This window comes from Silene latifolia, chromosome 4 (genome assembly GCF_048544455.1).
Source record: "Silene latifolia isolate original U9 population chromosome 4, ASM4854445v1, whole genome shotgun sequence".
In the NCBI taxonomy this organism is placed as follows: domain Eukaryota; kingdom Viridiplantae; phylum Streptophyta; class Magnoliopsida; order Caryophyllales; family Caryophyllaceae; genus Silene; species Silene latifolia.
The window spans coordinates 732,946-805,034 of NC_133529.1; the positions used below are offsets into that span (position 1 = coordinate 732,946).

The 72,089-nt window shown below is 35.7% G+C and overlaps 3 protein-coding genes, 1 non-coding gene and 1 pseudogene across 7 annotated transcripts; 3 read left to right on the plus strand and 2 right to left on the minus strand.

The window, feature by feature from the left end:
- The first annotated feature begins 3,504 nt into the window (after positions 1-3,504).
- Positions 3,505-10,435, plus strand: LOC141653869 (DNA replication licensing factor MCM7-like; annotated as a pseudogene).
- Positions 10,436-10,971: 536 nt separating this feature from the next.
- Positions 10,972-22,726, minus strand: LOC141652458 (SAC3 family protein B). 3 transcript variants are annotated; one of them, XM_074459928.1, is made up of 20 exons: positions 22,513-22,726; positions 21,648-21,847; positions 21,467-21,541; positions 20,974-21,135; positions 20,783-20,857; positions 20,224-20,430; positions 19,871-19,990; positions 19,118-19,324; positions 18,759-18,878; positions 17,093-17,311; positions 16,767-16,990; positions 15,877-15,977; positions 15,568-15,783; positions 15,108-15,335; positions 14,937-15,028; positions 14,765-14,858; positions 14,181-14,273; positions 13,185-14,104; positions 12,987-13,101; positions 10,972-12,907 (listed from the first exon to the last, which is right to left on the minus strand). In XM_074459928.1, exons 2-20 carry the CDS (start codon positions 21,752-21,754, stop codon positions 11,135-11,137), a joined length of 5,148 nt encoding a protein of 1,715 aa, XP_074316029.1. In that variant the 5' UTR covers positions 21,755-21,847; positions 22,513-22,726; the 3' UTR covers positions 10,972-11,134. The 3 variants fall into 3 exon arrangements, with proteins under 3 accessions (XP_074316029.1, XP_074316031.1, XP_074316030.1); XM_074459930.1 differs by having other exon boundaries at positions 17,093-17,721; positions 17,840-18,878; positions 22,513-22,657; XM_074459929.1 differs by lacking the exon at positions 18,759-18,878 and having other exon boundaries at positions 22,513-22,630.
- A 5,371-nt stretch (positions 22,727-28,097) lies between these two features.
- Positions 28,098-43,687, plus strand: LOC141652459 (uncharacterized). Of its 2 annotated transcripts, XR_012547207.1 has the most exons (25): positions 28,098-28,638; positions 29,826-30,196; positions 30,317-30,465; positions 31,602-31,838; positions 32,518-32,627; positions 32,730-32,807; positions 32,895-33,001; positions 33,203-33,297; positions 33,375-33,466; positions 34,505-34,608; positions 34,688-34,765; positions 35,015-35,093; positions 36,404-36,572; positions 36,755-36,825; positions 37,935-38,015; positions 38,101-38,171; positions 38,361-38,457; positions 38,555-38,614; positions 39,099-39,153; positions 39,236-39,633; positions 40,083-41,399; positions 41,848-42,399; positions 42,542-42,597; positions 43,076-43,489; positions 43,537-43,687. XR_012547207.1 is itself a non-coding variant. In XM_074459931.1 (24 exons), exons 2-24 carry the CDS (start codon positions 29,841-29,843, stop codon positions 43,284-43,286), a joined length of 4,623 nt encoding a protein of 1,540 aa, XP_074316032.1. In that variant the 5' UTR covers positions 28,318-28,638; positions 29,826-29,840; the 3' UTR covers positions 43,287-43,606. The 2 variants fall into 2 exon arrangements, 1 of the variants encoding a protein (XP_074316032.1); XM_074459931.1 differs by having other exon boundaries at positions 28,318-28,638; positions 43,076-43,606.
- An 872-nt stretch (positions 43,688-44,559) lies between these two features.
- Positions 44,560-47,040, minus strand: LOC141652461 (uncharacterized). The gene has a single exon (XM_074459932.1). It carries the CDS (start codon positions 46,945-46,947, stop codon positions 44,950-44,952), a length of 1,998 nt encoding a protein of 665 aa, XP_074316033.1. The 5' UTR covers positions 46,948-47,040; the 3' UTR covers positions 44,560-44,949.
- Positions 47,041-56,684: 9,644 nt separating this feature from the next.
- On the plus strand, positions 56,685-56,791 carry LOC141653952 (small nucleolar RNA R71). The gene has a single exon (XR_012547540.1). It is a non-coding gene; the product is annotated as a small nucleolar RNA R71 (small nucleolar RNA).
- Positions 56,792-72,089: the final 15,298 nt, after the last annotated feature.

Sequence of the window (72,089 nt, forward strand, 5' to 3'; positions counted from 1 at the left end):
AAAACAGAATTTGTAAATATTAATCTTAATCTAAAAAGATAAGTACCATATTAATAAATACCAAAAATAAATCTTAACTTTAAAAGATAATATATGAATGTATGTATTAAGTTACCAGTATATCCATAGTAGTCAATATAAATATGAAATCTTCATACGTTCTTATAATCAAGTGTACTAGATTTGATTACTATAGTAAATAAAATGTCATGACAAAACAGCGGAATACTACTATCAGACTCGTGGTGACTCCATCCCCAGCTAATCTCGCGCGCATCCATATTATACTTGCTAGACAACTGCTCACCACCCCCGAATGGATCACCAAAGTAATTATTGTTATTGTCACTACCGCCGCATTAATATTGATAATTTCATTACTCCCGTCGTAATTATTGTTACTTTCACTATTGCCGCATTAATATTGATTATTTCACTACTTCCGTTGTTGTTTCTACCACTTTCAGTAATGTCGCTGATGATATTGTTACTTTTTTTTATTCAAATGAGTGATTACTACCATATAATTATTTTCAATGTTACTACAATTCTTTTCTTTACATACGAAATTACTTTTACTACTTAGGCATGCAATTTTAATAGGATTATATATTTATATAAATATATTACATACATGTATTAAATCAAATCGAAAAAATTATGCAATATAGTATAATTTATTTTAAGGAAAATGACCATCTTAATTAATTATTTTATTTTAAGGAAATTGACCATGTTTTAATCTCTTACAAATGTTTATGAAATTTACCAAACTTCTATATAGTTTAATTTTAACCCAAACTATATAATATTTGCATTGAGATCCCTTAATCGGGTCCATCACACGGTGCTATTGATTTAAAACTATATAGTATAATTAATTTTTATAACTTTCTTTAATTAGATTAAAGTCCCTTGGTTTCTGGATTTAATATATAGTATTGATTGATTGATAATATAGTTTTCTTAATATTTGTGCATAAACATATATGTAAAGTGGAGTTGAATGAAGGGAGTATATCTATGTGAAATTTTAATGATATTTGACCCAGTAAATAGACTATACAACCAGTTGTATTGGTTGTATAGAAAAGAAGTCGAGATTTAGAATTATTTACTTGAGATTAGACCTATAGATTATGAGCTTTAATTAAAAAAATCTGAGCTCAATTATAAAAATATTAAATTTTAAAAATTATAATGAAAATAAAAAATAATACTCCCTCATATTCAATACTCCCTCCTAGTCTAATTGTTGGTTCTCTTTTTTTTTGGGCACCAAAATTAAGGAAATAAATTTGGACCACACAAAACACCCAACCCCGCATAGAATTAAATTTGGACCACACAAAACTTACCAAAAAAAGGAAAGAGGAACCAACACCCGACTAACATCGAAAAGGAAAGAGGAACCAACAATTAAACTATGAGAGAATATATTTTTCCCCTTTCCTTTTTGCATAAGAAATAAGAGAGTGAATTTGGACCACACAAAACACACTACCCACATGCAATTTAATTTGGACCACACAAATCAACCCAAAAAAGGAAATATGGAAGAAAACCCGAATAATCCGAATAAGGAAATATGAAAGAATCCCCCCTACTATTAAGAGAATAAAAATTCTCAAAAGTTTTCCCTCCAAACTCCACATACTTATATAAGGAAAGAAATAAAATTTTCTCATTAAACTATAATCTTTTTCTTAAAGCATGATTTTTTTTTTATTAAATTCTAAATTATAATTATATAATGTTTTAATCAAAATAAAATAAAAGGAGTATAAAATTATAAATACATAATTGTTAATTTTTCTTCGAAAATGACTTAATACATACTTAAACTATATGAAACAATAAAATAATATTATTAGCTACGTGAAAAAAACTCATTAAGATAATTTAAGCAAAGTTATAAAATAAAATCATTAACTTTATGTTAAAAAAAATTCATGCCATACTACTTTTTTTTTCTCATATTAAAATAAATTAGGTGAAATATAAAAATGTGAAGGTATAAAATTTGGAATGAATCCTCCTATATACTAAGAGAATAAAATTCTCCAAAGTTTTCCTCCAAAAGGTATCAAGCTAAATAAGAAAACAAAAATACTTCTTTCTTTAAATTATTATCACTTATTCAAAATATATCCTTTTAATCAAATAATAATATTTTCTTTGTAAATCTAAATTATTAATATTTTAATTAAAGAAGATAAATTCATTATAATTTTATAAACTGTAAATTTCTAAATTTTTGTTATGTATTATTATATATGAGAGAATGACTTGACACATTTTGTATAAAACAAAATATTAAACTGATATAATTAGCTTCATCACAAAAAAAATAAAAAATCATTAACATAATTTGAGAAAATTTATTATTTGTAATCATTAGTTTTATGTTAAAGAAAAAAATCATTAAACATATTTTATAACTTTACTAAATTCCCTTGATTAGTTCATAGTTCATTTTTTTCTCATATCGAAATACGATGATGTATATGAAAAATATGAAAAATTAATAATGTATTAATTTAAAATATTTAAATAATAACTAAAAATAAACCTCTATAAATACCAATAGTATAATTGTTACTGATGGGGCATATTCTGCACCCGCTGACCGAGTCAACATATTGACCAAGGTCAAAGCCAAAAGACAACAAGTCAACAAGAAGGACGGCCTAGCCGACGAAGCATGCCGGCCTGTCACTTGGGTCTCGGCTCGGCAACTAGCCAGTCGAGAGACATATCGTGTACTCACATCCGGTCCCCTCGGCATGGAGTCAACCAGCTGCTACCGCCATGGGTCACCCGGCCGAGGGTAAAACGGTCTTTCCACCTGCTCTGCCACTTGGCCACTTGGTGACAAAAGGTGAAAGTCTATAAATACTCCACTTCTCTCATTGAGAAAAGGATCCGAAAACTATCCGAAAATCATCTAATAATCTCACAATCCAATAATCTGGTATAAACTCCCTTATCTCTCTACAATATACTTTGCCAAGTAACATACAACTTATCTCTCTAAGTTTACTGACTTGAGCGTCGGAGTGAGTACACTTGGCCCCAAGCCGAGTCCTCAGTTTGTTAATCTTTACAGGAAAGAGTGAAAGGAAGAGACGAGCAACGACATCATTCAACAAGCTTACGTGGTCACAATAACTGCTTCGAAATTACACCCGGAACAATTACATTCTCTAATATCCCTATCTAAAAAACCGTGCATTTGCGCGGGATCTATAGTAGTATAGTGAATAAGAGGGAGTATATATGGGCTCAAATAAATTTTAATTTTTAACAACAAAATATTAAAATATAAATAAGAAATTAAAAGAGCTCGAAAAAAATTGATTATGGTTGTACAATGTTCTTGTACAACCAGTTGTATAATAGTATTTGTGATTTGACGGGTGTTAAGTTTTTTTTTTTGTTTGAAAGAGACCCGGTGTTAAGTTTTGAACAAGTGTATTATTTGACTAATTTGCAAGTAATAATATTGGCGCGCTCCAGACTCTCATTTCCCGCCAAAACTGAATCCCTTTTGTCTGCAAAAATGGATTCCATGGCGAACGAAGCTCTCTACGAACACCACCAATGTATGTTTTCCTCCTAATTTATCTATCCTCTCTCCTCTCTCTTCTTCCTTCTTTCTTTTTTCTGATTTTCCATTTTTTTTTTATATATTTTTTTTTATTGAATTTTGCAGCAGTAGCGGAGGACTTCCTCCTTAACTTCGCCGACATCCATGGCGACGCCAAATACATGAACACTATCGTAATTATTCTCTTCGATTGTACTAATTATCATCATTTGTGTTGTAATTTGTCTAATTTCGGATTTCTAGGGTTTTATTGATACCTAAATTGCTTATTTTTTGTTGTTCCTTTTCCTGTTTCAGCAAGATGTAGCCAATCGCCTCTATCAAGCGATACAGATAGATCTAGAAGATTTGTTCAATGTGAGCTTCAACTTCTCTCTCTATTTGTGTATATCTACTCGATTCAATTAGGGAAATTGTTAATTTCATTAATCGCTACTTAAGCCAGGGTTAGGATACAATTGACGATACGAACGACAATACTAAGATAATACAAAAGATGATTTTTCATTTTCTTCCGTATTTTTTCATTTATTTGCGTCACAGTTTGGAGGTTTTAATTTTAGGAGAATTGTTTGTTTGTTTGTTATTAGTATAAGGATGCGGATGACGAGTTTGTGAGGAAAGTTACGGATAACACAAAGAGGTATATAGGCATCTTTGCGGAGGCGATTGATGAGCTGATGCCGCAGCCAACGGAGCCGTTTCCTGATGATGATCATGACATTTTGATGACTCAGAGGTCTGAAGAAGGCGCTGATAATGCTGATGGTTCTGATCCACTTCAGAGAATGCCGGCTGAAACTAAACGCTTCTAGTAATGCTTTCCTTACTAATTAATCATTATTGTTACTTGAATGCTTTGGAGAAAAGTTTTTGTAGTGTGCTTAGATGTTATGTTAGCTATTGAAAATGCGGATAAAATTATGTATGTGGAAAATGTAGAAGTTAGAGGAATACAATTATTTTAAGCAAGTGTGTCTGCTTTGCACGGCAAGAGTCGAAGAAATCGATGCCTCAGGTGGTGTACTTGTTAAAATGCTTAATGACTTGTTGAGTGCTATAATTTTGGAATGATAAACAATGTGGAGCATAGAAGTAAGAACACACGCGAATTATATTAGTAGATAGCTTGTCGGAACTTCACAAGTGAACTCGGAAAGCTAGAGTGCACTGTGTAGCTTATGCGGAGTGGGGAATACTGAGGAATCAAGTGTACTCCATATCTGAAGTGTCTGTATTTACGGTCAAGTAACCTGTCAACTTGTTATATGAGTTTGTCTGTCATGGAAAGATCATGGATGCATTGTTAAAGTGCTGACTTCATCATTGCTATTAGGAAAAAGATTCGTTCTTGAGTGGTTGTCAACTTGTCATGACCTGCTTTGTATTAACTTCTTTAATGCCAATTCAGTACAGTCAAGTAACCTTTTATCTTGCTTATTACAGAGTGTCATGGACCTTTTTTTTTTTTTCTCTGTGAAGTGCTTCAAGTTACAGTAATGAAATACTTGAGTGTCAGTCAACACATGTTTTGAATGCTCTATAACTTCATAATGCAGTGAAGTTAACACAAGAGTATCTTCAAAGGTTACTTACGTATGTGGAAAATAGAGTTGTAGCAGCGTGCTTAGTTGTTATGTTAAAGATGCGGAGTAAATTATGGATGTGGAAAATAGAGTTGTATAAGTTAGGAATACTTAAGCAAGTGTTTTTTTTGTACGATGAGCATCAACGAAATTGACGCCTGAAGTGAACTTGTTAAAATGCTAAATGACTTGGTTTGGAAGGATAACCTAAGTGGAGCATATAAGTAAGGACACGCTTGAATTACGTTAGCAGATAGCTTGTGGAAACTTCACAAGTGAACTCGGGAAGGTGTTTGCTTGGAAATGTATAAGCTAGATTGCACAATTGTGTGTAACTGATTCAGTGTGAGGAACGATAAGGAATCAAGTGAACTCCATATTAGAAGTGTCTGTATTTACGGTCAAGTAAGCTGCCAACTTGTTATGAGTTTGTCTGTTATGAAAAGATCACTAATACATTGTTAATGAGTGTTTGTCATGGACCTTTTTTTCCCCATCTGTGAATTGCTTCAAGTGACATTAATGAGATACCGAGTATCAGTTAAAACGTATGCTGTTTTTAATGCTCTATAAATTCATAATGCAGTGAAGTTTACATAAGAACGTCTTCAAAGGAGCGACCTTTTACTATCCGAGAAGTTAAGGCTTCCTACATAGGACAGCTTGTTAGGATATCTGGGATTGTAACTTGCTGTTCGGATGTAAAGCCTTTGATGCAGGTGGCTGTGTATACATGTGAAGATTGTGGTTTTGAGATCTATCAGGTAATAACTTTATTACAGTATGTAATATGGATATATGAATAAATGTTGCAAATGTGAAAACCTTGTTTGAGGCGAAAAATTTACTCTTCTAGTGCTATTATTTTTTAATTAGTTTGTATTTTATATAGGAAGTAACGGCTAGAGTCTTCATGCCGCTGTTTGAATGTCCATCAAAACGTTGCAAAATGAACAACACAAAGGGAAATCTCATTCTTCAACTCAGAGCATCAAAATTCCTGAAGTTTCAAGAGGTTGTCACTCCACTTATTCAACCATTTATGTGACTTATCCAAACATAGGAAATCATTTTGCTCTAACAGAGGAGTTTATATTTTATATTTTTAATTCTAATTGCTTTGTATTACTTCCCCTATGCCAATTTACTTGTTCAGTGGTCTCACTGTTGTTCTGATCACATTGCAGGCCAAGATTCAAGAGTTAGCTGAACATGTTCCTAAAGGGCATATCCCGAGATCCATGACTGTTCATTTCAGAGGTGAACTAACAAGAAAGGGTTGTCTTTTATACGTGCATGATTTTAATTTGGAAGTTAAGGAAATATTCTTAGATAATTTCATTGGTTGGCTCGTTGTTGAAGTGCACGATTATCTATTCAATTTAAAACAGCACTGTAGGTTGTATTAAAATCGGTAATATGTATCTCAAATCCAAATATATTTATGGATTTTGCCAGATTGTTCAAGCAGGGAGGATTCAATATCTATTCAATTTATCTGTCGTATTCTTTTAATATGTATATTGAAAAATGTTTCCAGGTCTCTCCTGGTGATGTTGTTGAGTTGTCTGGAATATTTCTTCCAATGCCTTATACTGGTTTTAGAGCAATGCGAGCAGGCTTGGTGGCAGATACATACTTGGAGGCTTTGTCTGTTACTCACTTTAAACGAAAATATGAAGAGTAAGGTCTTTTCACTTTTGTAATCTATTAAGTTTTTCAATTATCCCGGACAACTTGAACTCTTTATCTAATCACAATTTAGTATGTGTAAAATCGCCTTTCTTCCTTCCTCATCTTTCCTTTCTTGTGTCAATATTTTAAACTTGCAGGTCATGGACTTAAAGAGTTGCTATGGAAATGATTTAATATTTTTTCTTCTTGACAGGTACGAGCTAAGAAGTGAAGAAGAAGAAGAAATTACTCGCTTATCCGAGGATGGAGATATATATAACAAGCTGCACAGCACGGCTTACTTCATTAGTATCCTTAGACGTGGAGATCAGATTAATAGCCGCACTATGGTGAAAATCAGAAGAGTCTTCAGATTCTGGACCCAACACATCCAAATTTATAACCCAAGAGCAAGGTGGAACTGGTTCACCCTCAGAATCATCACTAATATTAATAACTTCAACCACATCATCCTCAGCACAAACTTCCATATTTACAGTAGGTGTACCCAGATCCATATCAGCAGACCCTTCTTCTCCCACACCATGTTGAACATGACCATCATCAGAATAATGGTAAACCACTGGTAAACCCATAGGAGGTAAATCAAAAGTTTGATTATAGCCACGGTGATCATCCTCTAACCTAGCCCAGTCCACATCAGCTTCAACCCTATTAAGAATAGCTTCTTGAATTCTGACATCACGATCCAGGATCCCCCAGACCCGCCAGCACCAGTATAAAGCAGATAAGGTTGTTGAGGGAGTGGCTGCAGGGTGGAACTATTCTTAATGGTGCTTTATAATGGTGCTGGTGGGTCTGGGGGATCCTGGATCGTGATGTCAGAATTCAAGAAGCTATTCTTAATAGGGTTGAAGCTGATGTGGACTGGGCTAGGTTAGAGGATGATCACCGTGGCTATAATCAAACTTTTGATTTACCTCCTATGGGTTTACTAGTGGTTTATCATTATTCTGATGGTCATGTTCAACATGGTGTGGGAGAAGAATGGTCTGCTAATATGGATCTGAGTACACCTACTGTAAATATGGAAGCTTCTGCTGAGGATGATGTGGTTGAAGTTATTAATATTAGTGATGATTCTTTGGGTGAACCAGTTCCACCTTGCTCTTGGGTTATGAATTTGGCTGTGTTGGGTCCAGAATCTGAAGACTCTTCTGATTTTCACCATAGTGCGGCTATTAATCTGATCTCCACGTCTAAGGATACTAATGAAGTAAGCCGTGCTGTGCAGCTTAACAAGGATGGGTGTGAGGAGATAGTGAAGGGGAAGGAAGCAGTGGAGTTGGTCTGACAGCTGCAGTACAAAAAGACCCTGTCACCAATGAGTTCGTCCTTGAAGGTGGCGCATTGGTAATATTTCCTTTTAGAGTTCTTTAGTTTGCTTCAGTGATCAACCCTTTATAGATCCCTTTTGATTAAAGTTTAAGCAGTTTCAGTTAACATCCCTTGAATTTGATTGTATTGCTTGTGAATCAGGTGACTTGTGCTCATTTATTGTTTTTTGTTATTAGGTTCTTGCGGATATGGGTATATGTGCTATTGATGAGTTTGATAAGATGAAGGACTCAGATCGTACATCAATACACGAAGTGATGAGCAGCAGACAGTAAGCATTGCCAAGGCGGGGATCACAACTTCACTAAATGCGAGAACAGCTGTTCTTGCTGCAACTAATCCAGCCTGGTAAGATGCCATTTTTTCCCTCGCTAATTTATGACATGTATACACTATTAAATGCGTAATTTTGTTGATTCTTTAATTTAATTCACCACAAAGCCACTAAAAATTCAGGGGGAGATATGATCTTCGGAGAACTCCAGCTGAAAATATAAACCTTCCTCCAGCTCTTTTATCAAGGTTTGATCTTCTTTGGTTGATCTTAGACAAGGCAGACATGTGGTCTTTGCCCATCAAAATAGGGAATCTCCAGCGCTCGGATTCACTCCATTGGAACCATCCGTTCTAAGGTATGTATGCCTTTTGCTTTTGTTTGGAGTCGCAGATGATAAAAGGCAATTTGCTTTTCTAATTAGTGTAACACTCCAATCTTATTTTAGCTGTTACCATTTGACTTTGATCAATAATTTCTTATGATAGCAATAGTTAAAATTTTTAATTAATAAACCAAGACGATTTTTCACGGTCTGTCAACATATGCGACTAACATTTCCCCTATTGTACGAAGATTTGATGTCTTACTTTTCTCTGTGGTGTTCTTTCCTTGATTTTATTGTAACCGTTGCATGATTTTGGTCTCTCTTTTTTCACGTTTCTGCTACCAAAATTGATTTGTAGGGCATAGACTGCTTCAGCAAGAAAAGTATCTCCGTCCGTTCCAAGAGAGCTAGAAGAGTATATTTCTACTGCATACTCTAGTATACTGCAGGAATTAGCGCGATCAGATACTCCCCATTCCTATACAACTATTAGAACACTGCTCAGCATTCTTCGACTCTCAGCTGTAAGTCCTATTACGAAAACTTTTTATCAATTCAATATTAAATCAATTTGAGCACTTCCACGTACAGTGGTATGTTAATTGTTCACTGAGCATATCACAACTCTTAACATCTCACAATTCTTAACAAGACTGGTATGGTTTTGACAGGCCTTGGCAAGACTCCGTTTTTCAAACACCGTGGCCCAGAGTGATGTTGATGAGTCCCTTAGATTGATGCAGATGTCAAAATTCTCCCTGTACTCTGATGTTTGCCAGAAATCTGGTCTGGATGCCATATCTGACATCTATTCTATCTTGAGAGATGAAGCTGCAAGAACTAACAAGATGGATATCAGCTACCCACATGCTCTCAACTGAATTTCTAGAAAGGTTTGTTGTTGATTAACCATCGCGTCTTCGCTCAGGATTTGCATTTATTACAGCAATCTTTGTTCATAAGATAAAAAATGCATCTGGATGACACAATGAAATTATGTCGTAAATGCATTGACACTCAGTACAAAACATAGAGTTTAATGAGTCGGTTTTCCATCATAATTCAATGCCGGATAGTTTTGCATTTTTCTATCTATTGTAATAATAATAATGTTGGCAGCAATAGCTGTATTGGTTGAAACTTCAGATTCCATTACAAAAACAATTGACCTAGAAAAGACATGCACCATGCTTAAACGTGAAGCTGATGATAATTATTGGTTTGCAGGGTTACAGTGAAGCACAACTGAAAGAATGTTTAGAAGAATATGCAGCTCTAAACGTGTGGCAAATCCATCCGAATACTTTTGATATCAGATTTATTGATGTCTGAATCCCTTTCGCCATCGATCATGCTTAAGCGTGAAGCTGGGAGTTTTAGGAGCGAGTGCCATTTGTAGTAATGTAATTTTATGTAGAATTCGTTGTTTTAGATGTTTTATTTTTACAGAAAGATCATGATCTTTCATCGGGTACTAGCGATTCTAGCTGTGCGCTATAATTAACTGAGCATAATGTTATGCTCCTTCATTACTTGATTATGTCTATGTTATAAACACCAGTCAACTGGATTATTCGAAACCTTGATTATTACTTTCACCTTCACTACTTTATCTAGTTTATAAAATGTCATAATCATTCTGCCATGTGCATAATACTCCCTCCGTCCCGGTCAATTGTTGTCCTTTTGTTTTGGCACAAAGACCAAGGAAAGAGGAATAGGCCAATAACTAAATGATAAGTGGAACAAATTGAATGAGAATGATCAAATTACTCATCAAGTTCATTCTTAAAATAGAAAGGATAACAAATGACTGAGACACCCAAAAATGGAAAAGGACAACAAATGACCGGGACAGAGGGAGTACTAAAGTAGCAGTATCAGTAACTAATATGTAAAAGCTTTGTATAATCTACATCAATTCTTTTGTATGTTAAAAGTATTTTATTTATTGGTAGTAATAAGTGAATGTTTAATTAATCACATGGCTGTCGTCTATAATTTCTTTAGTAATAAAGGATCGTGTACTAAGGGTTGTGAAGAGAATTTGACAGAAACTTGTCTAACTTCGAAACTCGAGCAATATGGAAATAGCCAATCTAACTGATTATACATGTCTGAAGACAAGAAAGGTCTAGTAGAGTCCAAGGTTGTATCTCCCTATATTATATTCTTACACTAGCTTCATCTCTTTTATAAAAAATGGTAAAAGTTACTGCGGATTCTAGTCCTAAAAAATGTCCTACTTATAATAAATACATTAAATTAGGATACAGAATTAGATGGAAGAAGAAAATCTAAAATCAGAAGTAGATTGATAGTTTTCTGTCAATTTCATTCTGCAAAATATCACAATGGTTCAACAATTGAGAAAGCCTATCATCTTTCTTCTCGTCTTGGGTGACCATATCCAAATCGTTGTTCACCAAATGGATCTCAGAATTATCGACAGACTGCGTGAGAATCTCTGACTGGTGGTTATTCTCTTCAAAAGCGTGATTGAACAGGGTAACCGTGGCTGTATGTTCAAAAGATGTTATTGCCGCTACATTCCCCAAACTTTTGGGGGATGATTTCGCCCTTTTTGACCCGATAGGACTGCAGCTAACCTCAACCATCTCATCTAGTGATGGATGAACACCGAAATGATGCATATCAACATCCATGTTCGACTTATGTAACTGTGGACTGCTGCAAGTAGAGATGGACTTCTCCAAAACGTAAGCTTTTTTAGCAAAGCTTGCTGCACTATTTAATTGCCAGTTGAAAACCCTTCTTAAAATCAGCATCCAGCTCGGAACCATCTTGAATTCCGTGCCATGTAGCTCAAGCCTAGTGTAATTTTGTACCATAAGAGTAGCTTCTTTCGCTGCCATCATCCAGTGCATCATATTGCTTGTCTGACTTAGGTATTTAGTCAAACAATCTTGAAGAAGCTGCCGCTGTTGTTCAAGTTGCTCTTCACAGTTACATCCTTTAATACCCAACCAAGATAAGTCATCAGAAAAATACGGCAATTTGCAATTGCTCACGGCAGATATCAAGGGCTCGAGTTCTTCATACGAGCTCCATCCTAAACTTGGCAAGAACTCTTTCACGGCTCTTGATTCAATACTAGAGTCATCCAATAAAAATACCTCGGGACATGGCCAACTATTAGGGTTTGCTTTAGAAGCAGTAATAATATCATTTACTGCTTGATCCAAAGCTTCATTAAAGGCGGATATATACTGGTTTGGACCCACTCTATCAGAACCCAAGAGGTGAAGAGCATCCAAGCACAAATTTAAGTGCAAAGATGCCAATTCACGCGTGGTCACACAAGAGAGAATAGGTTGGGGACGAGATTCGGAAGCTAACCAGACTAAACCATCCTTCAACTTTTGATCGCTAAAATACCCATGAAACCGACCCGTATTGTCCTCCCTATCATTCAAGCAAATTATGGAGTAGTTTGTTACCCAGGATTTATCGAGCTCGTCAAGTCCCAGTTTAGCAACAATATCATCGGAGGTAATGGCAACATCGTCTCGTCTAGAACCACTTAGAATCAAAAGGGGGATACAGGCTTCAGGAGGTAAAGACATAGCAACTTTGTGAAGATGGATCCTTTGAACATCCCATGGAACTGTCTCGGATATAGGAAACAGTATGGCACTAGCTCCAACAAAATTTATTTCCGAGTTACCGGAAGTTGTATCCTTCACGACAGAAAAGTAGCAGGCAGTGTCACCAGAATTGCAAAGGCCCCACTTCCTCCATACTGAAAGCCCGGGAGCTGACACGGCCAAACCTTCTACGGTTTCATCTTTTACGGCAGGAATGAGTTTGTAGTGTAACCATTCATCTAGAGATAAATGTATTGAGGGATTCCTCGCTTTAGTGTCAGAGGTCTCATGGTGCAACCAAGAGAATGAGATCACCTTCCAACAGACACAGTTTGAGTTTGCATTTTTTTCAGCAAGCTTAGCTGCAACAAGGTCTGAAACATTCCATCTTTCCAGTGACTCTTGCCACTTTCCATATCTTTCATGCAAGGCTTTATCGATGTTTAACCTTGGCGAATGCACAAGCTTCTACAGAATAGACAGCTGTTGTTAAGCAGCAATCACAACTATAAACAAAAGGAGAAAAGCAGAGCAAGGCATAACTCACTTCTTTGCTCTGCCAAAGAGGTGGGCCCAGAGAGAGTGAACTCAAAGCAGCATTTGCTGCTAATCTGTTTTCTTCATTGAGCTTTTTCTTCCTTACAAAACGCCTCCTCCATAACCTACACAAAGAAAAGTGGTGTCAGCAAGGAGCCAAGGACCACACGCTCATTGCAAAGTCAACCACCATGAGGCCTGAACAAACCTTAGTAGTAGCCTAAGCTTAGCCTCAGCAACTTCTTTATCAAAGTTACAGCTAACATCATCATTTTCAACCTCTTCTTTCATATCAGAAGAATTTTGTGTGACCAACTCTTCCATGAAAACAGCATCTTTGGGTGAACTTGCACTGATTGAAGAAACTTCTAAATCAGACGGCATTAACTCTCTGATATCTACCGAAACGGTAGATAAAGGTGTTGCATTCAACTCAGAGTTCACATGTATGTTTGGAGAACTTTGAATGGGTCCTTTAAATTCGTCCTGTATTGCAAAGTCTAAAGAGGGTGTAAGAGGTGCAGGAATGAATTGATCAGTGGAGGAAGTCCCAGGAGGAATCTTGTCACTCAGTTGACTTGCACCGAAACTATAACTACTTTTTGGTGTTAATGGGGAAGGTTTCTCCTGCATGCTAGGACTTTGTAAACTTGCAAAAGCCTTTGGTAACCTGCTGTTACTTCTTGGAGAACCTGCAGCAACCCTCAGATTGTCATTGCAAGGCTGGTCAATTCTCGATCCAGGAACTAGCCCAATTTGCCCGTCATTCGATCTACCGAAAATTGGTTGACCATGACTACTACCGCTTGAAGGTGTGACAGCTTCTATCTCCACGTGTCCACCAACAGACACATTAAGAAGACTCTCTGTTTGCACATTTTTACTAGCTACATGTGTAGTTTTACTGAACTTCTGCAAACGACTTGTTTTAGGTGGTAATATAACTTCACGTGAAGATGATATATCTTCCACAATTGTACTGGATTTTTTCCTGTGAACAAGTGTTGAACATCGAGTGGAGTAATCCTTATCATCATGGAGAAACGGACCGTCCTTGACCATATATGGCTCTTCAAACTCCTTTATCGAGAATCCATGATACACCAGGAGGCTCTCAATGTCCTCTCCCTAATAAATGCATAGCATAATAAAAATTTGGACATTTAGCAACTACGAGAAACGGAGCAATTTAACCAGGAGATACCTCCATGCCAAGCCATCTGGCAATATGCGTCACAGGGAGACCTTGACTATGCTGCAAACCAGAGTGTAAAGAAGCAAGTGCCTGGGTTCTCAACTGTTACAGAAAGCACATAATGTTTACCATTGTTAATATCAATATCGAATCAGTAGTATAAATATCAACATTGAATCAGTCCTATCACTTAAAAAAAAAAGTAGCTCAAAAATTGATACGAGTTCAATCATTGAGAATGCAAAATAAACATTAAAATGCAGCTATATTACTCCCCTTAATTGTTCTGGTCTTTAACAAGAGTGTTTGTTCAGCAAGTCTTTTGGGAGCAGACGGAAGAGAAAAATACAAAGCAATTTATAGTAGGGAATTGCTTATCCTCCTACTGTGCAATGCTGAACCACCCACCCCCTCTCAAAGTAAACAGACGATGAGCAAGTTCTTAGTCCCCAACAATCAAACAGAGGACCTATAGTAGCTTCAAGATGACCCCTTCTATTTCCTACTAGTGAAATCCTCAATAAATAAACTGAATTCAAAACCATTCCCAAATGCAAGATGTAATACTGATACAAGAAGCACCAAACCTTTACCTTAGAGAAGTGGGCATGCATTAGGCAAGCTTGGAGGTAGCTTGCTTTTCTTGCATGACGGAAGAAGGCAATAAAATTGCCAGTTCTACAGGATCTGAGAAGAAAACGTGATGAAATACATTAGACTAGGCTGAACGTGATTCTGCAACCAAACTTCTATTGAGGAGACAACCTTGCAACATCACGGGCAAATAGGATTTCTGGAGTTTGTCTTATCTCAGCGGTCATCTTAGCAAGATCGAGGGAGAGCTCTGCCGGTTCAACCTACAAAGAAGTTTCCTATGAGTACAAGGGGAAAAAATCAAGTACATACAGTGTAGCTATCCTTTCAGGCATGACTCACTTTATAACCAGGATGTTTGTCAAGTTTAAGGAGAGCATAGTAGCCACGAAATTCTTTTTCTGTAGGAACAAATATTCCTTTCTTCCGGTGATCATCATACAGCTGAAACAATTCCACAGAAGTTTTGTTCATTTGCTCGATATTGAGATGCGCATCAAATCCCTCCGAAAAGCCTTCTCCTTTGGAGAATTCGCATAATTCATGCATAGCTATTACATGAAGCCTTATCTGAAACAACAGAAAAGAAATTTAGCCTGCAAAAAATGCTAACGGAAATCCTAGTCAGTTTATCAGGCAACAAAATCATCATTTGAAATCTCCTCTAATTAAATCCACCATAAATGAAAAATCCCAAAAAATTCAAAGGACTATAAATCTGGCCCTATTTAGCTAAATCGTACTTCGTATATCCTAATTAATTGAACAAGTCACAGGTTTTAACATAAGAAACAAAACAAACCATTTGCTCCAGCATAGTTATGGCCTTAAGATTAAAGATGTGTTGCATTCTCAAGTCCATTCGGATTGCCCTCATCCTGTCCCATAAGAAATTGTACAAGCCAAGTAGCCTATCATCATAAGGTTGGTCTAGCAAACCTAAAAGGTAATCCATTGTCTTCTGCAAGATTGGCATGGGTCGAATCAGCTCCGCCTCCCTTTCGGCAGTCCTGTTATACTGAAAACAAAAGGAAGGATGAGTAATTTAGCATTCATTCACACTACTAAACAGCTTAACAATAAAACCAAGTGCAGCTTGACTCTCATATACCTTCTTAACAGCCAAAGTCTTGTTAGTATGATTTCTATCCCCATCCAATCTTTCATATCGGTCAAGATCTCCCTTTCTTTCTCGTTCTCCCCTCTCCGACTCTGTACAGTAAGCAAGATAATAATTCTTCCATTAAACAATTGAAAGTTTGAGGGTCATAAAATCAATTAAAACAACACATTAAATCCAGTAGAATCAAGATCTTCATCAGGACGAAAATCCAAATAAGCCTCCACAGCAACACCAGAATTTTTTGAAAATCTAATATAGCAATCAAGGTCGATCTGAATTACTTCAACAAACAGCTCAATTTTTTTGCTATTTTACTTTAGCAAAGATGTTTTAGTAATATAATTGCATTCAACAAAGTCGATGAAAATTGATAGATTTAGTATTTACCACTAGATATAATCAAATAAAATAGACCCAGATTCCTAGGTTGCCCCTCTCCAAGAGATTGCCAACATCTTTGTATTTGTAATTGTATATTACCAAAAAAACTACATACAAAAGATCTGACTTCAGTCTGAACTTTCAGGTGAAAGTCGCATTAGTATTTTAAACACCACTTCTCAACTAGTCCCTTTAATTCTTTGGATCAACAATAATTTACTTTTTTTGTTGTATTCTTTAGGTTGGTTACGTTTGCCCCACCTAGAATTCTAATAAAGTCAGTCCATCCACTTGTAGGTTGGTTGCATAAAAATTGGTGAAAAGCCATAATGATGCAAATCCAAACAATTCGAGAGAGTAACACATAAGCTCAAAAACCAATTGTAAATACCAAGCATAAGTCATAACCCTGTGAGCTGTGACCCTCAATAAATCTATAACTAATTAAATTGCAAAGATGTTGGAGATTGTACATTAGCAATCAACTAAAAAAATACCTGGACACATATCTGGACACATCCCCACGATAATATTGCTTGACTGCGAGTCTTCACCATCATACTCCATGGACAAATCTTCCATCGAATTCTTAGTTTCCATGGACTTCAATGAAGTCTTATTCTGAGGAGCATTCGAACCACGCTGAACTGAAACACTTGGTTCAACTTCATCTAGCTCAGTCCTAAAGCGGGCTAATCTCTTGGCCTTGGCCTGTTCTTCTCTGCAATAGGAAGGTGTAACCACAAAGTGTTAGTGAGTGTTATTTAGCAGATTTAAGAAAATAAAGTGCAGGAACGGCTGGAGTAAATAAGCTTTTTACTACCTTTCAGTGTCATCTTCAGTGGACGGAGCGCTCCTTAGAAAGATTTGCCCTGAAGCAGCAGGAGGTGATCTAGTTCGTTTGGCGACGGGATGGCTAGGAAACCTTGTCCCACTAGAATCACCATTCATTCCATCAAAAGATGGAGGTATTCTCTGGCTATATTGAGAACCATTTACAGCACCAGCTCTGTTATTAGACTTAGGAGGAGATACGGAGGGCCTAAACATTATCAAAAGTGAGTTATTTAGCGTATGAGATAACCAGAATGGATGCATTGCCCTACGAATATCTAAAATCACTCCCACTACTCATCTCACAACATAAAAAGAAATAGACGAATTAAATGACAGGAATAAATATAAAACAGGTTCGCAATCATATACAGTCAGAGGAGGTCAAGAACGTTTAAGTGGTTTGCTAGATAAGTGGGCCACAAACTGCCTCCCAGAAGCCATAACAGTGATTGATTACCAAGTTCCTCACTCTATCATATCCTGTTGCCAGAAGTCCAGAACAGTGCTATAAATCAATCCAGATATAAATGAAGTAGTTGCGAAATTTAGAGGCTTAATTGAGGGCTAAGAATTTCTATATTCTAGAGGCCATGATATCAAGTAGCAACTTATTAGCTAATTATCCACCCGCAAAGCTATGGAAGTGATTTTTCAGCAGTATTATCTTAAACTTTTCACTAAAGTTTAATCAGACGGATTCCAATCCAAATCATAATATTAAGTAGCAAGTTACAATATGTTTAATCTTTTGAAAGTGATACTAATTCCTATCCCTAGACTGGCGAATATAATAAGCAAGATGATCAGTCCCAAAGTATATACAGCACCTCACCTGACAATTTGACATGTATCCAAAAGCTTATTAGGCTAAATGCTTGGCAAACATGTTTTTGATATGTTGCGACTTCCGTAATCTTATCCTGAGAACCAGCTTTAATACTAGTGTGATCACTTCTATTGTCCAGGAAGGCAGGAATAACTACCTGACCTACCTCCAAACTCTGAAGGTTGACTATGTGGCAACCAGCCAAACGGCAACAACATTACCCCAGTGCCTCAATGGCTCCCGCAAATTGCGGGGTAAGGGGGGTCGGATGTACGCAGCCTTACCCTTGTGTTAGCAACACAAAGAGGTTGTTTCCGAATGACCCAAGATGAAAATTATGTCGAGAACTGCATCGAAGGACCGCTACTTCACAAAAGAAAGAAGCGCAACCACTTTAGTGAGCCATTTTGATTTATTCTATTATAATCCATAGCCAAACAGCCTGTTTAGGAAATAGCTACCTGACCTACCTCCAAATAGTGCACCTGACCTACCTCCAAACAGTGCACTTGGCTTAATTTCAAATTCCATCCTGGCAGGCTGTCATCCATATTAACTGATCAGCCAAAGGTTCTTAATCTACATGGTCGCTCAATTAGGCTAGTAAAGAAGCCTCCTGGCTTAACTCTAGTTGGGCTTAAAGTCAAGGTTAGTTCCAGTAATAGCTCGCTCAGTGACATGACAACAACACTTAAATGGCTTCTGAAGCATGTAGGAAACATTGGAAATTCCATTATATAATCCTATTAGTTTATGTTAAGAATTATCAAACATATTGTTCATACAATATCATAGCTAACTACAAAGTGTTACAGCTATTACTAACCTTTGAGGTTTATTCAAAGATGCTGTGGGATTAATATTTGAATGGTTACTTGCAACAGCAAGAAATGGAGTCTGCCTTCTTTGCGAAGCTACATGGCCGTTGAAGGTATTATCTGTATGCCTAAACCAAGATGACGGTAACATTTTAACATATGTTTGAAACAGACAGCTAAGTACAATAAAAAGATCTGTAAGACTATCAAATGAGGATTGAAAGGAGGAACTATGAAATGAAAAAAGGCACAACAAAAATGAATTTAGAGAGCAACATAAAGTCATAAAGCTATCATCATACTAATTCTTAAAAACACGGTACAGATAAGACAAATGATCGGCCAAAAAGGAAAGCAAAAAACCTACCCTTCCATGGAATCCTTAATAGGTTCGTTCAGAAAATCATCACTGTACTGAACAGGAGATCGTCTAGCAGTTCCCACAACTTGAGAGGGTGAAACCTTGGAAGAAACGCTTGTTCCAGCATTATTAAGAAAAGACCTCTCCTGATTAAGATTGTCAAAACCTCCAGAAGCTGAAGTTTGTCTATCTCCCCATTGCGCAGAAGAAACTCTGAAGACAGAAAAGAAAAAGGCATAATTGCCTAAGACAGTACATGACATGCGGAGGATAATATCTAAACATTTATTTGTCTAAATGCTTAACAAGCATGTTTTTGATATGTTGGGACTTCTGTAATCTCATCCTGGGAACCAGCTTTAATACTGGAGCGATCACTCCATTTGCTAGGGACCAGGAAGGCCGGAAGCCGGGAATAGCTTACACATTCAAATGTATAAACAGTGCACTTGACTTACACTCAAGTCTCATCCTGTCAACCATATTAACTGATCAGCCAAAAAAAATTAATCCATATGATCGTTCAACTAGGCCAGTAAATATGTCTCCTGGCTTAACTCTAATTGGGCTTAACGTGAAGATTAGTCCCAGTGATGGATCACTCAGTGACAATAACACTTCAGTGGCTTCTAAAGCATGTAGGAAACATTGGGAAACCCATTATATCATCTTCTTAATTTATTACTACTACAAAATTACCAAAACAGATTGTTCATATAAAATCATAGCTGAGTACAAAGTGTTACTGCTATTACTAACCTCTGAGGTTTGTTCAAAGAAGTTATGGGAGTAACAGTGGAATGATTACTTGCCACAGCAGGGAATGGTGACTGTCTTCTTTGTGAAGCTACAGGGTGGGTGCCGATATTATCTGAAGGCCTAAAGCAAGATGATGATAACATAATTTTAACATATGTTTGAAAACAGATGGAAGTACATCAGAAAGGCATGTAAGACTATCAGATGAGGATTCAAAGGAGAAGCTACAAAATGAAAAGAGGGACGACGAAAATGAACTCAGGGAGCAAAATAAATCTATTATCATAAACTGATTCTTAAAAATACGGTACACATAGGAAAAATGATCAGGCAGAAAGAGTGCAAATGCCTACCCTTCCATGGAATCATTAATAGGTTCGTTCAGAAAATCGTCATTGTACTGAATAGGAGGTCGTCTGGAACTTTCCAGGACTTGAGAGGGTGAGACCTTAGAAGAAGTATTTGGGCTGAGGTGATTAGGAAAGGACCTCTCCCGATTATGATCGCCAAAACCTCCGGAAATTGATTGTTGTCTATCTCCCCATTGCACAGAGGAGTTTCTGAATACAGAAAAGGGAAGGGCATAATTACCCGAGACATTACATAATGACATGCAGAGGATAATATCTGATCACAAAGCAGAAGTAGAAAAGACCGTATAAAACATGATAAAACGATACAGTTTTTAGTATGTTTTACTATCAGCATCGGAATGTTTTCGTGCCAGTAGCAGCGTAATTTAACAATAACAGTAGATTATTCAAATAATGCTGCTGCAATAAAGAGAGTAGTCAAATAACTAGTTCTCGGCTTATAATTGCTTCTCTAACAAAACCAGGAAACTGAACAAATAAAGTGGCGGGATACATCGTAAATATTCAATAGCCTGAGTGGTTGTGAGTGAGGTATTACCTATTGGACGTAACATATGGTTGAGAATGATCAGGAGGCACGAGTGAAGGCGAGTTTACTACTGCTGCAAATGTCCTGCAACACATAAAAACACATTAAGTATACCAGATTACAAGAAGCACATCATATAATAAAGTAGCTGTGATTCTCAACATTCAGAATTTTGGAAAATGGAGCTGTTAGAGATTGACCTGGGGTTAGGAAACTGAGGAGCACTTCCTGAAACATGAGACGGTGAAACCTTAGGAGAAACACTTGTTCCAGCGTGATTAGGAAAAGACCTCCCTTGATTAGGATTGCCAAAACCTCCGGAAATTGGTCTTTGTCCATCTCCCCATTGCACAGCGGAAACTCTGAACACACAAAAGGGAAGAGCATAATTGCCTAAGACATTACATGATGGCATGCCAAGGATAATATCTGCTCATACAGAAACATGACAAAACAATATACCTTCTGAGTATATTTTAGTATCAGCATTGAAGTGTTTCCATCACACAACCAATGTAATTGAACATAAGTGGGTTAGTCGCGTAATCTGACAATAAATACATTAATCTAGTAACTAGTTCTCGACTCGAGACTACTCTTGAAAAGCAAAGAAACTAAGGAGATAGAAGTAAGGGCACATGTTGCAACATACTTCATATGAAATATTGTGAATGGTTGTGAAACCGGACTTACCTGTTTGATGCAACAAATGGTTGAGAATAACGAGGAGCCACAGACGAAGGCGTGTTTACCACCGTCGCAAATGTCCTACAACACACAAAAACACACTAATCATACCCAAATCGCAAGTAGCACAGCACATAATAAAAAAGTTACGATGTTCAACATTCGGACAATGGAGGTGTTGATTGACCTGGGGCTAGGAGACTGAGGAGCAACCGTGGAACTAGGAAAGGAAGTACTTTGTGGGCCCGTGTCTCCACTTCCAGGCCCAGAACTCCTCCCGAAACCAAACGACATCACTTAATCACTCAATCACTCTCTCCAAAAACTTCACTAATAATTTAATCGCCGAAATGTGGAGCAATGAACAACCTTAATCACATAGTGTACCTAATCATAATTTCATCAAAAATGTAAATTAAGAAAAATTCAAGCGCTGTAGCCACTTTAATCATGAATTAAGGTTAAATTGACACACAACAGTACAAAATCAGCAGCAATGAATTCAAATAAGCAAAAATTGAACTTAGGTCAAGTAATTAAGTGATAATAACAAAACATGTAGCTCATACGCCCTAATTTTCATATGCAAAAGTGATGAATTAAGTTGAAACTGCAAAATAATTGAGTATATGTAAATTATGAACATTTCAGCAATTCAGCCTTCGCCGAATTTCAGAGCAATGAACAACCTTAATCACACAGCGTAGCCTAATCATGAATCATCAAAAATATAAATTACAAACATTCCAAGCACTGTAGTCACTTTAATCATGAATTAAGATTAAATTAACACAAAACAATACAAAAACAGCAGCAATCAATTCAAATAAGCACGAATTAAACATATGCGAAGTAATTAAGTGATAATTACAAAATCATGCAGCTCATGAACCCTAATTTTCAATTGCAAAAGTGACGAATTAAGTGTGACTGCAACATCATTGATATTCGTATACAATATGAAACTGAGACGTGTATGTAGTCTACTGTGAATTGAAAACGAAGGGAAACAGCAACGGTGATGTAGAAAAAAAGAGAGAGAAAGAGTATACCGTATCGAAGATCAAATTTGGGGATAACAATGGCGGAAAAGCAACCGTTTGAAAGAGTTGGGATCGAAGAAGAAGACCGTGAGATAGAACAATTAGAAGTGCCTAATTTCCCTCTCGCCCTGTCTCAAATAAAATCGTCTCGAATACATAGAATTACAACGGGTGACCTTAATAAAGGTAGATTTTCCGAATGCTCATCGGTAAGACTTAAAATGGTCGGAAAGACCCCGTGTTAATACTTAGGGTGAGTACACAACAAAAAATTTGGTATTGATTATCGTAGTTGCTCATTCATGGACGGGTTTTACTCTATCATGGACTTTTTTCATTTTTTTTTCCATAATATGCCCTTTGCTTAATTCTCTCTAATTCTTTTTAGGTCTCTTTAATTCTCTCTCATAAAATTAATCAAATCTACAAAATTAATCAAATTCCGTCAAATTACACAATTATGGATGCTAATTCTCGTATCTATCAATTAATAATTCTAATTCTTAATTCTGTTAATTATATTATTTCATGTTAAGGAATTGTTTTTCACTAATTAGTTTTTGTTTAAACCGTCGCCGGCGTTGGGGTGAAAGATGACGGCCGTCGCCGACGTTGGCCAGAGGCACGGCGTCCGTCGTTTTTTGTGGTGGTTACACTGGTCAGCTGGTGTTAGCACGTGGAAGACGGCGCAAGGACATGGAGCTATATCGTCACTTCCTGTGTTATTGCTCTAGATTTCTAAAAAAATATGCAAAACAGTAGACTTCTTTTGTTTTGACGAACCGAACCGTTATTGTTGTAACAAGTCATTTTTACTATGCAATGTCTTGATGTTTACTGTTTTGTGATTGTGTATCATAATGATCGACAATTCTCAAAGCAAATTTTCTTGTTATTACTTTAGTTATTAAGTAAAACTCAAATACGTATTCCGTAGTATTAGCGGAAATGGAACATGATTGAGGGGTGCTGCGCTGGTGACATTCATAGTACAGGGGTAGCATACTACTTTTATGAGCAAATTTTTTGACCAAGTTATAAGTGTGTACTTAACATCAATGCATCAGTAATTTGGGATTGAGGCTCATTTGTTTATTCATCACTGCATCATACAATCCGGGTCGCATACTACTTCTGCTCCATTTTATTTTTATCTTCAGTAGCCTTTTCCTTTGACCTCAATTTAATTTGGGATTGAGGCTCGATTGTTATAGAGAAGACGAGGCTTACTTGATTTGGTTACAATGTTGTTGTGAACTTTCGTATTTCACAACTGGTGTGTCGAGGGATATTAAATACTAAAGATAGATTATTACAGAAGGAGGTACTATCTGATGCTGCTAGTTTTGCTATGTGAAAATGCTGACGAACCCTATGTTTAAGTTTAGTAGTGAACAGCTGCAAATATTCATATTCAATAATTGATTCATAGACAGAGTACAAAAAACATTCTTATTCAAGAATTGCTTATTGGAAAAAAATGACATCTTGAATGGAACTGTGATACATAAAAATCATTCATCATACAATTACCGCAAATATTCATATTAATACACTGATGCTAAAAAATTTCCTGAACTTTGCCACACTCTCTAAAAGAGAGTTCCAGTTCAGGACTATAATTGATCCGATGATCTGAGTCCTTCAGAATTGGCTTTTTGTCCATGATTTGCAGGACTGCCACTTTCATCCTCCGTTGCTTTTCTGAGCCAGTGCTCGATCCATCTTCATCCTCTCTTAGTAACGGGATTCACAATTACATCTTTTAGCTCTTAACTAGAATCGAATATTTTCTGCAAAACCCGAACAGCAGAAGATAGTCCCGCCTATTGTTCGATTCTGCAAACTTTTCATATCAACCATAAATGATTGCAATCCAGGTGGTATATAAGATTGACAACAACCCAAACCCGAAAAAGATCCAGGGATCACTTCTTTAAGATTAGAACATAAAGCAAGATAACCTGAAAATATAGACATTGTTCTTTTCTGATTGTATCCCTGACGAAGCATAGACATATGCATAATCATCACACCCAACAACAGTAAGCTTGTTTGCAGTACTTGATTCGTAAACGGTTAAGCATACCACTTTGGGAAGTGACATTATTCCCCTAGGAATCATAACACGTTGATGCTATCTGTGAATTCCTTCAAACATTAAGAAACTACCTTGCACAAATCATCAATATCTGTAGTACACTTGTACCCTAAAGCCCATATTGTGAGAGTAAATAAAGCTGCAACTATAAAATTATGGGCAACGACGAGAAAATGGGGGCTCTTGGGACCTTGCTGAAATCAAGATTGTCAACAGCTAGAATATTGGTATTTATAACAAATAAGCAACTGGAATTGAATCGAATCGAACCGAATTGAATCAACAAGTGACGAGAAATAGAACTGATTAAGATCATCGTTAGGAGGCGGATATGTGAGATCATCTGATGGCCGGTCTGAGGAGGTCGTCAAGACCGGCCGGTGGCGCTAGGGAAACGGCGGTGAGGGTGGTGGGTGGTGGCTGCCGGGTAGTGGTTAATAGTTGTAGTTAGAGAGAGTAAAGACTAAATGAAGAAGAGAGAGAAAGAGAGATAGGAAAAGGGTATTATGGTCATTTACGTCCATGAATGAGTAAAACTTGTACATGAATGAGCACCACCCTTGATTATTGGTGAGACTCATCAAAATCTTAAGATTCTGACACATCAGCTTTCTACTAATTTTTATTATTATTTTATTATTCAGATCTATCTCAGACTCACCTCAAATTCTACTTTTTCACTACACTTTTCTTATGGGATTTTAGAATAAAAGGAAAACAATAAAAGTTTAATACATGGTAGCAATTTATTGGTTGTCTTTATAAAAATGTGGGGTTAAGACTCTTGTAGAGTCTTAAGTTGAGTCTTAGATTTTCAAGACTCAACTTAAGACTTTCTCAAGACTTGGGTAGATTATTGAGAGTCTTGAGTGAGTTTTGTCTCGAGACTCACATGAGTCTTGCCTCAAGACTCACCAATAATCTTACCCTTAGTGCTTTCCAATACCGAATCAATGTGTAGAGTACCATGTCTAGTTTGGAATAATTATTGGATTAGTGATTTTGCATCGAAAATGATCAATTAGTTGTATAGTTAATGAGTCACTACTAAATTAGGTGAATAAAACTTTTGTTTGTTTGCCTATTTCATTTGTATACAAGGCTAAGTTCTACATTTTCCAACAAGTTTTTGAAGTCATACAAGTTCTTGATCTATATCGTTCTTTGTTAGTACTTTGCGGTACATTTGGTGCTTCAGAAATAAGCTAATTTTACAAGGTATTCCTATTGATTATTATACTCTCTTGAGTTTCATAACCATGGATGCAAATAGTAATATCCAAGTGGAAACGGAGCGACGGAAAAAAAATAACTGATTTGCAACCAGTTAGTCTTGATGATGTAGATGATGCTTACCTTCTACGAAACCATTTTCCTCTCCGCATTATTGGTCCAAAGATTTGCTCCACTCACGTACGTATTAAATGTGATGCGTCCTGAAAACCTAATCTTCAAGCGACTGCTAGCTGGTTATTTCAAAATGATGTTGGAGATATGGTCCATATAGGACGGATAACCTTTTGGGCAAAATCCCCTCTTCAGGCAGAAACTATGGCTCTAAAATACGCTTGTGCCGAGGCTATTGCTCATGGATATCGGCACATTGATGCAACTTCTGATTGTCTGACCTGGTCCTTCAGCTTAATGGGTGTGGTGACGTGAATCAAGATGCAGCATCAATTCTATGTTCCATTATGTCTCTCGTTTCTTCGTGTCACTGTTTCTCGTTGAGCCATTGTCCAAGGAGTCTAAATATGATGCTTGTGATATTGCAAAATCTGTAGCCTAAGCAATCTCTTTTTACTTTAGCAAAAAAAAGAAAAAAATAAGACTTTATCCTATCTATATCTTTATGCCGAGTTATCAAGTTTAATTTAGAATTGTTATGATTTTGCATCTAGAATGATCACTAGTTGTTTAGTTAACGAGACATGAATAGACAATGGATCTTTTGTTTGTTTGCCTATTTTATAATGGCAATTAACTCATCAAATTGTATACGAATTGGTCACTTAGTTGTACGAGTTATATTTTTCTTTTAATAATCACTTGTGCGATGAGTAAACATAAATATTAAGAAACCTCTGATAAATATGAAAAAAAACACAAATAGTAAACATAAACCATTCCATGGCGCACTGTCGCACTGACCACTATGCTAACTCTATCACATTGTATAATAAAAACTTGTTTTAATAATCTTAAAATCCTGCCCGGGTCGTCACCTATTCTATCGGGCTTTAGCTTTGCCTCAAGTGACGCAACCCTTTATTAAGTGAGATACAACGATTAATAACTAAAATGTATACATAACTGATCTCATGTTTAAGCCCTACCCTTGTATTTATTTATTTATTTTTACCTTGAATTGGTATTTAACATAAATGTTTCAAGTAATTGAATTTGGTGCATCATAGTTTTATATCTTGTTTTATCGAGACTATTTACTATAACTTACTTGAATAAATATTTTGATGGACACTAGTTTCCGCTTTTAATATTTCGCGGGATGATATTTGTAACACCCCGGCCCAAACCGGGTCGGGAGCGGTTACTTATGATAGCTCACCAGGCTGTGTACATGGCCCACAGATCAACACGGGTCCTTTATAGCGCATTTTGTCCTCACTCATGCGCATCCCGGAAACCTTCACAGGAGGTCACCCATCCTAAGACTACTCCCAGGCAAGCACGCTTAACTTTGGAGTTCTTTCGCATGGATGGCCATAAAACAAAAGTGCACTTTTTTTTATGGTCATCCATACGAAAGTACTCCAAAGTTAAGCGTGCTTGACTGGGAGTAGTCTTAGGATGGGTGACCTCCTGGGAAGGTTTCCGGGATGCGCATGAGTGAAGACAAAATGCGTTGTAAAGGACTACAATATTTCTCACCTATTAGAATGCAACACAATAAAAGTTAGTTGCTCACCCAGGATGAATTGATAAATATTATTTTTAATGAAAATAACGGTCACATTAGCTATTTTAACAACCACATGATCAGGTGTTGATTTCTGCTGAAATTTCTGATTTGCTAAAACATTTCCCAAAATCTAAAAGATTATGTTTGGTTTTAGACCATATATGCTTAATTCCTTTAGCACTATTTTCATTTATATCTCATTTGCTGTAAATGTCGTCACATGCGTCTAAATTTTACAAAATATCGTAAAAAAAACATTTTATTGAATTACCAATAACGACATGTGTAGTTTCATTTAAATTCACGCAATCGATCTACCATTATTACAACACACAAATAACACAAGCTTTATTCTCAAATGTCAAAAAACACCACCCCACTTTCATCGCTTCGAGACATAATTAGCGGGAATATGATTATCCTACCCTCCTAAATCACATTATTTCATTTATATCTCACCAATCACCTGTTATAGCATATAATGACGTCACATATGCCTAATTATCACCAGATACCATAAAACATTATCTCTACTAAATTACCCAAGTAACGACACATGCAGTTTCATTTAATCCCACGCAATCTGCCATTATAACACACAATAACACGAGACCGCATTCGGGGAAAATGATCATCCCAACCTCCCAAACACAACCTACATCTCCCAATTGTAAAGTTCGTCCATTGATTTTCTCTTTTGAATGTTGATCGGATGTATCCACTGCCGATAACCTAAGCAACTCCGTTCCATTACCGTATATAGAAATACACCCATGACCAATTACCACCTAAGATCGTATCATACTACAGATTACATACTCGTATTATACAATCAAAGTATTCTACCATTGTGGTACATCCATCACATTCATATACGTGTATGTGAATTGTCAAGTGCCAGATTCAACTAAACTGTGTTTCCCTTTTTATTGATTTCTGTTCTTTTTGTTACAAAAACAAATGTAAGTTTGAAGAACAAAACCCACCTTTTCACCATCTTCTTAGTTTTCACTTCTACCTTTCTTCTTCTTCTTCTTCCTCGAAACGTTTCTTTATTGCCCATGAATTTACCAGCTTATTTTCACCCATTTACCAGAGATTTTATGCAAAGGTAATTAATTAATTAATTTCACCCCCTTTATTTATACTCCGTATTTATTAGTTCATTGTGTAAATCTATGTTTTACCCCTTTTTTAATCTCATTTATTAGTGTTTTATTGGGTTGGGTTTGAATTTTTCTTGATGGGTATTGAATAAGTTCTTGATTTGATTAAAGGGTTCTGCTGATTTTTGGTATAAATTGTGAACTTTGATGTTTAATTGTGTATCGGAGGTGATTAGTTTGTGTGTTTTGATAAAGGATTTATTTCTAATTGTGAAAGGTCCTAGCTTTTGGAAACACCCTCTTTGTGTTGTTAGGGTAAGGGTAAGGTTGCGTACATCCGACATTCCGACTCCCTTGCCTCCCAATTTGCGGGAGCCCTTGAGGCACTGGGGTAATGGTGTTAGGAAGGGCCCTATTTTTGTTGTTATTTGAGTTGGGGGTTGTTATGGGAATATTGGGTTTTAGTATTTATCCATGCAAGTAATTATGGATTAATCAATTGGTGAGGCATTACTTCATATGCTGATGCCAAAATTTTGATTTTTTCTTCTTCTGTATGTGCTAGGCATTTTATTTTCAATCTGGGTTATCGTGTTGTCTTCTATCTGACCATTGATTGAAATAGTTAACTACTTAGGGCTCGCTTGGGATGGAGGTAATTATTACCATAATGCAAAAAAAAAAAAGAAAAAGAAATAGGAGATTGGTGGTGGTTGTGGAGGGCGGAAAAACGGAGTTGAGGGAGGAATCATCTCTGTCCCCTTAATTGAGCAACCATTACACGCTTTTCTCATTCTTATCTTCCACTACCATCACTTTCTTCTATTTCTGTAGTTCATTTGAGCTATACTAGCCCTAGTAACAATCACCTCCATCCCAAGCAAACCCATAGAGGTAGTTAGCCACCCCCTTCCGCAAATCCCAAGGAATTTATGGTATCTCATACATGTACGCAGTTAGTTCTCTAGTATCTCATTTAATGGAGTAACACTTTGATACTTAACAAAATTCATAAAGCGTGGAATTATCCCAGATTGCACAATGCAAACCATGGTTCCTGTGCATTTAGTAGTCATCTGTCATAACTTTGTCAACAAAGATAACGTTGAGAATTTCTGTTTGCTCATCTGCAATCTACATTGTGGATATTAACCCATGGTGTTAATGCAAGTTCTGAAATTGTTTTCTTCAGATTGTTCATGTAATCATGGATTCCAGAAACTGTGCATCTACCAGTTGTAAGCCTTCGTTTCATTTGAAGACCCCCAGTGTATTCGATAAGGTGCCAGAATATCCTCGCTCTGATGGACGGGCAAGAGTTATGGGCCGTGCTGTTGTACCTGATGTTGATATTGATCTTAGGGAGGTGTACTTTTTGATCTTGCAATTTCTTTCTGCTGGCCCATGCCAGAAGTCTTTTCTGCAATTACTGAATGAACTGTCAGAGCATCAGCTCTTACCTAGAAGATATCATGCTTGGTTTTCTAGAAGCGGGGTGCATAGTGGTTGTGAGAATGATGATGGTGTGTCAGTTCCTTTGGCCTATGAGAATCTAATTCACAGGTATGCCGTATTCATTAAATGCAGACTGCTTCGTGTTAAGGCAGTTAACATCAATCTGATTTCTATTCTACTGACTCAATTAATAATTTGTTTCACTTTCTGAAAAATCAATCTCTGCAGGTATCCCCATATTGCCAGGGATCATCTTGTTAGGCTTTTGAAACAGCTTATGTTAGGTTCCTCTCTTCCATCTCCTATCCTGGGTATCGGTCCAAATGCATCTGATGTTCCTACTTTGCTTGGGACTGGTTCCTTCTCACTTCTGAGTCGTATGTTCCCTTCTCCACTCTGCTAATTGTTATCACTTGTAACAAATTAAATGATTCAGAAATCAACATAGTGCTCTGAGATTGTTAGGGAAGTTGTGGCTTCTCAGAAGTCAGAACCTTTTTTTTCCCTCTTTTTTTTGGGTTTTCAGTGTTGACCTACAAACAAATCTGGTTTAGTGAGCGATGCCCCATATTCCTGTTAATGTTAGGGGCTAATTTTGGGATTATCTTTTATCCAACTTGATTCTGAAGAGTATGTTTTTATAATGTGAATATGAAGAGGACTCGTGTACAAATCATTCTATAATAAGAGAAGACAAGAGGATAATAACTACAACTGAACTCTTGGTATTAGTTTTGAGAGGCTCAAGACACACCATGGCAAGAAGATCCCATGGTGGTTTTTAAAATAACATTTTGTGTAACAATATAGTTTTATGGTTTTAAACATGATTACCATGTAAGGAAGTAATCGTAAGGGATAAAGAGGGGAAATGGTATAATAAATAAATTAGAAGCAAAAAAATATGAAAATCGAATAGTAGTGTGACTTGATACGTGCGCCTTATGTGCAAGACATGCACTAGGTGCGTCATGGGGTGTTTTTGTTAGGCCCCACTTCGTCTAAGACTAGCTTGTGGCGTATATAAAATTCCGAGTTCAAAACCTTTGTAGAATGCTGCATTCAAGAAATTTTGCAGTTCTTTTTTCATCTTTGAAGTCAAATGCTGCTATATAAATTCTACTATATGTTGTCATAAGGTGTTCGTTCTATTAATATTATGAACTTCAGTACTCCACTACTTAAGCGGTCAAGCTATGTTTACGATTGTGAAGGTTGACTAAAAAAGGGCCCCAAAGTTATTAATTATTTGGGATTGGCTAACCTGTTCCGTCATATGGGACCATTAATGTGAAGTGATAAAACCAAGGGATACAATTTATAAAGGGAGTTAAGAAGAGTGTAAACTGTGAACCAATACAAGCAAGAAAGACAAACAGAGTGAAGTAGCAGGAGCGAGAAGTCTAAAAAAATGTGGAATAACATAAGTTTATCCCCTCCCCCAAAAAAAGTAAATAAAAGAGATACTTGCAAATGTTGCAATGAAGTTGGTTGATTTCCAGCTCATGTTCAGGTGATAAAAACGAGAAGACACAAGCAAAGCTTCTGCCTCGTTACTTGCGTTGGCCTCACTTGCAAATTGACCAAGTGCATGGATTACATCTGAGGTCTATTGGTGGTGGATTTAGTCGACACAATCGTGCTTCTTCAATACATGCTGCTTCTAACGCCATAGCAAAGCCATCAATTATGGTGCAAAAGATGCAAAATATAACGAGGCTTAGAGGGCATCGGAATGCAGTTTATTGTGGTAATTTACATATTTGAGTTTGTTTTTCAAGCCTTGTGAAATGTTCGTGTAATTCATGCTATTGACAAAAGGATAGTGGTGTCTAAAATGATCGATGCACCACTGTTTTAGATATGCAGCTTAAAACCTCCTCTGTTGGTGTCTTAAGCGAAACTCAACTCGTAATTTCACCTTGACTGACAGTACTTCTACCTTGTCAGAACTACTCCATCTTTTGCCATTTTTTTGTGCTTAAACCTTAAGAGTTTGATCCCATATCAAAGTCAACTGTAAATTATCCAGTGCTTTATCAATGGTGCATTTAGATTCTCAAAATGAATTCAACCCTTTGTTTGGTTGGGAAGAGTTGGAGGGAAAGGGACGTGAGAGAAAGGCAAGGGGATAATATCTATTAACGGATTAGCAGATAAGATAGGTGGGAAAATTCCCCTTTTACAGGCCAAATTGAAGATCCTTCCAACAAACAAAAGATTAGAAGGAAAATGAGATTGGTTCATCCCCTCTCCCCCCTTTACTTTTCCTCCACCCCCTCCTCGATGCTTTTTCAAACAAAGGGAAAGTCCTTGTATACTATATTATGTTGACTACTACGTGTCACATGTTTTCATGTCATATTGCCTCTTGATAGTTTGGTGTCTATTGTGAAAATATCTTAGATGTATATGTTGCACTTTTGTAGCTATATTTGATCGGTCAGGGAGGTATGTCATTACTGGATCAGACGACCGGCTAGTAAAAATTTGGTCGATGGAAACTGCATTGTGTTTGACTAGCTGCCGTGGACATGAGGTGAAATATATTTGGCTGTTTATTTGTGAAAAAAAATTAGTGCAAGTTGCAAACAGTGATAGTATTGATCTTAATTGTAATTGATTTGATTGCTTTTGCAAGGGAGACATCACTGACTTGGCTGTAAGCTCGAACAATGCTTTGGTGGCATCTGCTTCAAACGACTTTGTTATTCGTGTGGTAAGCCTCCCTTATTCCACTTTAATATCCTTGACTATGTGCCTAATTGTGGCCTGTTATTGAATTTTATTTTATTTTGTTGTTCAGTGGCGCTTGCCAGATGGGTATCCAATATCAATATTACAGGGGCATACTGGAGCTGTTACTGCAATTGCATTTACTCCCAGGACTGGTGCTGCATACCAGCTGTTGTCGTAAGTGTTCTTTACACCTAGGGTACAACATTCACTACAAAAAGATAACATGGAGGTGATGGCCATATATAAAATCAGAGATTAGCTTTTATTTTAATAAGAATATTCTTTTTGTGAAGTTGTATGGAAAGAAAGGATTAAATTGTATTTCTAGCAGGTAATCTTGAATCTTAACATTGTGTTTACCACTTTACCATGCAGGTCATCAGATGATGGGACCTGTCGGATATGGGATGCAAGGAACTCTCAGTGCAAGCCTCGAATTTATGTGCCAAAGCCTGCTGAGGTTGGGAATGGTGAGTATTTTCAGTTGTACTTCGTTACTTTTGACACTGGGTGCTATAATTCTAATATAAATATGCTCTTCTTGCAGCTACTGCTCAGCAAAATCATCAAATTTTATGCTGTGCATACAATGCTATCGGAACTGTCTTTGTTACTGGTAGCTCTGATACTTTTGCGAGGGTAAAAGTCATTCTCTATTTTGTAGTATTGAACCCTCACCAACAAAAATCTGATGTGCTGTCCTACCATGTGACCATTTACTACCTGTTTGTGGCTCTTTATAATCCTTATATATTTATTACTTCTGTGCATTACAACCTGGCTTGCCAAATTTGCTTGATCCCTCTAACGAATAGCGAATTGGTTCAAGCATATTCATATCATGGCGTTGCTTAGGATCTATATGTCTAATACTCTACTTGGAATGTATATCGTATCAGATATTACGTACTTGTAAGGAATTAGGCAATTCGTGATTGCAACTATGACATTGCCTCTGTTAAGCCTCTCATGTCAGCCATAGTGTTCAGAATGGTGATTGGCAAGGAAAAGAGGGGGTGGGGGCTTAAATTCATGCAAATAGACCTGTTTGACGATCTTGCTTGTACAAATGATCGACAAAGTTTCATAGTTAAGAAGTTTACAACAGTTACGGTGAGACTACTGGTCAACTCTGATACCTGCGAGTTGGTTGATTGCCTTTAACACACTTCTTGAGGCTGTTGAAGCCTGAAGGCTCAGGGTTCTAAGCATCGTGCCATACTAAAGCGTTGTGTTAGGCAGCTGCTGTCTCTTCTTTTGACATTCTTGATAATAAGGGCGTACCATACCAGTATTTGAACTTCCGATGCCACCTAACCTCAGAAGTCAAGTATGCACCTTTCTCAGGCAATAAGTGGGAATATCTTTTAGACCCTTGTCCTTTACAGCCTCCATCGATCGCACATTTGTCATGTTGAAAAAGGGTGTGTGCTGTGTTCATATAGACAAAAATATTATTTCCGTCCTGAAATGATTGCCTATATCGAAGTGTGACTTCGAATGGATTGAGCCACAAATTTCGACACGGGAAACATTTTGGAATGAAGGGAGAAGCCCCCCCCCCCCCCCCCCCCCCCTTCCGTCATAGATGACTGGTTTAGGCTGCTCGTAAGAGTTTTCCTTCATGTCCTAATATAAATGGTGATGAGCATTCACACTTATGAATGTTTGCTGCAGGTTTGGAACGCTTGCAAGTTTAGTGCTGATGATCCGGAACAAACATACAATGAAATTGATCTGCTGGCAGGACATGAGAATGACGTTAATTATGTGCAGTTTAGGTCTGTCTTTCATTCAATATGGTTTGTCCATAGGTGAGACCGTGAGACCAAGACTGAAGAGGCTTTTTCTTTGTTGCAGTGGCTGTGCTATTTCCGCGAGATTGAGTAGTGTGGATCCTCTAAAGGAAGATTATTCTCTGAAGTTTAAAAATTCATGGTAAGTGGCGCTACCTCTCAAGCTTATGTCTTAATTTCGAGCGGACTACCATGCTGTCTTAACTGAGTTTGGTTCAATGCTTAAACTTCTTCCCAAAAACCTTCCTGATCTGTAATAGTATATGCTCTTAATATAGTACCAGAGAGTGTTACCATAAATGTACTGTATTAAGAGCATATACATAAGATTTCTGCCTATCCGGCGTACTACAAATCTGGTAACCTTGGTTTTATGTATATATGCCTACAGGTTCACTCATGATAATATAGTAACATGTTCTCGTGATGGAAGTGCTATTATTTGGGGTTCAAGATCGCGTAGATCACATGTGAGTCTTCCCTATTTATTTGACCTGCTTGTTCTCCCTGCAATTTTTTAGAAGCTTCTTTTTTTAAACATAAGACGATTTCAGGGCTTCAGTATTGGAAGAACAGTATTAGTCTCTCTTTAAAGTAGATGTACTCGCAATTTGATTCTTGATGAAGTCACATGAAGTGCAGTTGCATAGTTGCACATGATTAAAATTTCAATTTCTTTTTCTCTACCCCAAAGCCGGAGTTAGTTAACTCAGATACATTATTATTTATTGGTTTGCTTGAAAACAAAAATTGATATCCCTCCATCACAAAACGAATCATTATTTAGTTTTGTTTCTCCCCAATTGTTTGATTGCTTTCTATGCTGTAACTTGAACATTATAATCCTCTTATATTAACTTCTATTTCAAGTTACAAGGCTTGCAACCACCACAAACCTTGGTCCCAATATTATGGGATGGCCCACATGGATCTCATATAAAACTGTCATTTTGCTGGTAAAACAATAAAATAGAGGAAGAACAAGATATTATACAGAAGAATTGTGAAGGGTTGAGAAAAAAAGTCAAGACATACAAATTTAGGAAAACCTTTTAAGAGCGAGAAGGAGATACAAAACTTTTTTGTTCCCCTCTGACTTGGCCCTAAGGACGTGACTCTGTTCGTCGCTAAACACAATATGGCTGTGAAGCTCCTTCGGGTAAGAGAGTTCGCTTCCAGCTTCACCCTCCAATATAATCGCACACCACCACAAATGTATCTTCTCCTTATTCTTCCCTTGGCTGTGTGGATCGACACTCCAGGAGCCTTTACTGGACAAACATAGTGTTCCGCTCTTATATCGGCAAGATATTATAATAGAGTTTGTGCCACTGTGCATGCACGAATTTAGAAAACACTTTGTCGCTATTGAGTCGCCACAAATCCAGATCAGTAGAGAAGCTATATCTGGGCTGGTTGACATTAGTATCATTCGTACTCTATGCTAGCTCAAAAACTTCAAGAGGAGCTTCACCCTCCAAAAAACTTCAAGAGGAGCTTCACCCTCCAATATAATCGTACTCTATGCCCACCACCAGTTCACACCCAGATGTTTGTACTTTGTATTATAGATGTTAATCACATTCATCATTAACACAGGGAAGTTGTTGGGGGTAATTTTGATATTACCATTCTTCTTCCCGCTCTGTAGGAGCCCAGGGTAATTCAATTTCTTAGTATATATTTTTTTTGGATAGAAATTCTATCTCTTACTTAATATGGTTATTTTTTCCAAAAAAAATGTGTATATATATAGTTTTTTTTTTTTAACTGTGGATAGGGAAAAATTGGGCGTTGGACAAAGGCTTATCATCTTAAAGTACCCTCACCACCATTGCCCCCTCAACCCCCTCGAGGTGGACCACGTCGGAGAATCCTTCCAACTCCTCGTGGGGTGAATATGATCATGTGGAGTCTTGATAATCGTTTTGTGCTGGCTGCTATTATGGGTAACGCTCTTGCTAATCTTTCAATAAATCGCTAGGGTCTGTGTATGCAGTAGTTTCACTCCTTATCCCTTGTTTGTGTTTTTCTTTGGGTCTTTTCATTTTTTTTCTGTTTGACTGCAGGGATGTTGGATTGTGAAATCCCGTAACATATAGTGATTTTTATTGATTTGTCATGTTGGCAGATTGCAGAATATGTGTGTGGAATGCAACAGACGGGAGCTTAGTGCATTGCTTGACTGGTCATACTGAATCTGTAAGTGTTGGTTTGTAGCTGTTTTGTGATTAGAGCTTCTGTGGTTCTGATGTGTGAACCTTAATATAGCTCCATTAGGTGAGTAGAGTATACTAAAATTGAGATGAATGATGCTATCAGATGCTGCACTGTAAATAATTGACTTACTATTGCATTTGTAATAAAATTTGAAGTATTGACTTGGAGTCTTGGACATTGATAGAGATTGCTTAGATCCCTCCCTTGTTTAGGTGATGCATATGGAGAAATGGTATAGAGGTTCTGGTGTCAAACGTGTAGAACTGCTAAGAAAATCGCGTTCAGATATATGTTTATGTAGTTAAAACTTCTAATCAAAGTGGTAGTTTACTCATGCATTGCGCACTTGTGGTGGGACTTGGGAGTTCCTGTATCTTTTGGGTCACGTCATTCATTAGACTATACATAAGGCGTGGTTGGTTTATCAGCTTGGCTAAGGGCACAAATGGTTGGTAAATCGAAGGGGATCCTTACTCTCAATATCCTTGTGTTAAGTGAACTAAAATTCTTGTTACTTTTGCGTGGTCTCCTTGTCCTCTTTTATCTCCCTTTTCAATACTGACCTTCTTCTCTCCGTATTATTACTACTTTCTAAAATATGTGAGAGGAATGTAGAAAAATGAGAAGAATGTGACGAAATGGAGGGAGTGGCTTTTTTCCCTATATAAGAAAAACATTGTACCTGGACTGCTTAATTCCCCTCTCGTGCGGTTTTTTCAATTGCCTGACTGTCGCGAGTCCGATAGATCTATTTTAGTTTCACATACAGAGAGGTTTATACATATATTTTTCAGCATCCTTATTCCTTAATCTTACGTCCACACGACACATATCACATATGTGAGGGACCATGGTTGCCTGGTTCAAGATTTGGCCGGTTAGTCCTCAAACTGAATCGTCTGTACTGAAACAGTTTGTTTGCAAACTAGGACACCATTGTGTTTTATGTTTGAGCCTAATTGCGTCCTGTACTTCTATGAACTCGAATCTGTTCCCCGAACGGAATAGAACACCAAACCATGCAACATTAGGTAAGGCATCCAGTTTGAGATCTGAGATAAAACTGGTATCTTTTTCCCCTCATTTTGCAGACATATGTGTTAGATGTGCATCCATTCAATCCTCGCATAGCTATGAGTGCTGGTTATGATGGAAAAACCATAATTTGGGATGTAAGTAATTTTTTTCCTTGTAACCTCTCTGTTTGCCTTTTGTTCTTATATATGCTAACTGAACATCTTTGGTTCTTCAATTCAGATATGGGAAGGGACGCCGGTTAAAGTATTTGAAATTGGACGTGGGAAATTAGTTGATGGAAAATTCTCCTCGTAAGTGCCAACTCTGAAACTTCCTATTATTTTCTATTTGCTTTTATGGTGGATAAAAAGTATCTATTGAGCATTCTAAATGTAAGCTATTTTATATAAACTTTTTGGTCATTATATTTGATATCATACTTCACTTAGTCACTTGACTTTTTACCTTTCAATGTTGGGATGCATTCTCTTTTTACGAAGAGATGGGACTTCAATAGTACTTTCAGATGATGTTGGTCAGATATACTTGCTTAATACCGGGCAAGGTGAATCTCACAAAGATGCCAAATATGACCAGGTGCGCTTTCTCCGTGGCTAGTGTCTAGTCTTAGGGTGTTTTGTTTTTTGTGATTTGTGCAACTGCATCATGACGTTGTTCATTGATGCTCGTACAGTTCTTCTTGGGAGATTATCGTCCTCTTGTTCGTGATGCTCTTGGAAATGTTCTTGACCAGGTCAGGAAGCTATCATGTTATTTTTCTAAAAGCATGAATATTTAAGATATTTATTTATCTAATTATCTTTGATATACTTGTGCTTGAAAAGAGCTTTATGTCGCCTGGGATTTTAAGTAGCTTTTTGAAAGTTACATACGTGATGATTACATGCAATGGCATCCCTTAGTACGAACTGTCTTCTGCTATTACTGTTGGCCGGTGCATGTTTCTGAAAATGGCATTTACTCGCAAAGGTGTAGCTCAAGTAACTGTTTTTGAGCACTTAGCACTTGTAGGCTGTCTAGTAATAATCATTTGTCAGTTGGTTTACGGTACTTGTTTTTTATGTTGTATGATTTTTGTGGTGATTATGGTTCGTGACTCTTCACCTGCCCTCAACTTGCATGTCTATCCACATCTTACTATGGTGGTTGTTGGAAGTTTATTAATGATGGAGGTAGTGACATGCAACTAATGATTATATTATATGTATGCAATGCAGGAGTCACAGATACTTCCCTACCACAGAAACATGCAGGATCCTCTTTGTGATTCAAGTAAAGCTCAGAAGTCTTTTCAGTTCCATCTAGCCCGGGCCTTTTTTTTTTGCTTCATTAGTTCTAAAGGATTTAATTTCAGGCATGATCCCGTATCCTGAACCTTACCAAAGTATATATCAGCGACGACGACTTGGAGTGCTTGGTGTGGAGTGGCGTCCATCTGCCATGAAGTTTGCTGTGGGACCTGATTTCAGCTTAGGGGATGATTTTCAGATTATGCCATTGCCAGATCCCGAAGCAATCATCGATATTCCAGAACCTTTGGATGCTACTTTTTGGGAACCCGAGAATGAAGTCATGCCTGATGATAATGATTCTGAGTATGATATAGCTGAAGAAATTTCCGGTGATAAAGAGCAGGAAAGTTCAAGTACCAGCACTTATGGGGATACTGACTCTGAGACCGAAAACTTTGAACACAAGCAAAAGCAAAAAGACGTTCTTCGCCGATCAAAAAGAAAGAATGAGAAAGCCGATGTAAGTCATGTTTATAGGTGTACCTTAGTTAAAAAAAGCACATCACGGGTGCGCTTACGCACAAGGCTCACAGAGGCAGTAGCCAAAATGTCCAAAATGTCTTGGGTGTGTCATTTGCGTAAAGCGCACGTTTACACAATTTTGTATATTTTTGCTCTAGTTCTTGTATTTTGCCCTGCCATAGATCCTTGTGCCTCATACTATCTACCTTTTATTTTTGTACATGGTAACCCTCTTTGGAATCCAAAAAATGGTTTTGTTTCACACAATTTATTTTGAAAATACAAATTTGCAAAACAGTGCACCTCATGTACACAACACAAGGCAGGACTTGCGCCTCGTAGCCACAGAGTCTGGTCGACTCGGTGGGTCTCATCACTTTAACACTAAGAGCTGTACGATCCTATATCTTTTTTTTATACAGACGTGATATTGTTGTATTTTCGTAGGCTGAGTTTGGTGCTTCTGGGAGACACATAAGAAAAAAGAGAGTGGCAGACTGTAATGGCAGTTCCTCCCAGCATAAAAGGAGTAAGAAGTCAAAGATCGGTCGAACGGGTATGAGAAAGAAGTCGTCACGAGCCAATGTTTCCAGGCCTCTGAGAGTTTCTGCTAGAAATGCAATGAATGTGCTCTCTAAAAACCAAGAAACATCTTATTGTGATGATGAAGTGGACTCAGAGGTTGATATTTCAGATAGTGAATCTCAAGATTCTGTAATCCGAATCGAAGAGGCTGATTGGATATTTCCAACCAAGTTTAAGGACAGCTCTGGAATTTCTCTCTTTGATGAATTTCAAAAGGCTGAAAATCCAGTCGAGCTCGCTGAACCTCCGGCTTCGTCTGGAAATATAAAGAAATTGGTTCTGAAAATCCGTGATTCAAAAAAGCCTTTGCTTTCTGATGGTGTTTGTGATAATGAGTTAAAAGCTTCATCTTCTTTACCTCTTACCAAAGAAGATCAGCCAACCGACGATAATACCAAATCCCATCTTTTGGAACTGTCCGATCAAAAGCCAGTTCAAAGTGTAAACAGGATCATGATAAAGTGTAAAGGACTTATTGCTGCTACCCCCGATCGTGCGAGGTCTTTGGCCGCCATTAACTCTCCTGAGAATTCTGCGGGAGTCTCCAATAGTGGACACCTCAATAAGTGGTCTAATGAAGAAGATAACTACCCTGTTATAGATAATGCTACCGTCGTAAAGAAAGAAAATTCTGATGAGTTGAAAGACAGTAATCAGCCCAAAACAACCAGGATCAAAATTAAATCGAGTAGACTTTTGAACCAAGAAAAAGCTCCAATAGTGAGATTGACTTCTGAAGTGAAACCAAAAAACTATGAAGCAAGTTATGGGAGCAGTGAAGAGAATTTGTCCAGTACAAGTTATCATGATCAAAGTCCAGGCTCTGATTATTCTGATGATGAAACTGATGTCATACGTCGAACAAGGTCTATGGAGTTAAAGGCAAGCACTCGTGATCCTGAGAGAGGGATATACAAGTTGAAATTACGGAAGGGTGATGATTCTGCGGGGACATCAAAGACTTCTCAGAAACCCCCCAGGGATTGGATGTTGAATTTCGATACTGGTATGGGATCCAGGTCTTCTAGAAGTAGGCTAGACAACTTCTACGAACATGACCACGGTCAGCAAGAAACAAGTCTATCAGCCAGGAAGATGTCATGGCTGATGTTGTCGGAGCAAGAACCAGGTTACCGTTATATTCCTCAACTTGGGGATCATGTAGCATATTTGATACAGGTAATTTGATGTACTCGTGTTAATTTTCTTTTCTTTTTTCTTGGGAACATGTAGCCGCTGCTTTTAGTGTACTCTAGGAGTCTAGGTAAACCCCAAACCATGTACACTAAGTTAAACACCCCTTCGGCAAGGGTGACAAATCATGACTCAACAAGGCGTACTCATGCCAAACACAGGAGGCTCACATGAGACTGTTGTATGCATACAACGGCCTCAATCTAATTATAGCGTAAAAAGTATTGGTTCTACATACAACAGTCTCATTCGAGACTTTACTATAAGCTAGAGTGCTCCTATAAGTGTGGTTTGAATCTGAGACCCATGACTTACTAGTTCATGTTCTAACCATGTGAGTCAATCCGTACGAGTTATCATTCTCTTTTAGAGCTTTTTTTAAAAAAAAAATATTTCTGCTGCTTTCCCTTACTTTCAGCTGTTTTGATATCAGGGCCATAGAGAATACATAGAAACAACTGGTGAAAGGAACCCTTGGGCTTCATCAAATGTACGATTAAATGATGTAGAGATGTGCCTGATTGAAAGACTTGATTATGCAAATGTTCCTGGTTCTGGAGAGAGCTGCTGCAAGCTCACACTTAAGTTCACTGATCATTCTTCTTGCATGTTTGACAAAAGCATCAAGTTAACTCTTCCAGAGCTCCTAAATGTCCCTGATTTTTTGGTTGAGAAAGTATGGTATGATGAAGCCATTAGTAAAAAATGGACTCCCGGGGATATGTGCTCTGTCTGGTGGAGGAATGAGAATGGTGAAGGTGGTAGTTGGTGGGAAGGTCGGATAGTTTCTGAAAATCCAAAATCTAACGAGTTTCCCGAAAGCCCATGGGAAAGATATGGTGTTCAGTACAAGGGTGATCCTAGTCCACAATTACACAGTCCATGGGAATTACATGATCCTGAGGATCGGTTTGAACCCCTTCATATCGACTATGATACAAGAACTAAAGTTCTTGAGGCTTTTTCCAAATTGGAAAGGAGGAAGGTAAGTTCTTGCTTGACCTATATTCTCAATGATTTTGTGTTGATGATCCAACCAATATGGCTCGAATATTATGCAGAAACTAGAAGTTAACGTACACGTGGTAAAACTTATCTAAATATAGTGAATGTTGTGACTCTTGCAGGAAGAGGGATTGGTGCAATTGGAAAAGATCGCACAGAAGCCAGATTTCTTAAACAGGTGAGTTTTGTATGTGTTTGCTTTTTCATGGTTGGGCAAGTCTTGAAAAAACCTATTATTGCGAGACCAATCTAATTTTTTTTCTTTTAAGAAAAAAAATATTATATTTCGGATTCCTCATCAATTACATGGGTATCGGATTGGTCTCACAAAAATATGGTAGTCATGGTACTAAAGAAAAATTCATGTTCATGGTTCGAGAAAAATGATGTTCCATAAAGCAAACGATTGAATTGTCATTTACTTGGTGCAAATAAATATACGGCATTATACAAGAATTTCTTTAATTTTTTGTTATTTAATGGTCATAGATTTATCTCAGCGAGTTAAGGGGGATAGATAAACGTGCTATTATCCTCATGTTAAGAACGCAAAGGGATTATTTCAGAATCATTATGGAAATCGCTTCCCGGACCACTTCAAGTTTTAATATTTCACAAAAATACCAGCATAAACGCTTGATTATATATATGTGCAGGTTTCCAGTCCCCATATCTCCCGATGTAATCCGATCAAGGTTGAAGCAGAACTACTATCGAAGTATTGAAGCAGTGAAGCATGATATCGGCGTGATGATGTATAATGCACGACAATATTTTCCGAAGAATCCCAAGAATTCCAAGAAGATGAAGCGCATAATTGACCATTTTGAGAGGGCATTTTCAGCATTGCCGATGTATGAACCATAGTGTTCTACTGCTCTCCCCCTAATGTAGAGATTATCACCATACGACCACATGACCACAGTTTTCTATCATTTTTATCGACTTTTTTGCATGGGCTTAACTCAGGTATTAGTTATCACCATTACAACCCAGTTTCTTTTATCAGGATTTTGTTGTCAGAAACCTCACAAAAGTGCTCCAGAGAACCTGATTAACGTGGTCGAATAGTTCTATTCATATATGAATTATGATGCCCATTATTTGATCCAAATAGTTCTATTCATATATGAATTATGATGCCCATTATTTGATCCATCGCTAATTGCGGAAGTATTGTATTCGAATCCATGTATTCTAATGTTAGTTGTGTAGAAACATTGATATGAACTTTTTACATGCTTTAAAAGTTCTTTTTCAAACAACAATATCAATTGTGTACTCGGTATTATACATTTATACTCGGCTAGGGATGTCAGCGGGACGGGTACAAGTGGGTACCGCCCCGCACCCGCCCCAATTGGGGTGGGGATGGGTAGAGCTTTGGCGGGTGGTGGGACGGGTGAGGGTACGAAAATTGTACCCGCCATGGGTCATGGGGCGGGGATTGTTTTTGTATCTTACCCACCTAATACCCGCCAATCATTAAAAAAACTAGTAGGATTATGATAATTTTATAAATCTTATTTAGTTATAATTAAGATATATAATGTTAATAATAACAACTATTTTATAAAGTTTTTTACTAACTTATTTGGTGAAAAATTAAAATTATAAAGATAAATTAAAAAAAATAGAAATTAATAATGATTAAACCAACTTTTACGAAAAAATTTATAGAATAAAATTATGGTATAACGGGTTAATGGGTAAGCGGGGCGGGTACGGTTTTATATTTCCACCCGTTGGGGCGGGGATGGTTTTTGAAACTTGTACCCGCCACGGGTGGCAGGGCGGGGATGGGTACGAGTTTTTCTTGGTGGGTACGGGTACGGGTGAGCCTATATCCACCACCGGCCCGCCCCAATGACATCCCTATACTCGGCAAATGTTTACCAGCTTAGTTGGTAGTCATAATATGTGGTACTCGGTGACCTGGGTTCGATCCCCGTCAGTATCAAAATCGCCCTTGTGTGACTCCCTTTACACCAAAAAAAAAAAAAAAATAATACTCTACTGATTCAGAATCTATTAGCATCCTTAGCAATTCTGTTACTACGAGTCTGACCGTTGGAGGTTGTCAATCCAAACAAACGCTCTAGGAACTGCATTTTGTACGAAAATTGTGTATACATTGAATCATCGACAAAGATTTCCATAGATTTGCATAAAAAGTACAGTTTACCTCTCAAGTATTCCACAGATTTATTATACCTTTGAGAATTAACTGAAGTAATTAGGACAAGGGCATTGAAAGATCTAATCCATTCTCCAAGAGAATGGATAACAGCGTACAAAAGTTCAAGTTCAATGGCAACGACTTCTTCAACCGACTGAAGGCCAGCTTATGCTCGAAGTAGGCAGCCATGGCATTCTTAGAAAGGCTGGTTGTTCAACAGAACTACAAATTTAGTCGATCACTCCAGATTACATGAAGGCGTTCAAGTACCATATCGGAAAGGAACAAGTTATCATCAAACTGGAAGTATTTCAGTCACAGGTGAGCGCAATCAAGGCGCTCTAAGATTACCTACCTATCTGCATAAGACGAACGCCTTCCCCTAAATCCTTTATGAGTCATCTCTGACCACCTTGCAAAGATTTCGGAAACTTCAATTTTGCCAGAAAATCTCATCTTCCTAGCAAGCTCCTCCAATATGTTTAGCCGTCCCACCCTCGAGAAATCCGCAACAAATTTGTTGAAATCAATGTCCGGCACTCTCATACCTTTATTAACTGTCTCCTCTACATATTTACAAGCCTCCTCGGACCGACCTTGTCGTATAAGTCCCCCAATAAGGACGATATATGAATTCTCGTCAGGGCAGCAACCCTTTCTAAACATCTCATCCCAAAAGGCACACGCCATTTCACTATTTCCAACTAAAAAGTACGATTTCATTATCATGTTATAAGTGTGGATACTCGGTTCAATTCTGTTATGGATCATCTTGTTATAAATCCGGACTGCTTCATCCGGCATTCTCCTACCAGTCATCAATTTGATCAATGAGTTATATAACTGTCCATCGGGTGGAATGCCCTTTTCCTTCATTTCCTTGAGAAGACCCTCCACCACGTCCATCTTTTTCAATTTCCCAAACCCGGTGACCAAACAAGTGTATGTAGCAGCATCCGGTTCACACCCCGAAGCAAGCATCTCATCAAAGAAGGTGACAGCTTCCTTCATCTTAGAATGCTTGGATAAATATCTTATCAATATGGTATAGCTCTTAACATTTGGAGATGGCCCTTTGGCCTTCATGACCTCGAAAAGTTTGATTGCATCGGATCTCTTTTGAACTTTCAAGAGACCGTCAATCATGATATTATGAGCTACAAGGCCAGGCTTTAATCCTTGATCTATCATTTCATTCCATATCTTTCCCGCTTCAACGAGATTTTTGACCTTGCACCAACCATTAAGCAAAATTGTGTAAGTTTTCTCATTTACGGTAAATCTGATCTTTAACTTATCATATAGAACTTGAGCTTCTTTCACAAGCTTCTCTTTTGTAAGGGCATTAAGTAAGCAATTAATGGTTTCAACTTGGACTTCAAAGCCATACTTTTTCATCAGTTCGAAAACCTCAACAGCTTTCTTCCTCTCCTTACCAGCAGCAAAAGAGTTGATTGCAATCGTAAAACTCTCCAAATTTAGAACCCCTTTCTCCCCCATTTCTTCAAGCAATGACCTCAATGTCTCAAATTGCCTCGTTTTTCCCATTATCCTCAGCATAGCATTATAGGTCCTTGAATTATGTTGAAACCCGGGTCTTTGTCCCACCCAACAAAAGAAGCGGAAGGCAGGCTTTCTCGCATGCTTAAACCTTAGTAAGACTTCAACAACCAAATCATGCGTCAAATTAATGCCACATTCATCAAGAACAGCCTCCATATTGCGGTCTAGTGCAAACAATTCATCAATCACCTTCACCACCCTATTAACCTCCTCTTGATCGGCTACAGATTCATGATTAATTTCACCCTTTTCACTCTCCTCACTACCATTATCATCAACAACATCGTCGTCATCATCAACAATTTCTTTCTTATCTTCGAAATAAGAACTAGAAAACACCCTAAACTGATCACCACACTTCAAAGGCACCATCTTTCTAAGAAAACCTACTTTGGACGAAACCGAAAACTCCCTATGAGTCCCCCAAACCTCAAAAGGCACCATCTTTCTAACAGAACCCGAAGCAGGCAATACCCAAAATGCCCTTTGATGAGCTCCAAGCTCCAAAGGCACCATCTTTCTAACAAAGCTCAATTCGGGCACCGACCAAAATGCTCTTAGACGAGTTCTAAGTTCTAAAGGCACCATCTTTCTAACAAAACCCAATTCGGGCACAGCCCTAAATGCCCTTTGATAAGCTTCAAACTCCAAAGGCACCAAGTTTCTAACAAAAACCGATTGATGAGCTCTAAGCTCCAAAGACACCACCTTTTTCACATAATCAAACTTGGGTAAACCGCAAAATGACATACATTTGCGAAAAAAACACAAATTTGAAAAACCCATCAAATAAATCACTAAAAAATTACAGAAAATCTTCTAAATAACATTGATCAAACACTAAACTTAATCAAATTGAACTGAAATTGAAAGCACACTTCCCAAAACAATGAATTACAACCTCACAAGCTAAAATCTACTCATTTATCTTATGCATGAAATCAAATGAAAGGGGATAAAGGAAATACCAGCTCTATATATGATTCTGTTTATCGCGATTGATAGAGATTTGTTTCTTCGAGTTTGTGCTTGATTTTCTAGGGTTTGGTTGTATTTGTCCTGCGATTTTTGGATGGTGGGAGGAATTACGAACGCGCGAAGAGCTGAAGACCGTGTACCGGATTACTGAACCATACACAATTTTTTTTTTTTTTTTTCTTTTAAGGTTTTTCTATATAGTACCTGTATTTCTTCAAATTCTATGTTATGCCCCTGTATTTTCTTCAAATTCTACGTCATACCCCTTATTTTTTCAAAATCTATGTGATACCTAATTTGAAGAGTAGTGGTGTTGGTGATGTTAAGTAAAGCTTGTGGAACTTGGTATCTTGTGAATTGTAACGAAGACAATTCTTAAGAGGAGATTTAAGGAACTTATTGTGAGATTATCAATGTTATTTGATTTAGGAAGGGAGCGTAAGTGTATATAGTGTTAATTGTGTAAATGGTGAAGATTAGATCTGATGATTGAGAGAGAAGATGAGATAAACATTTAATAAAGGGTATAAAAGTCATTCTCCTACCTAATTAGAAAACTTTATAAATAATTTAACGGTTTTCAAAACTTAGGGCCACGGCTGAATTTAACAATGGAATTGAGGGGTAGCGTGTAGATTTTTGAAACATGAAGGGTATTATATAGAATTCGAAAAAACTGAAGGGTACCATATAGAAAAACCTTTTTTTTTGTCTAACAAAGCCCGTTCTAAGTCGCATTACAATAGAGGCGATGAGGATTCGAACCTGGGCCTAGTGTTCACTATACTTCCATCTTAACCACTCTAACTCTACACAAGGGTTTTTCTCTCAACAATTGGTTAAGGCAAAATAATGTTTAAAATTGACATATCTCTTTATTAATCATAAAACACGGGAAAAATATGATGATGAAATAAAAGCATAATGTTTAGAGCCGATAAAAAATCTTGTTTTATTTATCGAAATAATATGTTATTTGTTCAATCGACCCGTTTTAATTTTGCGACGAATATACTCGTCTTAAGAGATACCAACTAATTAATAAAAGAAATATTTCTGAAACAAATGATTTGCACTCCTATCTTGAAAATGGAAAGGAGAATAGTGGACCTTTACATTAAGGGATGTAGGCATGTAGCCGAGCGACAGAGGTGGTCAACATTGCGGGTTAGCCCAATCAGGTCAGACTCGGCTATCGAGTTAGACTCCCCAAACACATTTGACCTGATCCCAAACTACTCAGGGATGTTCATTCCAACTCATCCTAGACTAGTGAACTCAACCTGATATGCATGGCTCAATAACTCTAACTTGGTCTTGCTCGCTTCTTGGCCCGACCATCTTAACTCGTCCATAGGCTAAGTCAAGGATAACCTAATAAGCCATTATAGCTCGACCCAGCACGATGGTGCCTTATCATTGTCCGAAGAATCAATTACTTGTTAACGGCCTAATCTTAACGAGTTTAACATGCATAACATTGAACATTTGTCCTTGTGTTGTAGATTTAGCGCTCTTTAGAGAGGAAAACATAGACCAAGTAAAATTATGTTTAACGTCTCGAAGTACAAGATTCGAAAATTTTGTTTTGCGGCATCACCTAGGGGTGATCAAAACCGTGTACCCGATACGGTTTTGAAAACCGTATCGGGTATACGGTTTTAAAAATCGCAAAAATCACTATACGGATCCGATACGGTTTAACCGTATATACGGTTTAACCGTATATACGATTTTCGGGTACCCGGAAAAACCGTGTATACGGAATCCGTATATACGGATACGGTTTGGTGACAAATGCCCAATTAAACATTGTAATTATTTAAGAGCTAATAATTACCTCTAACATTACCACCTCTTAAAAAGGGCTGATTTTTGTTTATTGAGATAAGTTGGTAAAAAAAGTCGTAAAAACATTAAAAGAGTGGAGTTGAGAGAGGAACTTTGCATTTTTTAAATATTTTTTTATACAAAAACTTCAAACCGTGTCAGAAACCGTATATACGGTTTCGTTTTTGCCCGACCCGGATACGGTTTTTAGAAAACCGTATCGTATATACGGATTTTCGTATCGTATATACGGAAATCCGTATAACTCAAACCGTATACCGTATCGTATCCGTATTATAAAACCGTATCGTATATTTTTGCTCACCCCTAGCGTCACCTTTCTAAATATAAAAATACACTTCTAATTTTATTTTATTTTTTTGAAAAAAGAACCATTCGTTAATAGAACGTCATACGACACCTACAAATGATAGGTATAAATTGTATAATCGAAAACAAATCTAATGGAAACCAAAGAAAAATAATTTTCTTATAAACTAGGGATCTCAAAACAGCATCTGACAATTCGGCTCGTCTTATTATCACTATCTTCATGTAATTTTGAGGGGATCCTTCGTTTGATTTATGAGATAAAATTTACCTCTGACGGGTTCCAAAGATCGTTGACAAATCACTTGTACCATTTGAAAGAACACGCTACGATCCATCAACAAACTACTCTTGACTATATTAATGATGAGACTAAACGCACGATTAAATGGAAAAACCCCGAAATAAGGGATAGAAAAATGATTCTCACCAAAAGGAAGACTTTTATTGAATAGAAAATCAATGGAAGCCCCCCTACAAGTGATGGAGGCTAGGGTTTTTAGAGAGTTTTTTTGAGAGAGAATGGACACCTTTTTAATATCTAAGTGAGTATGGAAGGAAAAAATACACTTTTAATTTGAATGATAGTCTGTAAACTTCTTTTGTATTGACAAATCTCTATTATATAAAAGCTAAAGCATTTAGAGAGTTCTGATTGGTTCCCTAATTTTAGAGAAAAAAAATTATTTTCTAATGTTGGCCCACCACTAACTTACAATATCTTTAATTACTCTCTCTCCTATTTCTTTTATTTGATTGATTAATTATGATACTATATACAATGTACAAGCATATAACAAATTTGATCATTATAATTTAAAAAAATTCAGAAAAAAAAAAATAAAGTTCAAAATAATATTTCTTCCTTGAAATAAAAATATGGAGCGTATAATGTTTTTTGTATGCAAAGATGAACAAAATTAGGGGTAAAAAAAAGCTAAAATCTTTACTCTGCCAAGCTAAAATTACTGAAAAAATTGATGCTACTAAAAAAGACTAATATTGCTAAGGAAATAATAAAATCTATACTATAAAAAAAGGCCAATGTTAAATATGGTGGAAATAAATGTGTAACTGAAACATAAACCCAAAAAAATAGCTTTATCTTAAAAATTGATACAATTTTAAAAATCAAGTATAGAAAAAAAATACATTTAAAAGGGTATTTTACTTAGTATCAAGCAATCAAAATGATTAGCAAAACCATCAAACCTCATACATTGGATGGAAGGCCTAAATTTATCAAATATCCCAAGAAAATTGTTTCAATAAAAATGAACTGTAATCGAAAAATTTACTTGAAATTGAAATATTGAATAAAATCAAAATTGGCCGATTAAGAGGTTGTGAATAAGACTCATGCTACTTGGTCTTCTTTCACTGCCGGGGAACAATTTAGGTAAGCATTTATTTGGATTAATTTTTACTGCAGGTAGTAGAATGAAAAGGAGATGGATCAATAGGTATAATTGCGTTTTATCTTTAGGGTTATTAATTGCCATACTGCATTTTAATGGGCTGGCTTTTTTGGAGTAGGGATTAGCCTAATTCAATGGGCAATATTTTCCGGTGAATGAATTTTATTGTGGTGTAATTACGGTGATAATAATTAATATAGTACGTAATTACGTATGTGTTTTTGGTAAATGAGTTTATAGAAAATTCTCATTTAAGACGGATGTATTTATTTAAGTTTAATATGAGTAAAATAGTATAAATAAGACAAGAGAATAATGCATAAAGAAAAGTAAAAGGATTATCCTATATAACCAACTCGAACAATATCTAACCCGTTTTAATATTAAAAAGGATACTCAGTTTTAAGGAAGGCTAGACGTTTGGCTTCATATATTAACCCAAATGTTGGGTTATTTTTGGAAGATAACCCAAAGGTTGGGTTATCTTACCCAGCACTTATCTTACCCTAAACCCACTAGCAACATGTAGTTTGCCACATTTTTTGTTGCAAATATGACCATTTTACCCCTTACCTTTTCAATTACCTGTGGAAACGTCTACTTCATTTTAATACGGTAAAGGATGAGGTATAATTCGGGGTGAGAAAATTTAGGCCCGGACCGGAAAAATGGACCGGATCGGATCATTTGGTTTGAACCAAACCCAGACCGAATTATTTTGGTCCAATCCTCGGTCCTCATTTATTCAACTTTTGGTCTTCGGTCCGGTTCGATCCAAAACCGTTTAATTTAGGTTCGGACCAAATGGAGTAAATTTCATTTTTTAAAGACTCAGTATTAAAATATTATGATTAAATTAATATTTTATCTTCTAGAGACATTATAAATTAGTATCGTCGATTATTTTCATAAAAAGAGTCGTAGAATTTAAATGCATTTTATTTAGCGGATTAAAAATGTAATTATGTATATGAAATAGTGAAAAAACTAATTTTAGGATCATTTCGTTCTGAAACCGAACAGATTTAGGTCTGATCTTCAGTCCACTAAATTTTTATTTTCGGTCTTCGGTCCGGTTCGGTCCGGTCTTGGACCAATGCTCAGCCCGAGGTATAATTATATGTGATGAATGATTAACTGGATCGAGTTAGTTTGAGCGGGGTAATATGCGTTAGGTTTGTAATAGTTAGGGTAAGATTCGGTGGATTCAGGTTATTGGGTCATTTTCACGTCTATTATTAGCAAGTTACTTGGGATATTGGTCATTGTGCAACAATAAACATTCGAGTAAGATCAGTTCGGGTTACAGGTCAAGCTGGGGTTCTCCATCAAGTGTCTGGTCGGGCACGGGTCAAGTTATATGGGTCAGATTATTCAAATCGGATCAAATTTGTGAAATCAAGGTATAATTAATTCAAAATATTTTATATTTGTTCTTTTGGGTTTGACTATAATATGAGTAGTTCTTAGATATTAATTTTCATGTGAATTTTTTTTTTACAATTTGAACCGCTTATATAAAATGTGTAAATTAAATTATAATATTGAAAAAAATCAAATTAATACGATGTAGCGATTTTTTTTTAAAAGATTATTTATATGCCCAATTTATACGCCCGTGCAATTTTGCACGGGTTTAAACTAGTTATCCTATATAACCAACTCGAACAATATCTAACCCGTTTTAATATTAAAAAGGATACTCAGTTTTAAGGAAGGCTAGACGTCTGGCTTCATATATTAACCCAAATGTTGGGTTATTTTTGGAAGATAACCCAAAGGTTGGGTTATTTTCATTAAATTTGCCTAATATAAAAAGGCAAGTCTATAGTATAATAACACACCATTCATTTTTTAGAAAGTTCTAAGTAAGCCATGTCATAACTTATTATTTAGAAAAAGAAAAAAGATAAAATTAAATAAAATTGTAAACATTAAATGCAAACAAAAGCACACTAGCTATTAGATTTTTGGCTTTTTAAGTGTTAGATAAACTAAACAAAAATATAATTTCAAAGTCCATACTAAAGTATTAATCTTTGAAGTTTTATTGTCTATACAATAACATAAAAAATTAAAAATCCCCTATTTACTAAATGAATAGGCCAATCTACGTTTTTTCCCGCCTAAAATATTATCTTCTAATAGGGCTTTTAATTTTTGCATTCTACTAAGTGCTAAGTCGATCTAATGTAAAAAATGATTCCCAAAAAATATGTATAACGTCATATTCTACTATCTGCTAAATCTAGATCATATCAATGATCTTGCCCAAAAATAACGTAAAAATTGATTGCCAAAAATTAAGTATAAAATCCTCAATCGTTGCCAAAAAAAAGAATATACCGTCAATCATTGTTATATTGCTACAAGTAAAAATACTCGATCATTGCCAAAAATTAATGAATTGTCAAGTTATAAACTAAAAAGTAAAACTTCATATATACCGTGCATAAATTGCACGTGGTCTATACTAATAATACACTAAAATGTGAAGCTTCTACATATATCGCGCATTGTGCGGGATCTAAACCAGTGATAGATTAAGTAGATAATAAAATGACAATTCTTATACCATACACCCAGGTGTATGGTACTTAATTCCTACTCTCACTATTAAAAATAAAATAAATAAAATTAAAAGATAAAAAATTCACTCACAATATTAAGCAGTTAACAACGCTTACCATAAACCCTTTTCCCTCCCCTTTCATACCTAGATCTTTCATACTTACAAAAAAAATTATGCATAAAATTTAATTTTTCTTCCAAACCTATTAGTTTTGTAATCCTAGATTTGTATTTTGATTGATTATCTTCTAACTTATTAGGTAAGTGTATTAATTGAATTGATTTTTTATATTTTGTCTCTCATTATTCATGATTAGTTTTGTGATTTTGGGGCGGTGTGATTCATCATATGACAATATCATATTCACTTTTAATTTAGTGAATATGATAATTTAGTTAGATGAATACATGTCATCTAGTGTAATATTCATCATATAGCACTATTATATTCAATTTGAGTTTAGTGAATATGATAGTATAATTTGATGGATATGTATTATGGAAAGTCATATTCACAATATGACACTATTATATTCACTTTGAATTCAGTGAATATGATAGTGTAATTTGATGAATATGTATTATGTAGTGTCATATTCACAATATGACACTATCATATTCACTTTGAGCTCAGTGAATATGATAGTACAATTTGATGAATATGAGAGATTTAATGTTGTATTCACTCAATGACCCTATTATATTCATTTTAATTTTAGTGAATATGGTGGTTTAATTTAATGACTATGAACTATTAACTTCGTAAATTTGAGTACGACTAAATGAAACTATATATTTGATGAATTTTATATGATTTTAAAATTGATAAGTTGAGTAATTTGGAATAGAAAAAGAAACGTACAATGAACAAGTAGTGGGTAGTTATTCTTGTACTGGGTAGTTAACTATTTTTCTTTTTATTTTATTTTTTAATTTTGTTTATACCTTCTATAGGAGTATCATGCTCCCTACTCTTAGTAAGCTTTATTGAGAGATCATTGTACAATTTTAAGAAAAAGTGGTACTAAAGGTAATAAAATAGGTACAAATTATGATTAATGATAAAATGGGTACATTTATTATGTAAATAGGTACAAAATTACTATATTACGATCAACAACACAAGTGATACAAAATACAAATAAAAGGGTACGAAAGATTGGTCTCTCAATAACTTAGCGAGAGACCGTCTCTCCCAAGTTTTAGTGATTATACTTCTTGTAGGGGATCGTGTGTTCGACTCCCGCTTGCTTAATTTTTTTGATAAATAATCAAAGAGGTATAGAGTAGAATAAAATTAACATATGGTGTGGGTAGGATTTGATCCCCTATCGTCTTAGTAAAAGTTTTGAGATCAAACCACTTTGACAAATCTTGTTATTGTATGTATGACTGTATGAGAAATTAAAACTTTTTATAAACCAACTTTCAAAGTTGCTCATATAATATTTAAATTATGATTCATTGCTATTCGAATTTATACCATAATATATCTATAAGGGTGTTGCTTTAATTACGTAAATTATCATGATGTATTTTATTTTCGAAAAATTATTCAAAAATTACTAATTTTGCGTAAGTATTTAAAAATCGACTATCACTTATTGATTTTTCGAGATTATCCTTCAAGCGATATTTGTCGTGACGAGAAAAAAATTGTGCCCCCCTTAAAGGAAAATCATGCGTCCACCCCTGTGCTAAATCAATTTTTTTTTCCTAAAATAGAAAATGAAAGGCAAAGTAGTAGTCAATAGACTAAACATTAATCTTATCATCTCCCAGGCATTACTCTACTTCATAATCATAATTTAATGCTAAACTTTTCATATTCTATAGTTATGAAATCAATTTAATAAATTTCACCTATAAAATAAAATAAATTGACAAGAAGTCTAGCATAATCCTAGCAAGTACAAAATGATAGAAATGTATGTTCATTTTCACCCATTAATTTCATTTGATTTGATTTATCAAAAACTTCTTAGAGCATCTCCAATGGTTACCCAAAAGGACTTGCTTGCAAATAAAAAAAATGTCAAGCTAGTTGCTTAGCCATTGGAGCACTTCTATTGAACTAGCTTAAATTGAGCTAGTAGCTCCATGGAGCTAGTAGCTCAAATGGTCCTACCAAAAAATCTACCAACTAAAATGAAACACATGGAAATAGGCATGAAGTATAATTAATTTCTTAGAGCATCCACAATGGTAAGCTAGTTGCTACTAGCTTACCTTTGCCACATAAGATTTTCAAGCTATAATATTTTGGGTTATTTCATGTGAATAATCCAAACTAAACTGGGTCAACCATCTCCACCTCCTTAGACTTCTCCACCATAATCTCATCTTCTTGCACAACTTCAACCGAGTGCTCTTTCAATACTTCACTTGACACCCTCTTCCTCTTCCACTTAGGAGATTTCTCAACCTCCTCCAATTGCTTACCACTCCTCAAAAACACCGCATTCATCTCCCTTGGGTTAACCGTATTACCCGGAAACTTCCCCGGATTTTGAGCCAATTGACTCAATTGTTGAGAAATTTGGGCCACATGAGTTTCCGTAGCCTTTTGTGATGCCCGTATTTCATCATTCACCCGGTTTTGTGAGGCAATGTGGTTATCAAGCTTTGAGTCGGATTTTTGATTTGCAATAACCAATTGTTCAAAAGCTTGTTCCCAAGATGGTTTTTGAGGGGTTTGGAAGTTTTGGTTTTGTGGTTGAAAATTTTGGGTTTGTTGTTGATTGAAATTTTGCCCCTTGAAACCCCCAAATGGTTGTTGGTTTTGGGTGATGAATTGTTTTCCTTGGAAACCGGGTGGAATTTGTCTTTGGAATTGAGAGTTTTGATTGAACCTTGGTTGTTGTTGAGGTTGGGAAGTGGTGGGATTTTGAATGTTTTGTGAAGCATAAGACAAGAAAGGGTGAGTTCTTTTTCCATTGACAAATTGGTTGTTGTTATTATTGTTGAACCCTTGTCTTGCACTTTGTGGACTCCCAAATTCCATTTACTTGCTCATAGCATCCCTCACCTAGGGGTGCAATCAAGGGACACCCAATGGGAGTGTGCCCTTGTTCACCACACAACTCACACGACAAGACTTGCCTCATATCGGAGCCTTTAGGTTTTAAATTTAGCAAAGCAACTTGTTGGGTGAGTTCATCTAGCATACCCTTAACCTCCACATTCAAAACCGAATTAGAATCCTTGCTCTTGCCCTTCCTCATTTGCCTATCACTTCCCCATTCCATAGTTCTTGAGGCCATCTCCTCAATTAGTTCCTTTGCCGCTTTATGCCCCAAAATGTCTAAGGCACCTTTCCCCGATTCCGCATTCAATGAAAGCCTAAGGTCTTGAGTCAACCCTTTGTAGAAATTGTTCACTAGCTCGGCTTCGGAGATGCCATGGTGTGGGCATAACCGTTGGAGCTTCTTATACCGTTCCCATGCCTCATATAAGGTCTCATCGTCTTCTTGAGTAAAGCTTTGTAGTTCACTCTTCACTTTCGCCGTTCTTGAGGGTGGGAAATACTTGTTCAAAAATGCCGATGCCAACTCATCCCATGTCTTGAAGGAATCCGGGTCGCAATTCTTCAACCAATCCTTGGCCGAACCCCTAAGAGAACGGGGGAACAACCTAAGGCGAACCGCGTCATCGGAAACCCCATTTGATTTGTACATATCACAATTTTCAAGGAAATCATTTAGATGATCATTTGGGTTCTCCAAGGGACCTCCTCCAAATTGGTTGTCTTGAACAAGGTTGAGCAAGGCATTTTTAATCTCAAAGTTATTAGCTTGAATTCGTGGCCTTTGGATGCTTGGATTGACTATGTGCTTAGGAGCCATAGTGTCTCTTATCGGAACCGGTTCAACCATGGTGTTAGGCTCTTCTTCTAAAACCCCAAAAGGATTTTCAAACACTTCGGTAGCTTCTTGGTGATTAACTTCTTCAATCGGTGGAATATCAAGTAAACCCCTTCTTCTTAGAGAATTAAGTCTTCTTGCCGTGGCTTCAATTTCGCGGTCAAGTTGATATATCGGTTGACCTCGTCTTCGTCGCCTACTCATGCAAAAGACCTAAGCACTTGAAAGAAAGGATTAGTAACAAAGGACTTAGTCTAAACTAGAACAAAAACGATTAATATCAAGCCGTACTCCCCAGCAACGGCGCCAAAAACTTGATGGTCTCAAGTTAAACCTCGCAAGTGCACGATTTTATCGTTGTACACTTAAAAGGGTCGATCCCACAAGGAGTAGGTGGAGTACTAATCGTTATAATTCACCGGTTTAGCTAAGTCGATAAATAACAAAGAGGGTAGTAACAAACTAGCGCTAAACTATAAAATTTAAAGACAAACAACAAGATAAGGTAAAAACAAGCTAAAGATAAAGGATGGATCAAATAAAGAGAAGGACTAGAACTCGGTCCGACCATAAACATGAGTAATTCCGCATACTAATCGTCTCGGCTAATCAAAAGGGGTAGAAAGGTAAGGGGGAGATGGCTCTAATTCGCCTAGAACCTCCCTTCCGGTCTCGCACTAGGACACTAGCTACTCCGACTAACCCCCCTCCCGGGTTCGAAAGACGGTATCCCCAACTCAAAACCCGACGCCCCCAAGAACATGCATTTTCCCAAGGAGGTCAAGTGAATGGTCAAGGTCATTAAGCCCTCATCATATTCCGGGTCATCCCACTCCCCCTTCCGGAGGTCGATTTCAAACGCTAGCCTAGAGGCACCTCCCTCGGTTCTCCCTTCCGGTCTCAACCTTAGTTGGTGACAAGGGTCGGTCCCAAAATATTCAACTAACAACCTAACCAACTTCCGTTGGTGGACAAGGGTCAAAAGCCGACACTACCCGGAAACCAAACCTTAAGCATGCAAATTCCTCTAAACTACCCTCACCAATTTCCCCCACAAATTAGCCTTAATGATAATTAGTTAGTGAAATTACCCATATCGGGTCAAACCGAGTCCTAGAAGGAGACTACTCACTAACCATGGTCCTAATTGCAAAATAAACAATAAAGATGGACACTTTGGTCACAAACATGGTGAGGAGATGAATCTTACTACTAAGCATGCAACAAATCAACAATAATTAAGAGAAGAAGAGATTATTTCTAATAACAAGGTTAACTAATCTAAAAGGCACAATCTTTAACCAAATCAACTCAAAGATTAAGTCTTTGAGGACAACTATCCAAGGATGAACAAATGAAAGAGAATCAAAGCAAAGAGGGACAATGAGAAGGTGAACAATGATGAAATCAGCAACAACAAACAAACAACAACAACAATTTTGACATAAGCAATCAAATAAACTTGAAGGAAGAACAAAATGTAAACAAATGAAAATAAGGAGAGAAATAATACCAATCAAGAAGCAAGAAAGGAATTATGATAGAATAAATAAGTATAAACTTTCAATCTTCTTCTTACAACCCAAATTCAATCACAAATTGATTGAATTACTAGTCTAATTAAGGAATGATTAGCAAAAGGATTAGCAAAGTTTTAAACTTGAAAGGGAAATATTCTCAGATCTAGGGTTGTGTGCACAAAGGGGTTTAAGAGAGGGTATTTATAGGTTCCACAAGGATTAGGATAGAATTTGGAATGGGCTTCTAAAACACGTACTCGCACTCCCGGTCGGTCAACCGGCTGCCGGTCATTTGACCGGCTGGGAGTTTCCTGGATTTTGAATTAACGTTTTGAAGTTGTCAGGTATGCTTGGCCGGTCAACCGGCTGCCGGTCAGTCAACCGGCTGGGACACCTTTGACTTTAAACTTGACTTTTGGCTTTTGGAGGGACTCCTAGCCGGCTAGCCGGCTGCCGGTCATTTGACCGGCTGGGAGATTCCTGTAACTTTCTTCATTTCTCGTATTTCTTAAGCTCATATGTCTTCCCAGCCGGCTAGCCGGCCGCCGGGCCACCGGCTGGGGATGCTTCTTCCATACTTCTTCTTTCATTTCCATGTATATGTACTCCCAGCCGGCTAGCCGGCTGCCGGCCTACCGGCTGAGGATACTCCTCAGCATCATTCCCTTCATTTTTCATGCATAGCTTAGAAATCCCGTCTTTCTAGCTTCGTTTCGCCCGTTCCCGCCTCAATTTCTGCAAGGGGGCCACAGTGTCATTGTAAAGGGAATCGGGACAAGAAACGAGAGTAAAGGGGGTACAAAACCGCGTCAAATGGGGTCGAATATGCATGAAAATAGAGGGAAAAAGAGTGCAAAATGGTCCTATATCAAACCACAATAAAAGCAGTAAACCCAGAAACATAACCAAGCAAATATATCAAACTAATGAAATTAACAAGAAAGCAATACAAACCCAGTTACATGAAACCATTCAATCAATCAAATTCATTACAAAAAACACAATATAAATCAAAAGTAATGGTGAAATAACATAAAACCCAGATTAAAAACAATCAATCATACCAAAGGTTGACTTTTGTAAGAAAAATTTGGACATAAGAATAGTTGGGTCCGTAGATTTTTTAGGAGAAAAGAACTTTGATGCAAAATACCAAAACACTCTCATTTTAATAAGGAAACTCGCAGGAATTGAAGAAGGAAATTAATTTAGGGTAAATTAAGTTAGGGGTTTTGACTATGATTAATTGGGATGCAGGGATTTTTTGTTGTTGTTTTTGATTAAAAGGAGGTAGAGAGATGTTTTGTTTTTCATCAATGGTTATACAAAGGGGTAACCGGCTCTATGAGTTTCCCTTCCAAGAGTTCAATGCAAGATAAATGAGGTAAAAGTCCGGATTTTTCTGAGTTAAACAATAGTATAGATTAATATGAGAAGGACATGCTTAGTTTGGATTATTCTTATTAAATAACCCTAATATTTTTAAGCTACAAACTACTACAATGGTAAGCTACTAGCTTAGTGTGGTGGCTTAAATGCACCATATGTCAACTACCTTCCACAACACTCTTTTAATTAATACATTTACTTATTTTACCTAGAAAATAAAAATTAAAAATATTTAAGTGTTGTTTTAATTGGTTGATTTTTTCTTGTGGGCCCATTTGAACTACTAGCTCCATGGAGCTACTAGCTCAATTTAAGCTAGTACATACAAAATGCTCCAATGATTAAGCAAGTAGCTTGAAAACTTTTTTATTTGCAAGCAAGTCATTTTGCTTAACCATTGGAGATGCTCTAAGCCACAATACAAGTAGCTTACCATTGTACTAGTTTCTAGCTTAAAAATAGTGTAGCTTGAAAATCTTATGTGGCAAAGGTAAGCTAGTAGCAACTAGCTTACCATTGTGGATGCTCTAATATCTTTGTTTTGTAGTGATTTAGAATTAAATGGGCAATGAATGAGTTGATAATAGAGAAATATAAGAAATGAGAATAATCCAACAAACATTTGTATTTTATAGTTCGTTTTAGGCATTGTCGAATGTTAATGAAGACACATGAAATCGTCGATGATTGAATATAACCATCGCCAAATTGAGGTGAAACTTTGGCGAAAGAAATCCTAGATTAACCAAATTTTAACCTTTGTTTTTTAATCTAACATTTTTAACAGTGATAGAATATTTTGCGAAAGTTTTTAATATATATTTATAATTGTTAATATAATTTGTATTAAATATATTGAGATTCATATTAACAACAAACTACAAATATTGACTTGCGCAAATTTAATTTAAAAATAGAAATACAGAAATTTAATGAAGTTGATTAAAAGGGTACATCTATATTTTCCTTTCACTCCAACTACTAATGAGTATCTTTTTTTTTAACTTTGAATCTCTAATGTGAGAATGATTATTGTTTTATCAATTATATATACCAACATAATTTAAATTATTTTCATTTGATTAAACGTCACAACACTTAAGAGAAAATGAAAGAAATAAATATTTTAAGTCTTGAAAATCACCATTATTTCCAAACTAAAAAAAATAGAAGTATATATAACTATGGTTAATACTATTTTGTTATTATTATAATCAATATCATCATTTTAATAATGTTGGACTAACAAAAATATCGTTTAGACGTCGAGCAACAATGATATCATTCGGCAACAAACTAAAATGAAAATCAGAATAATATAGTAACATGTTACATTAACAAAAATAAATAAAAAAATATTAAAGAATGATGTGAATATCAAACTATTAAAAAAATAGAAAAAAAATTATGTGAGCAAACATTTTTTTAATGAAGAGTTAGATAGGTCCGGTAATTTTCACTGAAAATTAAACTATTTTTTAGCATTAAACACAATCATCAAATTTTGGCTTTTTATTTTAAATGTAAATTAAACAATCATTAAAAATCAAAACGAATACTAATTAAATTTTGGGATTTTTTTGTTAAAATAATTTTTACGGACAAAATCATCATTTATTTTTTCAGTGTTTATAGTTCTCACCATATTCTTTCAAAATAATGTTAATCATTCAATCTACGTTAAATTATAGTTCGCAAATAAAAATATAGAAATTTATAGTTTGAAAATTTTCTTGTAGGTTGAATTAATTACATCGATTAATTGTTTTTATTGAAATAACAATAAAATGTAGAAAAATGACCGAGACGGGGGGGAATAATAATAAAAATGGGAAAAAAATAGAAAACAATAATAACAATATTTTTTGCAAAACACTAACAAAAGTAGCAATATTCGTGACAAAATAATAATAAACCGTGGCAAACGTTTAGTAAATTGTGGTCATATACATAACAATAAATATATTTTGATGATATATTATGACAACATACGTATTGATTGATATTTTTTTTTTCTTACGAGTTGCTTTTGTCCCTAGGACATAGTGCGATCAAATCCATGCTTGTATAATATCACCATCGTGACAACATAGCTATTCCCGTAAATTTCACGGGTAATAAAACTAGTTTCTAATAAAACATCAAGAATCGCTTATACAAATACATAAAAATTGGAAAAACAAGCATGGATCATGAATACTGAAGAAATGACACTTTGGCCAAGTATTAGAGAGAATATTATTCAAGTGATAACTACATCTCTGTCAAACATGGATACCTCCGGAGGTAATGGTACAGTGATCTATGCTAATAATGATCACGTGTTTATTCTTACTGGGGGTCAATCGATTGCAACGGATTATTATACTACAGATGGAAAGCTGAAGGTTAGCGTTCAAGTTTACTTTGCAGACGAGACGGAGGGCCGACTGTTCGAGGGTTCTTCTACAACCAGTTATGAAGCTTCTATTTTAACGGATTTTGAGGATGCAAAAAAAAAAGTCCAAATACTGCATATGAGTGCCCCTTTTCATAAGATTGGGGCTCGCTTTAGTGACTCGGAAATTGTAGATGGTTTGAGGATTATGATGTGTGCTAATATCAATGGACTTCCGCGATTCAGTCACGTAGCGGGCAATATATCGTCCCGATACGTACCTGGTAAATGGTAGAGCAACCTTGCAAATCATATGCTGAATTTGTTATTCCCTGCGGTGATCAAATCACAGGAGCCAGATTATTCGATCTGAGTGGAGGTTTGATTGGCATCTATTCCCATCAAATTATTGTTGAGGATGACTTGGAACTTATGCAACTCTACTTTGTCGAGGGATTGTAGCCACGGAAATCTATCCGATATTGTTGAAGTTATGTTTCGGTGGAAGAGAGCTCAGGGTGGTGGTGCTTACAAGGGTGATGCTGTTTATGAAATGTTAGATGCCTTATATCAGGTTTCTTATGGTAACAAGCTCGCAGCTGATGTTTAAGAAATGATGATGGGTAATAAGGTTGTTAATGATTTAGTGTAACTGTGTAAGGGTTTTATGTTTGGGTATGTGTTGTATTTGGAATCTTTAATCCCTAATTTGCTCTCTTTTATATAATTTTTATGGAACTTTATTTTGATTTTCTCGTCAAATGGAATTGATAGTTTAGTCTGACCTTGAAAGCAAACAACAAATGGAATTGGCAGTTCGAAGACGTTTCAAAAACCGGTTATCAAGCTTCTATTTTTACGGATTTCGAGGATGCAAAAAAAGAAGTCGTAATACTACATGTCAATCATAAAAATAGGGCCCACTTTAGTGACTCAGAAATTGTGAATGGGTTGAGTATTATGATGTGTGCTAATATCAATGGATTTATGTGATTCAGTCACGTATAGGGAAATGTATCGTTCCGACACGTACCCGGTGAAATGATGGGGTATCCTGCCAAACCATATGTTGAATTTGCTATTCCCGACGGTAATCAAATCACGGGAGCGGGATTATATGATTTGACGGAGGTTTGATTGGACTCTATTCCCATTAAACTAAGGATAGAACTCTTGGATCTCGGCTTTGTCGAGGTATTCTAGCAGCGGAAATATATACGATATTTGTTAAGCTATGTTTCAGTGACGGTGAAAGAGCTGATGGTGGTGATACTTATAATGGTAATGATGTTTGTGGGATGTTACATGCGTTATATCACGTTTCGTATGGTACCGATGTCGCAACCGATGTTTAGGAAATGATAATGGTTAAGGAGGTAAGAGTAACCGTTGTAGTAGTGAAGATAACCGTTGTAGTAGTGAAGATATGGATAATGGGGAAAGAGGTTCTTAATTCTTATTACTAGGTAAGAGTAACCGTTGAAGATAACTGTTATAGTAGTGAAGATATTGATAATTGGTAAGGAGGTTCTTAATTCTTAATACATGATATAGGATCCTTTTGCACCACTTTTCCCCTCTATTTTCATGCTTTCCGACTCCATTTGAGTCAGTTTTATACGTTCTTGTTTGCAATTCATGTCCCAATTCCCATGCCTATGATATTGTACCTCCCTTGCAGGAATTAAGGCGAGAATGGGAGAATTGAAGCTAGAAGAAGAGTCCACTCAACTAAGCATGGAAGAAGGAGGAATTGAAGCTGAGAAGTATTCCCAGCCGGTAGGCCGGCAGCCGGTCAGCCGGCTGGGAACACCAAATGTATACAATTCAAGTCAAGATTAGGCAAAGAGGATTCCCAACCGGTGGCCCGGCAGCCGGCTACCCGGCTGGGAGAACAATGAGCTGAAGATCAAAGGAAGTTACAGGAACTACTTCCCAGCCGGTCATAAGGCCGGCAACCGGTCACCCGGCCGGGAGTTCCTCTAAAGCCCAAGAGTCAAGACAAAGTCAACGTGCCTCCCAGCCGGTTGCCCGGCCATGGCCACCTGATGATATCAAAAATTCAATTCAACTTCCAGGAACTTCCCAGCCGGTCATAGGCTCGGCAGCCGGTTGACCGGCCGGGAGCGCATACCCGTATTTCAAGCCCATTTACAAATCATACCCTAATCTTGGTGCAAACTATATATACCCCCTCCCTTAACCATTTGTACACACACTCCCAGATCTAAATTAATTTCCCTTTCCAAGTTTGAACCTTGTTAATTACCTTGCTAATCTTTCCTTAATTAGAACAAGTTCTTCAACTATTACATCATATTTAGTAGTAGAAATTGGGTTGTAAGAAGATTGAAGGTTTCTCCTTCCTTATTGTTCAATCCAAATTCCTTTGTTGCTATTGAGTTGGTATTGTTTCTCTTCCTAATTTCATTAGTTTACATTTGCTTTTCCATGAAGTTTTGTTTAATTGTTTATGTTAAATTTCCATCCTTGTTGTTTGATTGTTGTTATTTTCACTCTTGTTCATCTTTCCTTTGTTCATCCTTGTTATTTACACCCAAAGATTGAGTCTTTGATTTCCTTGTGTTAAAGATTGAATCTTTGAGTTACTTGTGTTAAAGATTGTGTCTTTTAGTTTAATCATCCTCATTATTAGATTAAATTATCTTTCTTCATAATTATTGTTGGATTGTTGCATGTTTAGAAGTAGAATTCATCCTCCCATTATGTTTATGCTTAAAGACTCCATCTTTATTGTTTCTCTTGCCTTTAGAAACATGATTAGTGAGTAGTCTTCTTCTAGGACTCGGTTTGACCCGGTATGAGTAATCAGGGCCGTCTCAAAAAAAGTGGAGGCCCGGTGCCAAAAAAAAAAGAAGTGAGGCCTAAAATTTACAAAATTAAAGAAGTTTATATAAAATAATTAACGCTAAACTATAAATTATTTGAAAACCGATTTAAGAACATAACTGTCACCGCGATTGTCCGTGAACTAAAACCTGATAAAACAAATCCCCTTGACCTCTGACGCTTTGTCCTTCCTACACTAGTTGCAATGCATTAAATTTTAGACCCAAAAAAAACAATTCATTCACAAGAAATCGATATTATCAATTTATCACCCATAACAAAATAATTCAGTAAAATTAAGAAGAAATGTTATCTATTTCGATCTCTTTGAAAATTAAGTGTAAATATGAGATTTTTGTTAAATAATTGGAACCGATTGTAATGAAAAGTTTTGATTCTAATTTCCCTAATTATAAATTATAAATTTGAATTGATTTGTGAAAAATTGATTTGGATTAATCATATCTAAAGATTATAAAAGAAATATTAGATAGGTTTATGGAGTGATTGAAGAGCAAATTCAATTATTTTGGGAAGGAAATTATTTACTCTATATTTAGGGAAGGAAATAGTTGAGTAATGAGGATTGGAATAGTCGTCTATAACATGCTTCTTGTTGACTTTAATTTTTTTTTTTTTTTTTATCAATCATATGGGTAATTTGAAGATTTGGGCCCCAAAAATTTGAGGCCCAGTGCCAATGCACATAGAGCGCTATGGGTTAGACGGGCCTGTGGGTAATTTCACTAATTAATTCTCATTTAGGCTAATTTGTTGGGGGAAATTGGTGAGGGTAGCTTAGAGGAATGAATTGTTTATGGATTGATTTTGGGTAGTGTCAATTGTGACCCTTGTCCACCAACGAGAGTTGGTTAGGTTGGAAATTGGGTACCCGGAACTTGACCCTATTGCTAACCGCGGTTGAGACCGAAAGGGAGAACCGGAGGAGGGTACCTCTAAGTTAGCGTTTGAAATCGACCCTCGAAAGAGGGAGTGGGATGACCCGGAGTTTGATGGGGGCTTAATGACCTTAGCCAATATTAGACTACCTTGGGAATTACATGTGTTTTCGGGTTATTGGGCTTTAGACTTGGGATACCGACTTTCGAACCCGAGAGGGGGGTTAGTTGGGATAGCTAGTGTCCTATTGCGAACCCGAGAGGGAGGTTCTAGGCGAATTAGAGCCATATCCCCCTTACCTTTCTACCTCTTAAGATTAGCCGAGAGAATTAACATGTGGAATTACGTATATTCGTGGGAGAACCGAGTTCTAGCCTTTCATATTATTTGATCAACTCTTAGTCCTTTTTAGCTTGTTCTTTGCTTGTCTAGTTTATTAGCCTTTCATTTTACTAGTTTAGTGCTAGATCGTTACCACCTCTCAATTTTAGTTTGACTTAGCTAAGCTCGTGAACTAGAACGATTAGTAGTCTACCTACTCCTTGTGGGATCGACCCTCTAAAGTGTGCATCGACAAATCGTGCACTTGCGAGGTATACTTTGATACCATCAATACACATACACGAGGTGTATGAGTTTTTCCATACGCAACCAATTAGATTGTGACACGTGACAAACTAGAGTTAACCTCTATTAGTTAGTTTAAGGTTAGGTTAGTAATTTAACGTTTTTAGTTAAATTCTAGTTAACTATATTTATGGAAATTTTTTATATCTTTATTTTATACATATTATATTTATGGAAATTTTTTATTTCTTTTTTTTTATACATCTATACAATCAATCAGTACTATATATTAAATCCAGAAACCAAGGGACTTCAATGTAATTAAAGAAAGTTATACAAATTGTTTATACTATATAGTTTAAATTATTAGCACCGTGTGATGGACCCGATTAAGGGATCTCAATGCAAATATTATATAGTTTGGGTTAAAATTAAATTATATATAGAGGCTTAGTACTTTTCTTAAACATGGTCAATTTCTTAAAATAAAATAATTAATTAAGATGGTCAATTTCCTTAAAATAAAATAATTAATTAAGATGATCAATTTCAAGGAGACTAAAAGAAAGAAGATGCTTGGTAATTTTCCTAAATATTTATAGAGACTAGAAGATGGTCAATTTCATTAAAATAAAATAATTACTTAGTATAAACTTGCACACTTATGGTATTAATTATTATCATCATAAAATTACATATTAAATTTAAAATCTATGCAATTTTATTAAATTTTATAGTTTATTAGATGTATAGAGATGTTAATTATTTAACATACAAAAATATAATAAGTAGGTTATAAATAATTCAAGTTAGATTCCATAATATATAATATTGCATAATTCTTTCGATTTGATTTAATGCATATATGTAGTATATTTACATAAATATATAATCCTCTTAAAATTGCATGCTTAAGTAGTAAAAGTAATTTCGTCAGTAAAGAAAAGAATGGTAGTAACACTGTATATAGTTATATGATAGTAATTACTCATTTGAATAGTAAAAGTAACAATATTATCAACGAGATTAATGAGAGTGGTAGAAACAACAACGGGAGTAGTGAAATAATCAATATTAATGCGGCAATAGTGAAAGTAACAATAATTACGGCGGGAGTAGTGAAATTATCAATATTAATGCGGCAGTAGTGACAGTAACAATAATTACGGCGGAAGTAGTGAAAGTAACAATGATTACGGGCAAATAGTGAAATGTTATTACTATTGTTTCATTAATAAGAGTAAAATATTAATAGCGAGAGTAGTGAATTTGTCTCAAAATTTATTTCATCGTAATTTTAGGATATGTTATGAAAAATATATTAATGATAAATTTATGGGTTATGCAACTTTAATTTTATTTAATGAAAAAAAAAATTAATGGTAACGTGTGAGTTAGAAAGTTATACAAATTAATTATAATATATAGTTTTAAATCAATAGCACCGTGTGATGGACCCGATTAAGGGATCTCAATGCAAATATTATATAGTTTGGGTTAAAATTAAATTATATAGGAGCTTGGTAATTTTCCTAAACATGGTCAATTTCCTTAAAATAAAATAATTAATTAAGATTATCAATTTCCTTAAAATAAAATAATTAACTAAGATGGTCAATTTCATGGAGACTAAAAGAAAGAAGATGTCTGGTAATTTTCCTAAATATTTATAGAAGACTAGAAGATGGTCAATTTCTTTAAAATAAAATAATTAATTAGTATAAATATACACACTTATGGTATTAATTATTATCATAAAAATTATACTCCCTCCAATTTTTCTATTATTTTCCTTCTTTCCTTTTTCACACAAGTTTGATTATCTTCCCCTTTCCTTTTTTTTGGTAAGTTTTATTCATTTTTTTATTATTTTCTCTCTCCTAAAAATCAACAACTCTCACTACTTTATTCATTCTTTTATTCATTATTCATTCTTTATTTTTTTTCTCTCTTATAAACTTTACAATTTACAATATTACCAATATTTTATTCCTCTGTCTTCCCCTTTTCTTATTTTCTGTGCCTAAAAGAAAGAGGAAAATATTAGGAAATTGGAGGGAGTATATTAAATTTAAAATCTATGCAATTTTATTAAACTTTATAGTTTATTAGATGTATAAAGATGTTAATTATTTAACCTACAAAAAAATAATAAGTAGGTTATAAATAATTCAAGTTAGATTCCATAATATATAATATTGCATAACTCTTTCGATTTGATTTAATGCATATATGTAATATATTTATATAAATATATAATATTTTTAAAATTGCATGCCTAAATAGTAAAAGTAATTTCGTCAGTAAAGAAAAGAATTGTAGTAACATTGGATATAGTTATATATGATAATAATCACTCATTTGAATAGTAAAAGTAACAATATTATCAACGAGATTAGTGAGAGTGGTAAAAACAACAACGAGAGTAGTGAAATAATCAATATTAATGCGGCAATAGTGAAAGTAACAATAATTATGGCGGAAGTAGCGAAATTATCAATATTAATGCGGCAGTAGTGACAGTAACAATAATTACGGCGGGAGTAGTGAAAGTAACAATGATTACGGGCAAGTAATGAAATGTTATTACTATTGTTTCATTAATAAGAGTAAAATATTAATAGCGGGAGTAGTGAATTTGTGTCAAAATTTATTTCATCGTAATTTTAGGATATGTTATAAAAATATATTAATGATAAATTTATGGGTTATGTAACTTTCAGTAATTTTATTTAATGAAAAAAAAAATTAATGGTAAGTACAGGTAGCCCGGACGAAGTTGGGCATCAATACTAGCTAGTATTGTTAAAAGGGAGAACTTAAAATGTCATGTATTTAATGCCACCTAGCATTAACAAAAAACCACGTCACTTACTACACATGACATGACAAATTTTAATGTGACATGACGAATAAATATGACATTTATATAATATTATTAAAAGGGGAACTTAAAATGCCACATATACAATGCCACCTAGCATTAACAAAAAGCCACATCACTTACTACACATGACATGACAAATTTTAATGTGACATGACAAATATGACATGAATTATCAACTTTTTATTATATGACATTAATTTAAATATATTATTTTCCAAAATTTATGTAACCCTTACAAATTTACATAAAAGTTTCATAATTTATAATTAAAATTGACATTTTAATTAAAATTTTTGTAATAAAACATGTTAGATTAATTAAAACTTTTCATATTATTTAACACCCATCGTTTTTATTAAGTGTTTTTTCCTATTTAATTCGTTTTTTTTATAAAACATGTTAATAAATTGATTAAAACTCTTCATAATACTTAACACCCACCAAATTAATTAATACTTTTTCCTATTTAAATAATTTTTATAATAAAATATGTTAATAAATTGATTAAAACTCTTCATATTGCTTAACCCCCACTATTTTCATTAACATTTTTTCTTATTTAATTCACCTCTTGAGTTTCTCGGCATTCAATTATCTCATTCAACAATAATACAAATAAATTAAAAATAAAATTTAAATATTGGAATTTATGGTTGTGTAATGGCTATAAAAGCTATAATAATACTTATAATAGTTTATATTCATTTCATTTATTTATTTAATACCTATTTTCCATTTACCCATCACTTTCTAAGTTGTGGGCTATATATTTTATAGTTTAGTTTATTTATTTGATTATGATAAGAACATATGTTTGTATGTTGTTGTTGTTGTGGTGGTGGTGGTGTAGTCCTACAAAGTATATTTTAATTTTTATATTTTTGGTTTTTATGAATTGTTTGCTTTATATATGAATTCATGTTTTACATTTGGTTTTTAAATGATTTACACGTGACAATGTTATTATTTATTTGTCAAGTTGTTGACATTTAATGTTTTTCCCTTTGGTCAATATCATTTATTTTTATTATATAAACTTTAAAGTATCATGAAATGTATGTGACTTTAGATAAGTAAAATATTATGTGGGTAATTTGAAGAGGGAATAAATACAAAAGGCACAAAAAATGAGGTAAAATCAAAGATAAAGAAAATGTAAGGTATAAACTCATAAGTTATGAATCTATTGTTTATTAGTAGATAATCTCTAATAAAAGAGCACATATTTTGTGTCAAATGTCAATGGTTGGAAAGTTTCTGGAACAAATTTTGGATATTAATTTTGTTCAAATAACGTAATTTATTTCATAGTTTCATACTCCGTATTTGTTTTCGTAATTGACATAAAAAATTAAAATATTTGTCTTCGTAATTCAAACTATTTATATTTTTTAAAAAAGACATAATTGTATTGTACTATATAACGTAATTTGTGCAAGAACCTGTTACACATTTATACTCAAATTTAAACATTGGTGTTCAATTTTACGAAAATAAACGTCAAAATTCTAATAAAACATAATTATTTTGTTGGTTAATTCGTAGTAATTACTAAGTTATTTTTTTTCATAGGGACGATTCATTGGAGAACGAAGACGATATGTAGAATGAAATAATATGATTGATTAAACAAATATATATTGGAGACTAACTACAAGATTGACGACATCAACGTGAATGACTAATAATTTTTTTTTAAATGTATGATTTATTTTGGTATTTGTTGAGTTTTTTCATCATTTATTTTGGTACTTGACTTATTTAATTTATCGATTTTGATATTTACGCTAACATGTCAATGCCCGTTATTTAAGTACACGATCTATCATCAATTATTCATGAAGGGATCTTACTATATGGTTTGATATTTTACAAAATTACAATTTCTAGAAACACTAAAAAAATCACACTGAAAAACAAAATATCCCGTGAATTTCACGGCTCACAAAACTAGTAATAATAACATAAAAAGCCTAGATTGAGTATTTAGTAGAATGACACGTGGCGCGCAACATTTACATGTTAGATCAATTTTTTATTTTTTATTTAAAAAAAAGGTAAAAATAGAAAATGAAAAGGCAAAGTAGTAATCAATAGACTAATTATTCATCTTATTTAAACACTTTTATTTACCATGCATTATTTCACTTAATAATAATAATTTAGTGTTAATCTTTTTATATTCTACCGTCATGAAAAATTTTCACCTATAAAAGAAAATAAATTTATAAATATTCTAGCATATTCCTAGCAAAAACAAATTAATGAAAAACTAATAAAACATAACAAAAAAAGCCAAGATTGAGTAGTTACTATAATAACACGTGACGAGCTACATTTACATGTTTGGTCAATTTTTTATTTCTTATTTAAAAAAAAAAGTAAAAATAGAAAATGAAAAGGCAAAGTAGTATTCAATAGACTAATTATTCATCTTATTTAAACACT

What these genes read in the sequence shown, in the direction of transcription:
- LOC141652459 (XM_074459931.1), top strand. Translation starts at nt 29,841, where the DNA reads ATGGATTCCAGAAACTGTGCATCTACCAGTTGTAAGCCTTCGTTTCAT. An exon ending in GAAAAACCATAATTTGGGAT is followed by an intron (nt 38,016 to 38,100) that starts GTAAGTAATTTT and finishes TCTTCAATTCAG; the next exon opens with ATATGGGAAGGGACGCCGGT. An exon ending in TTGGAAATGTTCTTGACCAG is followed by an intron (nt 38,615 to 39,098) that starts GTCAGGAAGCTA and finishes TATGCAATGCAG; the next exon opens with GAGTCACAGATACTTCCCTA.
- LOC141652458 (XM_074459928.1), bottom strand. Translation starts at nt 21,754, where the DNA reads ATGTCGTTTGGTTTCGGGAGGAGTTCTGGGCCTGGAAGTGGAGACACG. An exon ending in CCATATGTTACGTCCAATAG is followed by an intron (nt 20,431 to 20,782) that starts GTAATACCTCAC and finishes TTCTGTATTCAG; the next exon opens with AAACTCCTCTGTGCAATGGG. An exon ending in CCAGATGGCTTGGCATGGAG is followed by an intron (nt 14,105 to 14,180) that starts GTATCTCCTGGT and finishes TGCATTTATTAG; the next exon opens with GGAGAGGACATTGAGAGCCT.
- LOC141652461 (XM_074459932.1), bottom strand. Translation starts at nt 46,947, where the DNA reads ATGGGTTTTTCAAATTTGTGTTTTTTTCGCAAATGTATGTCATTTTGC.